Source organism: Bidens hawaiensis, unplaced genomic scaffold (genome assembly GCF_021521415.1).
Source record: "Bidens hawaiensis isolate Kalapana, Puna unplaced genomic scaffold, B.hawaiensis_p1.1 tig00040839_1, whole genome shotgun sequence".
NCBI classification, from domain to species: Eukaryota; Viridiplantae; Streptophyta; class Magnoliopsida; order Asterales; family Asteraceae; genus Bidens; species Bidens hawaiensis.
This window is the reverse complement of record NW_027497229.1, coordinates 32629-104717: the sequence shown is the minus strand read 5'-3', so window position 1 is coordinate 104717 and position 72089 is coordinate 32629. Positions and strand designations below refer to the sequence as shown.

General features: G+C 36.2%; 2 protein-coding genes and 1 pseudogene across 4 annotated transcripts; all 3 read right to left on the bottom strand.

Annotated features, from left to right (window-relative positions):
• Nucleotides 1–27162: 27162 nt before the first annotated feature.
• On the bottom strand, nucleotides 27163–32358 carry LOC143592478 (putative inactive receptor kinase At5g10020; annotated as a pseudogene). Its single transcript, XR_013145934.1, has 3 exons — nucleotides 31348–32358; nucleotides 29018–30654; nucleotides 27163–28031 (listed from the first exon to the last, which is right to left on the bottom strand). The product of XR_013145934.1 is annotated as a putative inactive receptor kinase At5g10020 (transcript).
• Nucleotides 32359–40616: 8258 nt separating this feature from the next.
• On the bottom strand, nucleotides 40617–42004 carry LOC143592484 (nuclear/nucleolar GTPase 2-like). Its single transcript, XM_077072386.1, has 4 exons — nucleotides 41764–42004; nucleotides 41204–41337; nucleotides 40997–41126; nucleotides 40617–40876 (listed from the first exon to the last, which is right to left on the bottom strand). The coding sequence occupies exons 1-4, from the start codon at nucleotides 42002–42004 to the stop codon at nucleotides 40617–40619; spliced, it is 765 nt and encodes a 254-aa protein (XP_076928501.1).
• A 3062-nt stretch (nucleotides 42005–45066) lies between these two features.
• Nucleotides 45067–51024, bottom strand: LOC143592477 (protein ACTIVITY OF BC1 COMPLEX KINASE 8, chloroplastic-like). Of its 2 annotated transcripts, none has more exons than XM_077072382.1 (20): nucleotides 50556–51024; nucleotides 49901–50036; nucleotides 49595–49761; nucleotides 49377–49497; nucleotides 48922–49022; nucleotides 48732–48830; nucleotides 48530–48640; nucleotides 48371–48450; nucleotides 48173–48242; nucleotides 47539–47612; nucleotides 47390–47459; nucleotides 47205–47293; nucleotides 46946–47070; nucleotides 46701–46781; nucleotides 46565–46625; nucleotides 46397–46451; nucleotides 46211–46309; nucleotides 46015–46104; nucleotides 45299–45358; nucleotides 45067–45190 (listed from the first exon to the last, which is right to left on the bottom strand). In XM_077072382.1, the coding sequence occupies exons 1-20, from the start codon at nucleotides 51000–51002 to the stop codon at nucleotides 45074–45076; spliced, it is 2253 nt and encodes a 750-aa protein (XP_076928497.1). In that variant the 5' UTR covers nucleotides 51003–51024; the 3' UTR covers nucleotides 45067–45073. The 2 variants fall into 2 exon arrangements, with proteins under 2 accessions (XP_076928497.1, XP_076928498.1); XM_077072383.1 differs by having other exon boundaries at nucleotides 50562–51024.
• Between the last annotated feature and the right edge of the window lie 21065 nt (nucleotides 51025–72089).

Below are 72089 nucleotides of genomic sequence, written 5' to 3'. Positions count from 1 at the left end.
AAAGTTTAAATCTAACCCGGTTCTAATGGTTCTATAAATGGAACCGTCGGTTCTAACCGGAACCGAACCGGAGCTGTTTTCACCGAACTTTAAGAACTAGAACAGGACCTGAAATACAAGAATAAGGTTCGGATCTAGCGGTCCCGGTTCCCCGTTTCTGGCGGTTCGGAACCGCGAATTGTTCTCCCCTAATGAAGAGGCATGTCGTTGAGCCCAAAAGCATTAAACACCCAGGGGGAATATCGTGAAAGAAAAATAGTTAAGTCACACGCATTCATCATTGCAATTTGAAAACTTCTAACTGATTACGTGGGTACTCTTACCCACTCACAAGCTGAGGAAGCTTAGGCATAAAGGAGCATCAAACAGCTCACAAGTTGGGGAAACTTAGGAATAAAGGATCAGCAAACATAAGCTGCTATATGGGGAAGCTCGACACTTGCCCAACAAGATTCCTAAGTTGACCAGGAAGCTCTGGTTACAGTAAATGGCAGAAAAAGTTATGACTGCCAAAAAGCTGGTGTCTGCTGTAACACCCCGGCTAAAGCGGAAACGCCTGAGTGTGACGTACAGATTGCCCAAAAAACATGTGACAATATTATCATTAATTCATTCCAAAGCATCAAGTACACTCGTTATTTCAAATGAACAAACAAACATCTTCTTGTTTATTATCTAGATAACCTAACTTCTAGTATCCTCTTCATTTCATCCTCTAATGAAAGTACCTGTAGCATATATATAAAATAAAGTCAACTAATTGAATAGTTGGTGAGTTTACACAGTTTAAATACTACATAAAAACCATACAATTCCATGAAAACTTGTGAAAAAACACATAAGGATTCTTAACACTAGAAACAATGGTCCATGAGTGTAAAGAATAAATGAAGGTCTTTTCCAGTTGGGATTGTGCACCAACGTACTCAGATCGGAGTCCCTTTTCCACTAGAAACAATGGTCCTGAGTGAAAAAGGGGGCGTATGATCATATTTATCGAAGAATCCATGCACGTAATATTTGAGCAAGTAACAAGTAAACACACAAGTCCATGATGCGAATTGTAGTTTGTAAATAATAAATAAACGAAATTGAATTTTGATATGATATATATGCTACCCCCAAAATAGTAAAAAGGGGGTGTGAGAAACTCACCTTTAATATTGGAGACAACTTGAAATAATAACCGAAAGCGAGTTAACAAACGAAGCAATTGAATCTCACGAAACTATAAATAATAACGAAGATACAAAAATCAAGGACTAGCTACCGGAATAATAAAGTTAATTAACTTATGGTAAATGGGGACTTGGGGATTTTTAATGAGTTTAACAAAAATGAATAAAGTTTATATAAATCATTTGACGTTTATTAGTTGAAGAATAATTTGCAGACAAATAATTATAACTTATTAATATAAGATTAAACAATAATATTAATAACAATTTATGATTAAACATTTGTTTCAAAGTAACATAATTAATTAATTAACTTAAATGTTTTGCATGAATTCTCTTAAAGAAAATTATAAATAGTAGTTATGTTGAAATAAAATAAACAATAATTAATTTACTCAATTATTAATTCAAAGATATGAAGTATGTTATATCTATTGTAAAATATTTTAAATAAAAGAAATTTTTATAAATAATATTATTTAAAAGAAAGTTTATAAGTTATGATGATCAATGAATCATAAGATTTAGATATATATATATAGATATATATTCATGTTTGTTCTAGCAAAATAACTAGGCTTGATCCAAGATTTAGACAAATCAAAGTGTTCATCTTGGATATCCATGATCATAATGATTCTTAAAACCAAAATATAATATTTTTATGATAAAAGTAACATGATCATAAAGAACAACTTATGAACAAGTATGAACATTCAAGATAAAATCAAAACAAAAGCTATAAAATGCTTGAAATGGTAACAACTTACTTGTTAGTGCTCTTAAACTTAAGAAAAAAATGGATTGAGGTGTGAAAATAATGGAGGATTTGTCCTCCTTTTATATTGAAAATATAGAGTTGTTAAGTCTTAAGGAAATTATGAAAATTAATCATATTTAATATAATTAAAACACAAATTAAAAAATGTTTAATAGGGTATTCAAAAGGTTTAACTATTTTAATAAATTTTATTGAATTAAAACATTCACTAGTTTTTATTAGTTAAGTAACTTATGAAAAGATGATAATAATAATAAAATTAATAATAATATATACTATTTAATAAATAAAGCTTTATAAATGCCACATGTCATCACTATATTAATCCTTACAAAATTTTTCCTCCTCACTCTCATATTAAATACATTTCTCTTCTTAATATTTTATTTTCAATTTTTAATAATTTCATCCTGATTTAAAAGAATTAATACGATAAATATGTTAATTTGTTTAATATAAAATATATTGCATTAGTTATTTATATTAGATTTTTATAAGTAACCAATGCGAAACGGGTGGGTTTCTTTAGCTGGTTAAAGTATCAAACATTGTCCATGTCAATATATATAGTTTAAGATTAGAATGAGTTTTGATCCACGAGTTGGTCTAAAAAAGTGGCCATTTACAACTAAGTTTTGATATAGAAAATAACAAAGAAATAATTTAGGATTTATAAATTTTCTAACAACTTTTTATTTCCAAATTGTGTAATGTGTAATTTTTTTTACCGTATATACAATATATCTTTATATATGTGATACATTTTTTTAGTATTTCACATTATGTTATTTAACAAAAAATTACTTATTTTTACGTGTGCTACACGGGTAACTAACCTAGTAATAATAATAAATAATAAAAGTAGTAGTTGTAGTTAAATAATAATTCTAGTAAATTGCATGGGACATGTACATAAATATTTGATCTTGATTATGAATGTTTTAAATGAGTTTGTAATACTACAAGGGTGGTGAAATGTATAATTGCATAGAAATGATCACATAAAATACATTAACGAAAATTGAGATTAATTAATAATATTATAAAAATATATAAATTTAAATAGAAACAAAACTGAAAATTTAAAATGGGTCGGGTTTTCGGGTTTGAAAAGTAACGAATGTTACAGGACTTAAAACTTTTAGAAATTTCGTCCCGAAATTAAAATAAAAATAAATAAAATTTAAAAGAGAACAACTAATAAACGGAGTTGTTGAAAATTTTAGCAATTTTATACATGCACAATTAAAATAAAATAATGTAGATCTTTGAATGACCCGAAAGAACGCCACAAATAGGAAATATGACAAGGAAACTTATATATAGGATGTACCAGCGGCGTATCCACCATGCCCTTATCATATTGTATTTGCCCCGTTCTCCAAAAATCATTCCAAGTTCCGAGTTATTTCACACAACCGAACTTATTATATTTTCCATGCGAGGACTTTGATAATTACGTGTCGACCCATAATTACCTCTATCGTCGGATGGTCCATATAACTTGCTCTATTGTGTGGTTTTAAGACATTTTTTTGATAATTACATAAAATTCTCATATAGAACGTTGAAAATAAAAAATAATCGATTAAAAGGCTAAAAAAACATTACAAAACATATTGTTAGACCATTCAGGCCAATAACAAGACGAAAACACTAAGTCAAGTAAATGAAATCGTCGTAGACTGAACCAAGTAAACGAGGTTGTAAAACAAAATAAATGAGGTAATGAAATTAAAGAATGAAAACATTTGAATTATGAGAATCGTAACATGTAATTGAAATAATGGGGTTGAGAATAACGTGGTAAGTAAACGTAGTATTTAACCAACAAAATATGAACATGTAAATTGACACCGCATTAGGTTTGAGAATAGCTTAGATAAACGAAACTTTTAAGTATCATAATATCATGATGTTTAACAAATGAAAATCTCCAATAAAAACATCGACATGCCAAATGGCAACGTTGGGATAAATAAACAATTATATTTTACCAACATGTAAATTGATATTAACTTGAAATGAAATGGATAAATGAAATTTTAATATTAAAATATTAAAACCGATTAAGCTTGTTAAAAGAAACATTCCGGTAGTAACCTTGAGTTTATCAAAGTAAACACTTGAAATTTCGAAATCAATATAAAGCATTTGTTCCAGATTGATGAAATTAAGAACAACAAAATGGTTTAAATAAAACATCGAGTGAAGATAAGTACACGAATAAAAAAAATAATTTGTTTAACAATATAACGTAATATAAACTCGGCATGTACATGGGACACAGTCCCGATTCTAAGTAAACGAATTTGTTTGGAGAGAACCGGTCACCGATAGTAAAATCAGTGGCGTATCCAGAAAAAATTATCACAGGGGTCGGAAAGTTTTGGTCGATACTTAGTTGACCATCGATATATACATTTTTTTCGGTCCGGTTCGGCCGTTTTGGTCGGTCAAATCGGTTCGGGTCATATAAAAAAAGGCAATCAAACAAAATATCATATAACCAAAAAATGTACCTAAAATGTCATTCAAAATTGTAGTTAAAATATAGTGTAACCAAAGTTGTTTTTAACAGGTTTTCATTTTTTTGTGAAATCTCACCATAACATTATCTAGTTTGACGTTTATAAGGAAGTCTTTTCTCATCTAGTTTGACATTCATTAGAGCAGAGCCTTGAATCGAGTGACAAAAATACTCTGAAATATGCGATAAATTTGGATAAACTTTGTCTATGACTTAATAAATACATACAAGTTATGCATAAAATAATATATATACAAGTATATATGTGTCAAAACAGATAAACAATAGATTATATAAATAAATAACGTTATAAAACTGAATAGTAGTATAAATGAAATCGAAAGTTAGATTACTTACACGTTGAATTAAAATGAAGTTAAGATTGAATTAGACTCAAATCACATAAAATCTTTTATAGTTAAAGACTAGTAATTTCATTTGGGTATATGCATAAACTTTTAACCGGAGAATCATAATATATATTATCACCTTTTCTAATGCATATCTATATATTATTACTAACTTTAAAAAGAATAAACACCATCTTCAATTAATTCGTATAACATATGAGCATATGGTAAACAAAAACAATGACTATTCTTTTCCATTATTATTAAATATACAATATTTTATTGTTTTAACATTTTCCAATAGTTTGACTTAAATGAATGAAATTACAGAAGAGGGTCCTTTTATACCTATTTGACTATTTTAACTTTTAGTAACTAAAAGACAAACAGAGGCGGACGGATGCTAAGGTGAGTGGGGGGTGTTCACCCACTCATATTTTTATAGGTATATATATATATATATATATCATATTTTATAGTGCAAATTTTAGTTAAAAAAAATTTCTAAGCCCTCTTATGTTTGTTTATTAGCCCCCAATACTCAAATTTTCTCTGAAATCCTAACCCAGCCCAATAAAATGAAACCAATCCCACTCTTACACTTCATATTTGTTAATTTGTTAATGAGTATTGATAGAATTTGAAGAATTTTGGATTACCACCCAAATCAAAGATATGAGATACGGAGAAAATATTGGATTAATGAAATCACTTAGAGGAAAATTGCCATATAAATTTTGTTAAAATGTCGTGTATTTTTATTGATTATATATTCCCCCAACTGAGTTTAATGTCTGAATTCGCCACTGAAGACAAAATCCTAAAATTGGCATCTTACTTTTATCATCTTCACTTTTGATATGCAGAAACCTACAACTATGGTGTTCCTGGAAAACATTTCGATAATTTCTTTATCTATCTTTTTTCGTTCTCTATTTTTCAATAACTTACAGGGGTCGGAGTTGAAATTTCACAGGGGTCGTTCGGGAATTTATCGTATATATAACACTAAATATTTTTTTTTCACATGGGACGGCCGACCCCTGCAGCTATACAGTAGGTCCGCCCCTGAGTAAAATGTAGAAATAAAATGAAAATACGGTTTCTATTAAGTAACTATGTACACATACATGTTCATAGTCCCAATTTCAACTTAACGTTGATGGAAAATTGGTCATAGATCATAAAATTTGAAATAACAAACGTAAACCGATTTAGCATAACGAACAAGTATGATGTACGAATTTACGTTTTTTAAAATACAAATGAATATGGATCCAAAATCAATGGACAATCAAAATAAACTACGTAAACAGTATTCTAAAGAAATGGATGTAAAAGTCACTTTGTGTACGTCTGAAAAAATACGTGAAGGAGAAGTTAAAGAAAAGAAAGGTAGCTTGTGACGCTTGTCTTCTCGAATGTCGATTCATTTGGGGTATGAGAGGTTGATGGGGAGGTGGTGCCATGATTACTTAGCCGAAACTCATTGACGTTAATGAAGGGGAAAGAAAGGAGAACTTTAATGATAATCTACGAAAATCGGTTGTAAATCGTGATGCTTTTAAATCTAATGGTGAAATAAAATTTATTCAGACAATAAAAATTTTAGTTATCGCAAAAACTTGCAAATTTTATGAAACTTTCACATAAAAACAAATGTTTTCTTTTGGCCCGCGACCTAGGTATAAAGGAAAGAAATGATTGTCAAGGTATCCGACTTGTTGAATGAAAAAAAAATAGTCTTAAAGGCTTAAGATTTGTTTGAAACAAAAGGTTTACTTTAAATACGGTTTGAAATAATAATTACATTATTATTAGAGGTGACGATAATACTAGTAATAATAATATTACTAATCATAATAATAATAAAAATATTATTAAATGAAAAAAAATAGTTTCAAAAGGGCTCAAAACTTGTTTCAAGCAAATACTTTAAATATTATTATATAATAGTAGTGACGATGATACTAGTAATAATAATATTACTAATATCAATATATATATATATATATATATTAACAATAATAATAATAACCATATTAATAATTACCGTAATAATAATGATGATGATGACGGTGATGGTACTAATAAAAATAGTAGTAGTAATATTAATAAGTAGTAGTAATATTAATAACTTTAATAATAATAATAATAGAAGTAATAAATTCTTTTTAAAGAAATCCATTTGACTAAATATTAAAATAACTAACGATTTGGGATTAGGCGCGAGGTGTTAGTAAAAGAAATAAAATGTAGAAAAGTATGCAAAAGAAAATATAGACGGTTTGATGAGTTTTGTAAAAATCTAAGTATTGAAACCGAAAAATCGTATAAGGTCGACAAAGGATATGAGGTTAGGATATTGCATGGCGGAAAAAAGTTAGGCCTTCCAATGTATGGCGGGTGTGCTAGGGTCACCATGATGATAGTAGGCAGCATGAAGTTAAGCATATGATTGAGACAAATGGTTAGATACAGGTCTTGCAGATGGGTGAGTGGCGTTGAGTTTTGGGTAGGTTTTAGTAATAAGTGGTAATTGAATCTATCACAAATCAACGTTTCAGGAAAGTATAGTGGTGGGAATTACACATACTATACAAAAGGGTAATCATTAGGAAAAAGTATTAAACTTAACAATAAATAGTGAAATCGAATTGAAAATCGAGTGTTTATGAACCAACATGACTTTTTAAATTTTCACTTCTAAAACATAAGGGTAAATGAAGATGGAAATAAAGTAATCGATTTGAAATTCGACCATTCATGTATCACCATGATCTTTCGAATTTTCAATTCTAAAACGTAGTAGTAAATGAATAAAATAATATAACAATCAAATCGAAATTTAACCATTTATGTGTCACCATAACTTTTTAAATTTTCAATTCTAAAACTTAATAGAAAAAATAACAAAGGAATCGTTTGAAATTCGGTTACTACTTTGCAAACTTTTAAAAGTTTAAGCCGTAAATGAGCGTATAAATAAAGAAAACATGTCACAAAGTTTTTAAAACTTAACTATTCTCGTATAAAAATGTGTAATTAAATCGAACCGAAAGCTGGGTATTCGTGCACAGACTTCCAGTTAAAACACATTGTAAAACATAGAGGAATGCAACCATATTCTTTTCACAAAGAGAACATGGTCGCGTTTGAAAACTTAAAGTTGTGATTCATATGGCGTTGAAAGTGGTATGCTTTGGCTTAATAGAGTTCATGCTCTGTCCTAACTCTCCAGGTAAGAAACCGGGTCCCGCGTCTGATTGTGATTTATATGCATTGCTTATCCTTAGGTTTCAATAACCTTGGTGTCAAGATTTTCGGAAAACAGGCACGTCCTCCTAACAGTTTACTACATACCCGCCATATAGAACCATCTTTAAGAAGAATAAATATCGGAACACCACAATAAAAATCAATAATTGAAAATGTTGGAAACTCTTTGTTTTTAGGCATAAGCCTTGGACTTGTGTGTGATTGTGTAATTGAAGTACTTGAATCATCAGTATAATAGTATTTGCGTACATGAGGCATAAAGAAATCAATAATAACCAAATAATGTGCATTGAACAATCAAATTAGGCTCACATAATTTCTAATCATGCAACCTAAACAATTAAGCAAATAAACTGTAACCTACTAGAACACTACGTCTAATGTCCTATCTTATAGTCACTGCTCTGATACCAATCTGTAACACCCCGGCTAAAGCGGAAACGCCTGAGTGTGACGTACAGATTTTCCAAAACACATGTGACACTATTAAGTGACAATATTATCATTAATTCATTCCAAAGCATCAAGTACACTCGTTATTTCAAATGAACAAACAAACATCTTCTTGTTTATTATCTAGATAACCTAACTTCTAGTATCCTCTTCATTTTATCCTCTAATGAAAGTACTTGTAGCATATATATAAAACAAAATCAACTAATTGAATAGTTGGTGAGTTTACACAGTTTAAATACTACATAAAAACCATACAATTCCATGAAAACTTGTGAAAAAACACATAAGGGTTCTTTACACTAGAAATAGTGGTCCATGAGTGTAAAGAATAAATGAAGGTCTTTTACAGTTGGAATTGTGCACCAACGTACTCAGATCGGAGTCCCTTTTCCACTAGAAACAATGGTCCTGAGTGCAAAGGGGGGCGTATAATCATACTTATCGAAGAAATCCATGCAGGTAATATTTGAGCAAGTTACAAGTAAACACACAAGTCCATGATGCGAATTGTAGTTTGTAAATAATAAATAAACGAAATTGAATTTTGATATGATATATATGCTACCCCCAAAATAGTAAAAAGGTAAAAAGGGGGTGTGAGAAACTCACATTTGATATTGGAGACAACTTGAAATAATAACCGAAAGCGAGTTAACAAACGAAGCAATTGAATCTCATGAAACTATAAATAATAACGAAGATACAAAAATCAAGGACTAGCTACCGGAATAATAAAGTTAATTAACTTATGGTAAATGGGGATTTGGGGATTTTTAATGAGTTTAAAAAAAATGAATAAAGTTTATATAAATCATTTGACGTTTATTAGTTGAAGAATGATTTATAGACAAATAATTATTACTTACTAATATAAGATTAAATAATAATATTAATAACAATTTATGATTAAACATTTGTTTCCAAGTAACATAATTAATTAATTAACTTAAATGTTTTGCATGAATTCTCTTAAAGAAAATTATAAATAGTAGTTATGTTGAAATAAAATAAACAATAATTAATTTACTCAATTATTAATTCAAAGATATGAAGTATGTTATATATATTGTAAAGTATTTTATATAAAAGAAATTTTTATAAATAATCTTATTTAAAAGAAAGTTTATAAGTTATGATGATCAATTAATCATAAGATTTATATATATATATATATATATATATATATATATATATATAAAGTTAATTAACTCATGGTAAATGGGGACTTGGGGATTTTTAATGAGTATAACAAAAATGAATAAAATTTATATAAATCATTTGACTTTTATTAGTTGAAGAATGATTTGTAGACAAATAATTATTACTTATTAATATAAGATTAAATAATAATATTAATAACGATTTATGATTAAACATTTGTTTCCAAGTAACATAATTAATTAATTAACTTAAATGTTTTGCATGAATTATCTTAAAGAAAATTATAAATAGTAGTTATGTTGAAATAAAATAAACAATAATTGATTTACTTAATTATTAATTCAAAGATATGAAGTATGTTATATCTATTGTAAAATATTTTAAATAAAAGAAATATTTATAAATAATCTTATTTAAAAGAAAGTTTATAAGTTATGATGATCAGTGAATCATAAGATTTAGATATATATATATATATATATATATATATAAAGAAAGTAATACTCACTTAAGTGTCTCCCTCTCTAATGAGTAATTATCATTCACTGAGTTGTTTGGCCTCTATGTTGCAAAGTCCATGAGCTGGTGAGGCATAACACCATCAGCTCAATCCAACCCCAACGCGAGTCACCGGTTAAGCAGCCCGAAATCACCTCAGCTTCTCTCTAACTGTCGAATCTCGACCACTATCTTTTATTGCATTCTCTATCTCTAGTATACATATCTATATTTACTATTTATATATTTTCATGGGATAAATTACTAATGTTGAGCATCGAAGGGTGGTCCAGAGACCCTGGTCTCTGGTCCCCTTCTAACGAGTAATTTCGTGTTGTAGGTAAAAGCTAGAACTGGAAGATAACCCTGGAAGCATCCATGCCATCACCCAACCATACCCTTACACTGTATTCTCGGGTTTAAATTACAAGGAAAAGAAATGATACGATTGGATAGGGAAAGAAAGGAAAATAAATTATATACTTAAAATACATTCTCAAGTTAAAATAAAAGAAAAGAAAGTGTTAATTACATTCTTGAGTTAGATCGGAATGAAAAGATAGTACAAAAATTGTAACTTTGCAATTATATCTTCATAGCAGCATGGAAAAGAGAATTGAGATATGGTAAATTAGTAATATTGTAATGGACTATAAACTTTTCCTTCACAATCATGTCATATTTGGTTGGAAAGTTTTGGAGGAAAAAAGCCATAACTTTTCTTTTCATTCTCTTTCTTTTCTTTTAAAAAAAACTCAATAATGAAAAAGGAAATATTTTCATATTTTTTCTTTTCCAAACCCTTAAATAAAAAACTCAAAAATGCAATATTATTGTTAGCTATTCCCGTTGTGCAACAATTACTAAATAATAGTTCTTAGAAATTGATCACAGAGACGTTGGGTAGTAGCATAAAAATAGGATTGGAATAACTGTAACGTTTGTCATTTTTTCGGTTTAACTTGCATTTGTATTTGTATCAAAAACCCGACCCGTTTTGATCTTTCGGATTCGTCGTTGTTAATAAAATGTTGGATTTTATGTTCGTTTATGTTTCGCAAATGTCGGGTTAAGAATACATCCTTTTCGATATGTTAAAACACTTTTTTATGATGAAAAATGACTTAAAACAAACTTTAGGGACTATTATTGTCAATAATCAAAATATTGTTTGACCATTTTAACCAATCACATGCAATTTCCCCATATGAATGAACCATAATCTTACCTTACCGTTATAAAAGCAAGGTTCCATACACCACTTTGGTTGTTCATCTTCTCCAAACTCTCTCTCAAATCCAAGTATTCTTTCTTCAAGTTCTTAATAGTTTGATTTCTCAAGGTCAAGTTAATACTAATCTTTATTTCTAACTAATTCTTGTTACTTAAAGCTTGAGGTTGCAAAATAATATATATAATATACACCCCTTGTTTCGTTCGGCTTTCACTACTCCAGTCACGGTCGGTTGAAGTGTTGTGCTACAAGGCAAGGCTACATGGAGGATTATTATAGTCCTTAATATATATATACTTAACTTATGCTTTAGTTTATGCTTTAATTTTGTCTATGCTCATAAATATTATTTAGTCCTTATTTACTTTTAGTTTCTAATTCATTTTTAATAGTTCAATGGTATTGGGTATGTGTCCACCATTTTCGGTTTCATCCCGAGTCAAGAGCCGAAACCAAAACCGAACTTTTGTTTAAATAATTTATTGTTAACATATTGTATGAAAGATTTGAGAATTGTTATTTTTAAGTTTATTTTAATGAGTTCTATGATATTGGATATGTAGCCATCATTTTCGGTTTCATCCCGAGTCAAGAGCCGAACCAAAACCAAACTCTTATTTAAATACTTTATATTTAAAATGATTTATTAATACGTTACAAGTATGAATTGTGTATTATAATTTCTAAGTTCATTTTAATAATTTCTATTGTATTGGGTATGTGGAAACCATCATGGGTTTTATTCCGAGTCAAGGACCGAACCAAGACCGAATTTAATCGAGTTCACCGAATCTCATATTTTCTCTAAAACTATTTTATAAACTAATTTTAAAATTGTTTTCTCAAAACACTTGGTATGTTGGATCTAACTTGTTCTTATAACAAGTTTGGACCGACAAAACCAAACACTCGCTTAACGGACGTCGAGGTTCTTCTTAATACACCTACATACTTGGTTAAGCTTCTTTTGATTTCATTGAGTTGTCTCATAACATTTTGGAACCTCGGCTTTGAGCTTGACCAATTATCAAGACTCGAACCGACAAATCCGAACACTCGTAAAGTCTCGTTTTGGTATTTATTTAACTCTGCAATATTGCAATTATACCCAAATATATACTTAACAAAGGTTAAGTAAAAACTAATAAATAGAATACTAACTTACTTTTCAAAATCATTACTTTAGTTCCTTATGTGTTTACATTTTAGCCTTCAAACTTAAATTATTTATGTTACATGTCAAGTTTTTTTACTTTAAAGCTTCCAAAACCATCTACTAACTCAAGACCTTTTTTAATCTAGGTCTTGCACGTTGAACTTACCCTTCCCCCGTTTTATGTAACATCCCGAAATTTCAAGATAATATTAATTATATAACTTAATAATATAGGGAAAGTTACTCGGGTTATCGGGATATAAACAGAATAGGAGTTGGTATGAATCGGGCTAGTGTTGGGTAATGGATGCGGGTTGTGGACTTGGATTATTTGAGATGGGTTAAATGAGAATGGGATTTAAGGGATATAAATATCCCCTAAACCCAAAATATCTTCATTCTCACCCTACACCCTAAAACTCCTAACACACACCTTCTAACCGATCAAGATTCGAAGCCGAGACCCGAGATTTTGTTGATAGATCTGAGTTGGTAAGGTAAGAACAAATCCAACAAAGCTATTATTACTGAAAATGGTTAGGATTGGATGGGTAAACCGGACTCGAAACCCAAACTGCCCTAATCGGACCCCTAAAACGTCGATTTTAGGCCGATTTGATGGTTGGGATTTGTAGGCGCCGATCATACGATTCCGTGGGTACCAAAATCGAGTTATTTGGCTAAGAAACGGAGGAGTTATGGGCAAACAGATCTGCAGCGCGATAACTTCGCCTGCAAGATTAAGTTCGCCTGATGAACTTCGCCTTCAAGCGTAACTTCGCCTTCAAGCGTAACTTCGCCTAAGGATAACTTCGCCTACAGCCAAGTTCGCCTAAGGATAACTTCGCCTGAAGCCAAGTTCGCCTAAGGTTTAACTTCGCCTGAAGCCAAGTTCGCCTAAGGTTTAACTTCGCCTGAAGCCAAGTTCGCCTAAGGTTTAACTTCGCCTGAAGCCAAGTTCGCCTAAGGTTTAACTTCGCCTGAAGCTAAGTTCGCCCGAGGGTTAACTTCGCCTAAAGCCAAGTTTGATTAGAAAATAAATTATAAAGCGATAAGTTAAAGTAAGCTAATACTAGGCCACCAGATTAGATCAGACGAGTATTAATATGTATACTTGTTATACAGTCAGCCGTGCACAACTGAAGAAAGGGATTACGATCAACGGAGAACGTAACCGTGTCCAGGTGAGTTTCTAGCCCCATTCCTTGTTATGTGTTTCGGGGCTGTGTGCATACTTGATGTGTTGTTAATACATTTATCCTAAGTGATAAGTGTATGCCATATGTGATATATGTGATATGTAAGAATGATTGCTTGATGGTACGTGAATGATCTTCGGATATTGCACGTACTGTCAGGTTGTAACGTTATAAATATGGTAAGTATGATATGTATGTTTATGTGTATGAACGTAATAAAGTTAATAAAAGAAGGAAATGACGGTTGTATGGTTGTATGGTTACGAAAAGGGTACCGAGCCCTAATAATACTCGAGGTATGATGTATGGTTGTATGGTAACGAAGAGGGAATCGAACCCTACTAATATTCGAAAACAAGGGACCAGACCCTTATAATATCTGTGATGTTAGGGACCAGACCCTTATAATATCTGTGATGTTAGGGACCAGACCCTCATAATATCTGTGATGTTAGGGACCAGACCCTTATAATATCTGTGAGGATAGGGACCAGACCCTTATAATATCTGTGATGTTAGGGACCAGACCCTTATAATATCTGTGATGTTAGGGACCAGACCCTTATAATATCTGTGAGGATAGGGACCAGACCCTCATAATATCTGTGATGTTAGGGACCAGACCCTTATAATATCTGTGATGTTAGGGACCAGACCCTTATAATATCTGTGAGGTTATAGGGCGAAAGGCTCTTTAAAACGTATAATTATGAATGTAAAGAAAGTATGTAAGTAAGAAAGAAAGTATGTAAGTAAGAATGAAGGTATGAGTACTTATGTGTGTATGAAAGAAAGTTATGAGGTTAAGTACGTATGTATGTAATAAGGTATTGTATGGTATTGTATGATTAACTAGAACTCACTCAGCGTAGCTGACTTTTAGTATGCACGCAGGTGAGCTGATTATAGAGTTAGCATGAGGATGACACACGGCATGGATTGAACGGCTGGCATCTGAAGAAAGAAGTAAAGATGTTTCAAATATAAAGTTTTGTGTTATGGTATCAAAGAAAAGATTTAATGTTTTGTAACAAATGATTGATGTTTTATATTCCGCGAAAAGTTTTAATAAACTCTGATTTGAAGAACTGTGTTTATGAGTAAATCCGACACGAAAGTAGGGCTACCGGGTTCGGGGCCTTACATTTTATCGCAAACTATCATTCAAGTTACTTATTTCACGTGAGTACATTTCATCCCCCGTTTTCACTTTTATACTTTGGGGGTAACATGCATACTTATCCAAAACAAGAACGATTTATAATACTCTATCTTCAAACCACAAACTTTAGGGTGTATGATACTTAGAATACTTGCTCTATTGTGTGTTATATGTTTCATATGCTTTACGTGCACGAGTGTTTATTTTATGTTTTGGAACTCAATAAGTATGATCATACGCACCCTAACTACTTAGCCTTGTGCAAGTAGCATAGTGCATCATTATCCGAGTATGTCGGTTGTTACCGATTAGAAAGGATCCTAATTTACATATGTTTATATACCACGATCGATGCTTTTATTTATATTCTCATATACGTTTGTGGATTTTGCTCATATTATATATACTCAAAACTATGAAATTGCTCACCAACATACGTGTTGACAAATATTATTTTATGCATTGTTACAGGTTTGATTATTACTTGACTTGGAGTTTGAAGACGTCATTCTATTTGATACCGCTAGGTTATTAGAAGAATGAACAATATTTATTTCTTGTATCTGGTGTTTATTTGTAAGAACGAGGTGTGCTACTTTTGTGATTGAATGAAATTAATAAGTTGATTAAATATTGTCACTTTAATAGTGTCTTGTGTTCATGGGCAATCCGTTGCACCCCGGCATGTTCCGCCGCCTTTGGTCGGGGTGTGACAATAACCATGTTTTAATTTGAACGATAAAACCCTTTTATATTTAATTATTAATATCCAATAGTTCTCTTGTGAATGATAATGCCATTTCTATTATTAATTTCCATTTATTCTCTTGTGAACGGTTCTTACTATTCTCATAAAAAAGCATTTCTTACTGGATCCTGCCTTGCCTCATTGCCCCAGTAACTATAATGGATAGTTTATTACCAACTCGTTATAATGTTATTTTACAATCAATGATCGACAAATACGAACTATTAGAATCATTTCAAATTGATTTAAACAACGAAATAAAATAAGAAACATTTATAAAATAACTTATCATACATTAAAACTTTACCCGTTTCCACCTTTACCCAGTCAAAACGCATACCTGACCTAGTGTTTTATCTCCAAACGGATGACAGTGAAACATTTGAATTGATTTTTTAAGTTTGGATAATATTGTATAGTTATTATATTACCTATTATATTGTAATCAATCCCTTGATTCTAGGCTAGTATTTTGTATATTACTGTATTTATTCCAATTACAATGAATGAAAGAACAACTTTTGGTCAATACTTTCATATGGTATCAGAGCCAAAATTCCGACCCCCCCCCCCCTCTCTCCTGCTAATCACTGTTATTTTTTTTCCAGCCACCATGTATTCTGGAAGTTCTTTACATATCACAAACATCCCTTCTCAAAACCCACACCACACGTTCACCTCACAAACATTTACCAACAGCCCCCACTTTCAAAGAAAATGCCAATTTTGTTTTAATACAGGCCATCCTTTGTCTTCTAGTTATGCTTTCAAAAACATGTATCCAAATATTTACTTGCCACCACTACCAAAAGACCTCAAAATAACCCACCCCAAACACATACGATGTCCACTGCAGATGTTATAAACTACGGGAATCGCCCTTGGCTCTTTGATAGTGGTGCCTCACACCACATCACTAATGACATCAATGCTTTGTCTTTCCATGCTCCATACGGTGGTGCCCAAGAACTCATCATCGGTGATGGTTCGTCTCGTGGTATCACTCATGTTGGCTCTTTAACACTTCATTTTGAAAATACATCTTTCATTTTACATAATGTTTTGTGTGTTCCATCTATATCTCAAAATATCCTATCAATCTCCCGTTTATGCCATGATAATAATGTAGCAATCCAATTTTTCTCTCTTAACTTTGTTATCGAGGATTGCCACACTCAACTCCCTCTTCTTCGGAGACAAGCTACACATGGGCTCTATGAACTACGCCCAAAATCACCACCTTTTGTCTTTCATGTCCAACAAAACAAATCATCCTTGTGGCATCATCGTCTCGGACACCCGCATTCCCAAGTTTGAAAACATTTATCTTCTATTGTGGCCTCTATTTCTCATTTCAATGACTCGTGCAATTCTTGTTGCATTAATAAAAGTCACAAGCTCCCTTTCCATGTCACATCTATTACTTCCAATGCACCGTTACAACTTTTATTTTCGGATGTATGGTTTTCTCCCGTGATTTCTTATGATGGCTACAAATATTATATAATTTTGTTGATCATTATACTAAATACACTTGGATTTATCCTCTTAAAAAAAAATCCGATTCTCTTAATACATTCATTCACTTTCAACGACTTGTTGAAAACTATTTCCAATGTAAAATCAAACAACTATTTTTAGATAATGGTGTGAGTACATTAAACTCGCCTCTCACCTTGCCTCGTGTGGCATTTCTCATCTAACTTCTCCCCCTCATACACCCGAACACAATGGCTATGCCGAACGACATCGTCATATCGTTGAAACGGGCCTCACCCTCCTATCCCATGCCAAAATACCCCTTAAATTTTGGCCTTTTGCCTTTACAATCGCAACTTATTTAATCAACCGACTACCCACTTCGACTCTAAAAAATGATTCCCCATTCCTTCGTTTATTTCAAAAATTACCAAACTATGACAAATTTCGTAGTTTCGGTTGTCTTGCTTACCCTTGGTTACGTCCTTATTCCGCACACAAACTTCACCCTAAATCTAAACCATGTATTTTCATGGGATATTCTTCGACTCAAAGCGCATACTATCTTCTAGATCCAACAACCGACAAGGTTTACATATCCCGTCATGTACATTTTGTTGAAACTCAATTTCCCTATGAACTCTTAACCAATTCGCCAACACCACGCTCTCCGAATCCTGATGAATGGTTACCCCTTTATGTTCATCTCCTTCTTAAACCCAACTCCACTAACGCTAATACACAAAATAACCCTCCTGTTGCCAATCCACAACATAACATTCTTACCAACCCAACCTCCAATCACCCTACTTCCCCTGGCCAACATATCACGCAAGTCCAAGCATCCCCATCCTTTAATTCCACTGATCCAACTACATTCTTCACTGCTCTCATTGGTCCACACACTTCTACAGCTCAATCCTCTAGCATACCACCCTCAACCAACTCACAAACCTCGCCATCCCCTATTGATCATCCCCCCGCTGATTCTGATACAAATAACACCAATATAATTTCCCCACCTAAAACACGAACCAACTGTAAGCCAAATCTCAAATATCATAATGACAATTTTGTCCTTTATAATGTCACCCCCTCTCACCCCAAAGAACCGTTAACCATCACTCAAGCTCTTAAAAGCCCTTTTTGGCGAAAATCCATGCAAGAAGAATATGACGCCTTACAACACAATAAAACTTGGTCCCTCGTCCCACCCGAATCTGCACCCAATCTTGTCGGTTGCAAATGGGTATTCTAGACTAAATTCAAACCCTATGGAACTGTTGAACGCCTAAAACCTCGTTTAGTAGCTAAATGTTTTCATCAACGTCCCGGCTTAGAATATGTTGAAACATTTATCCCAGTCATTAAACCAGCTACCCTTCGCCTCATTCTTTATTTATCCACTTCTAAGAATTGGTGTCTTCGTCAACTTGACATCAACAACGCCTTTCTTCAAGGCACATTGAATGAGGATGTCTTCATGGCTCAACCACCCGGTTTCACCGATCCTTCTCTTCTGAATCACGTATGCAAATTAAACAAGGCCATCTACGGTCTTCGCCAAGCATCACGTGCTTGGTATGATGAACTAAAATAATACGTCCTATCCGTCGGCTTCAAACCTACGATTTCGGACTCATCTCTTTTTGTCAATCACACTACTCAATCTCCGATTTTTCTTTTAGTCTACGTCGACGATATTATTCTCACTGGTCCAAATCCTTCACTCGTAAACAGTTTTATATCCTCTCTTGCCTCTCGCTTTTCTCTCAAAGATCTTGGTTCTCTTTCTTATTTCCTAGGCGTGGAGGTCCTTCCTCACGCCAAAGGTCTATTTCTGTCACAATCAAAATACACACTGGATATATTAACTAGAGCAAACATGAGTGATTGCAAACCGGCATCTACCCCCATGTCATTCTCAGACCATCTCAGCCCTCATGAAGGCGCACCTCTCCCATCACCGACTCAATATCGTGCTTTCGTTGGGTCATTGCAATATCTTTCTTTCATGAGACCCGACATCTCTTTTGCGGTTAATAAACTTTCCCAGTTTATGCATTGTCCCACCAACTTACATTGGGCTGCCCTCAAGCGATTATTACGTTATCTTCATGGTACACTGCATCATGGGTTATTATTCAAACACAACTCTCCTCTACACCTCCATGCATTTACATATGCTTATTGGGCAAGTGACAAATCTACATACCGTAGCACCACAGGCTATATTGTTTATCTCGGTTCAAACCCGGTTGCATGGAGTTCCAAACGCCAACCGATTTTGGCAAGGTCATCCACCGAGGCAGAATTTCAAGCTATCGCCTCCACCACCACAGAAGTTCAATGGTTAATGTCTCTATTATCAGAACTTGGATATCGGCTATCACACCAGCAATTTATTGTGATAATTTAAGTGCAACACACTACTCTGCTAACCCGGTCTTTCACTCTCGTATGAAACACCTTACTCTTGACTTCCACTTTGTACGAGAAAAGGTCCAACAAGGTACGATACGTGTTACTCACATTTCCGACGATGATCAACTTGCCGACGCCCTCACCAAACCGCTGCTCAAACCGCGTTTTCGTAATCTCATATCCAAGATTGGACTGCTTTGTCGATCGTCCATCTTGCGGGGGAATATTAGTGTTTTACCTCCAAACGGATGACATTGAAACATTTGAATTGATTTGTTAATTTTGGATAATATTGTATTGTTATTATATTACCTATTATATTGTAATCAATCCCTTGATTCTAAGCTAGTATTTTGTATTCTACTGTATTTTTTCCAATTACAATGAATGAAAGAACAACTTTTGGTCAATACTTTCATAGCCAAAACCCGACAAACCCGATCAAATACACAATTTTGATGATTCAATAATGTTATTACTTGAATTCGAAGTTCGTAGCTACTTCGACTGGATGAATCGTAGCAATGGAATAATTAAGTCATAGTTCATTGGTTGAATGTATCATTAACCATTTTTTTTGGTACGATGAACTTATCTGAATCCATTGATTTCTGCCGCTTCCGTTATATCATACCAGGAACCTGTTACTACCCGATCTGGTTTTTGACTTTTGTTGACCAAACCTATAACATGTTCCTACCTGTTTCTAGTTCTTAAAAATTCCAGATATGTGCACCTCAAGGCTCTAGCTAACACACTAGCTGACCCCCATCCTTTCATCATTGCCCATTAAGCAAGCAATTAATAAGATATCCAATTCTCTCACAATTTATTTTTATTCTATTTTCTCTAAAAAAACATTTATACCTTTTAGCATTTATGAAGTTACCATTTGTTGTAATGTTTTATTATTAGCATTAACAGTTAGCCAAACTAATACTTTATGCATTCATGAATATCATTTATGAATTATATATATAGTTGTAAATTAATCATATTTTATTTAAAGTTTTCCAAAAGTATCTTTAAGAAAGAGATTTAAAGGAATTTATAATGTGAAATGGAGTTGGATCATATCATGTGCGTCAAGAACAAAAATCGTGCAGCCAGGTAATGTCAAACTTATGTTTTGCATCCTCAACACCTCAACTATAACTTCAACCCACTTTTGCCCCCCCCCCTTTTTTAAATATTTGTCTAATTCACCCCTCAAGTTTTAAAAGTTAACAATGTAGAAAACTTTTGACATACTATAACAAAGCATTTTAACTTGTTAACAATATATCTCCTAACATTTATTTAATAAGCGATAGCTACTTATACGCTTGTTCGACTAAAACATGTTTTAACCGTTGCTAACCCGCTCACCATTCTCACTTTACCATGATTCTTCAATGTTATACACACGCATAATTGCATATTCAATATGAAAAAGAAAGAGTGAAACAGTTGGTCAAATTTACATGACCTGTTCCAAATAAATGATTTTTGAAACCATGAAAGTGATAACTTATGGTAGGCATGTTCAAAAAGGTTTGGGACTAGGAAACGGAACCGGTTCCTAACCGGTTCCTATATTCAAAACCCCCTTTTAAACCGGTTTCAGGCTCGAACCGGTTAGGGAACCGAACCGGTTCTCCCACCCTCGGACCCCTAACCTATCTAACCGGTTCTTACCGTTTCCTAATAGAGGTGCACAAACCGGTTTTTTTTTAAAAACCGGTTCGGTTATTAACCGGACCGGTTTTTTTTGCCCTGAAAAAAACCGGTTCGGTTAATAACCGGACCGGTTAATAACCGGTTTTTTTCTGTCAAAACCCTAACCGGTCTAACCGGTTAGGACCGGTTTAGAAACCGGTTAGAACCGGTTAATAAACCGGTTTTTTTATTAATCGGTTTTTTTATTAACCGGTTTTTTTTTATTAACCGGTTTTTTTTTTTTTTTAAATTTCGCGGTTTCAAATACGAATATTTGTTTTTTATATTTTGTACTTAATAAAGACCATTATTTTTTCACAGTATAAACAAACCGGTAACTACAAGGCAAAACGGACTGACCGAAGCCATTCTTTGCTTTCGTTGTTAGGGTTCTTTGCTTGGAAGATGAGTATGAGTGTGTGTTGGTGAATGTGTTTTCAACAAACCAAAGATTAAAAACACATAACTTTCATTTATAGTTTTTACATTAAAAATACAAACATTAAATCGTTATCGCATATTCGTAACTCAAAAATACAAACATTAAATCATTAACACTGAAGAAATCTCTGCCAAGAACTGTTGTTCATGATTTAACTCAAAAATACAAACATTAAATCGTGAACTAGCAGATGCTCCTGTTGTTCCCAATCGCAGTTTGTTCATGATTTGCCTCCATGTTTGCTGTTTCTTTAACTAAATTAGAAAAATCCAAATCAACAAGTAAATAAGAGCACATATTAGGAAAAAGAATGCTTAGACACGATTACATGAACAACTTGCTGTTTCTTACTCATGATTTGCCTCCATGTTTGCTGTTTCTTTAACTAATTTTCTTCGCTACCCGATCCCGAGCTATTTCTTAGGTAATCGTCGTACGCGGCTTCTTCATCGGTCATTGGTTGAGTGTGTCCTTCATTGACCTCGTCTTCATAAAAGCCCGCTTCATACTCCATTTCCCCCTCGAGTGAGCGTTGATGTTGTGCCCTATCTAAAGAGTCCAAGTAATCCTTGTAGCAAATCGACATCTCTATAGCTGGTGCAGTGAGTCGAGTCCTCCTAATCGATATAACCCTGCCAGAAACAGAAAAAGCAGACTCCGAAGCTACCGTGGAAGCTTGGACCGTTAGTAAATCTTTGGCCATGGCGGCGAGGATCGGAAACTCATCCTCCTTACCTCTCCACCAAGCCAGCAAATCAAGACTTCTAAATTCATCCGGAGTCATGTGTTTCACAAAGTTGGTACCACCATACCTTCCAAGTTCACTGCTTGGGGTGTTTACCCTTTGACGTTTACCGGCGTCTTCCCAAATCATGTAGTACATCCCCATTTCAAGGTCGGTTTGGGATTGGGATTGGGCAACAGCTCTTAACGAGTCATGAATTTGGGAAGACGACCCGTATTTTGTAAGGTAGACATCATACATGTTTGACAAGGTGGTGTTGAAAGCATTCTTTAAAGTTTGGCTATAATAGGGGTTTTGATCGTCGTTTAACCCAAGCTCATCACAAATTTTTTCTATTAAAGTTTCAACACCACCAACATTGATGCAAGGGTTTAACGCAGCAGCACATGTCAAAACAGTGGGTAGTTGTTGAAAATATTTTCTAAATTTTTCTTTCATTTTTACACCCATATCAAAATAAGATGCACCCCTACAATCAAGTTCACTCAACTTTGTGCACATGACAGCAATTTTTGGTAAAGCAATGGGGCTTGTTGGATAGTAAACCCCGGATAAACTAGTTGTGCAAGATTTAAAAATTTGAAGGACCTCCGTAACGATCTCAATCAATAACCAGTTTCTAGGATCATATGGTGCACATTTACCCCTACTTGACAAAATTTGATGAAACGCAATTAATGATTCTTTTTGTTGGATGGCTTTCTCAAACATATTACAAGTCGAGTTCCATCTTGTTGGACAATCCCAATTTGGCCCCAACCATTGACAATTAGCTTCTACACAAAATTTTTTGTATCTTGAAAATGTTTTATTGTTGCTAAAAACATCTCGTAACATTCTTTTAAAACTGTTTCTTTGCGTTTCGATCACGTTTAACCCATTTTGCACGGCCAAGTTGATAACAAAATAATCGCGTATGAAATAAACGTTTAGAGCTAGTAGAGTTGTATAATCGAGTGTGAGCTAACCTACCCAACCTAAACTATATATAGTTGTTTGTGGGGGTAAAATGTTAAAAAAAAACGGCTAGAAATCAAGAAAAAACGGGCAAAAAAGGACCCAAACGGTCATATGGCCGTTTTATAACGGTCAAAAACCGGTTAACCTAAAAACCGGTTAACCGGTTTTTAGGTTAACCGGTTTTTGACCGTTAACCGGTTAACCGGTTTTTAGGTTAACCGGTTTTTAAATTTAACCGGTTTTTTTACTAACCGGTTCAATAACCGGTTTTTGTCCACGAATGAGTAACCGAAGTACTAACCGGCGGTTCAATAACCGGTCTAACCGGTTTTTTAATAACCGGTTTTTCTATTAACCGGTTTTCGGTTAAACCGACCAAACCGGTTCTATAACCGGTTTTTTTGAACACCTCTAGTTCCTAACCCGGTTCCTGTACAACAGTGTAAAAAATTTTTATTTTTTTTTTCGTTTTTCGTTTGCGATTTGGATTCTAAACTACGATTCGTATTTGTATAACATGAAAAATAAAAAAACAATTAACATAAAAATAAACAATTAACTGATGAAGAAAAGACAACTACTGAAGATGTTTGCCACTGAAGACAACTACTGAAGGTTGCCACTGAAGACAACTACTGAAGGTTGCCACTGATGACTACTGAAGGTTGCCACTGATGAGGAATACTCATCAGTGGGAACATTCATCAGTTGCAGAGTTTGTTGTCACTGATGCAAAATATGAATCAGTGACACATCAGTTGCAGAGTTTCATCAGTTGGAACATCATCAGTTAAATATGTAACCATTGTACAATGTAAACTTGTTCATTGGATTTGCAATACAAGTGCATTTAGTTTTTTTTTTCGTTTTTCGTTTGCGATTTGGGTTCTAAACTACGATTCGTATTTGTATAGCATGAAAAATAAACAAAACAATTAACATAAAATTCATTTTATTTACTTTAAGAAGTTAAAAAAAAAAAGGTTACATGTTTTAAAATCTTCACAAACAAACTAACAAAACATTAAACTTATAAATATAAAGTTGTGACATATTATTTCTAGAAAAGCCTTCTTGTTCGTCGTAATTATTGAGCGGTGACTTCTTCCTCGGAATTACTTGTAGAAATGCCTTCTTGTTCGTCGTGCACTCGAACATCAAGTGGTGTTTCATCTTCGAGAGTGGTTACGTGTTGAATACGATCGATTGAGTCCAAGTGATCCTTTAAGCAAATGCACATCTCCACCGACTCCGAATTTAGTCTTGTTCTTCTCACCGATATTACCATGCCACTAAGAGAAAAAGCGGATTCCAAAGCTACTGTAGAAGCTTGGACGGTTAGTAAATCACGGGCCATGGTGGCAAGAATCGGAAACTCGGTTTCCTTTACCTTCCACCAAGCCAAAACATCAAAAGTGCCATATTCCTCTTCGGATAAACCAGTAGAGTAATCATTTGCACTATACCTTCCTAGTTCGCTTGAAGGGGTGTTACCCCTTTGTTTTTTAGCCGTTACGTTGCGAACGGTGTTCATAAGGCTAATCATGGGATCTCGTACTCTAGTAGCACTTGAACTTGATGAAGACCCCCCGGCATAGACATGTGTATGTTTGACCCATATTTATTTAAATAAAAGTCATACATAAATTTAAAATTTAAGTTAAAATCATTTTTTGCCTCTGTTGAAAAGTTTGGGTCAACTTCATGCATATCTAAGGCTGAAAAAATTTCGTCTATCACACATTCAACCCCTGTAACATTTAACATTGGGTTTAAAGCGGCGGCGCAAGTAAAAACCGGTGGCAATTCAAGAAAGTATTTTTTAATTTAAACTTCATTGGTAATATGATGTTTGAAAACATTGGACTTTTATTTTCAAATTCTTTAAGATTGTTAACGATTAAAAATAATCCGAAAGAACCAAGGGACTTGTCGGATAATACGTTCCCGATAGTTTCGTAGTTGATGTTTTAAAAACTTCAAGAAAAGTCGATAAGTCATTGATAATTTCCCATTTCTCATTTGAAAAGGGGATTGCCAAATCATTCTCGGCAAGACTAGAATGAAACATTTGTAAAGTTTCTCTTTGTTTCAAAGCACTTTGAAACATTATGCAAGTGGAATTCCATCGATGAGGTACATCCCAATTAGCTCCCAAAGCTTTTCTTCCCGTATCTTTACAAAATTTTCTATATTCCATTTGTCTTTTTTTACTTTTCTTAAAAACTTCATGTATCATTAGTCTAAAATCGTTTATAACCGATGTAACCTCATCCGAAGCAAGTCCGTCTTGCACGATTAAATTAATGATATGTGCAACACACCTTGAGTGAAAAAATACACCATTGCAAATCGGCGTATATTTTAATTTTAATTTATCAACCGCCGATGTATTATTCGACGCGTTATCAAATGCCATTGAAAATATTTTATTTTCTAGTTTATAAGTTTTTATAACATAATCTAAAATTTCAAACAAATTATCTCCCGTATGTGGATACTCAAAGAGTTCGAAAGCAATGGTGCGTTTCATCATTTCCCACGATGACGGGTCTACCCAATGAGCGGTGACACAAAGATAAGATTCGGGTAGACCATGTGGAGCCGACCAAACATCACTAGTTAAGTTTATTTCCGTATTTATATTTTCAAAATATGCAATTAGTACCTCTTTGGCGTTCTTCCACAATTTTAAACAATAACGTTTAAGAGTATGACGACTTACGTGAGTGTATTGTGGTTGAAGCGTATCTCGAATCATGACGGTTAAGCGAGGGTTGTCGAAGTGGCTAAACGGCAAAGCTTCTTGAATCACAAACTTCGCCATACGATCTTGAACTCGATCAATTTGGTATGTAAATATTCCGCCTTCACTATCCATTTGCGTTTGTTGCGAATCGACGTTCTTTTTCAACGCCTTGCAATACGGTTTTTCGATGTGTTTCTTCAAATTTGAATTCGAAAGTGGGTTTAAATAAATCCCACAAAACTTGCACCGAGCCTTCAATGAAAGGTCACTCAATTCAACCAAATCCTAATTGCACTAAATCTCTTAATTACGATTATGAGGTACAATACGAACGAAACTTGGTTCGGCGTTGGAACCTTGACCAACCGACGATTGTGAGGCAGCCATAACAACAAATATGAATATAGAAGAAGAGAAAACAAGAGATTAGAGAACTCAAAACGTTGTAATAGCGTTTTTTTGTATTTTTTTGCGTTCGGGTTTGCGTTTTGAGTGTTGTGATGAACCCATGACACCAAATACCTAATTATACTAGTAGTGGGGTGCTTGGGGAGCCAAAAAACGGCTATTTTTGACCCCAACGGTCAAAAAACGACCAAAAAACGATTTCCAACGGCTATATTCGATCCAACGGCTAGAACCGGTTAGGAACCGGTTCCAGATGGTTCGGTTCCAGAACCGGTTCCGGTTCCTACCCGCCCCCACTCAGAAATGCAAGAACCGATCACGGATCATCGGGTTGAATCAGATAGGGTCCGGTTCCTACAAAAAACGGGTAGGAACCGGTTCGGGTCCGATTCGGGTCCACCGGTTCGGTTCCAGGAACCGGTTTCGTTGAACATCTCTAACTTATGGTATGCAAATAAATGAACCACCTTTTAAAGCTTGAAATAAATGCCAACAAGAAAATCCCTACATCAAATCATCAAATAGTAACCAACAAAAATGAGGTTCATTCCAAATTAAAATTCCAATAAATTAAACTAAAAAAATAATCATTAAATAAATAAAAAAAAAGACTACTAAGCAAACATTCTGTTCTTTCCTGCAATTAGTAAATCAGAAACAATGACTTTACACAAGAAATAAGAACAAAAAATCAAGGGTTGAGAGATTAAAGGAGGAAGAAAAAAAAGACAATGAATTACGACCCGTTTTAGCCCGAACCCGAAGCCAACGAACCAACAAAATAAACAAACGAAAACACATTGTACAAAAACCTTTTCAAACAGATATGGCACATAAATCCTCCAAAATCTGTCTCACGGTCGGCCTTTCGGTTACTGGAAGTATGCACCGAAGCGATACTTCAAGCATGTCATCCATCGCTTTTGACTGTTGTTCCCCGCCCGCAATATCCCGGTCAATACAATCCATCACCCGACCCTCTTGCTCACACAACCGAACCCAATCGGTTAAGTCAACTGCACCAGATTGACCCGAGATAATGTCACCTGCACTTCTTCGGGTCAATAGCTCCATTAATATGACACCAAACGCATACACGTCGGCTTTGAATGACGGGGCAGGTTTGGGTGCGGTTGCGAGTTCAGGGGCTCGGTAACCGAGTGCACCTAGGTTAAGAATTTGCTCGGCTATGCCTGCAGGTGTCATGAGCCGGTGGAGACTGAAATCGGTTAACTTGGCATCGTACTGTGGGCCCTCTAAGATTATGTTTGTTGGTTTCAGGTTTCCATGAGGGATGTTTCTTCCATGAAGGTAGGATAAGCCTCTAGCCACATCGATTGCGACTTTTAACCGTTGATTAAACGATAGTAAAGAGTACCGTCGCGGGGTCGTTTCTGTGACAAAAAATGTATAAAACATAATTAACACGTTTTAGTTGAGACATTAAATATTATTATAAAAACTTGTGTTAGTAGGATATCAATCTACACTTTACATTATTACATATAATGCTTAAAAGATCGTATGTGTTAAAAATACACTTTGGTCGTCGTTCAAATCATGTCTTTTTAGGGTTAACAATTTCATTGACCCATTTGACTTGTTTGAGGTAAATAGTAACCTAACTTTGACCCGTTTGTTTATCGACTGGTCAATTTGAGTTATGCTATATCTCTAACTGGTCAGATAGGTAAAAAAATTAGCTTTTTTTTGAACTGCTAAACTAGAAATGTTTAGCTAAAAGAGTAGCTTTCAAAATCATATTTAATACATTCTTTTAACAAAAAAAAATGTTTTGGCCCGATTCATACAAAAGTTAAGGGTATGCATGTGTCAGTTTGTATTGTTTTTGGGCTCGAACCGAACCAAAAGCCTAACATTCGATTTTTAAGTTTTCAAAAAGCGTTCGGTTTCGGTTTTACCACTTGAGCTTGAAATATCTGGGCCGAAAAAAATTGGCCCAAAATAAAGAATTAATGCCTAAAAGTCTAAAACTGTGGGCCTAAATCTTTTTAAAAAGTTAATATGTATTTTACATTTGGGCTAAAATATTTGATTAAGACTTATTAAATTCTTATAAATGACCTAAAAAGTAAAAAAATAAACTTTTTATTTTATTTTAATTACAAGCTCGACCAAAACAAGCCAAAACATAAAACCATACCGTCGGTTTTTGTTTGGGTTCGGTTTTGTCAAAAGTACCTATTATAATTAAAACGGATCTCCACAAATTCGGTTCGGTTTTTTAGGTTTTAATTACACACTAGACCAAAACCAAACCAAAACATAAAACCATACCGTTGGTTTTTGTTTGGGTTCGGTTTTGTTAAAAGTACCCATTTTAATTGCAGAAACGCAACTAACAAAAATAAATACTCACCATAAAGATGTAACGCCAAACTATCTCCTTCAATGTAATTAGCCAAAGTAAGTCTTTCTTGTTCACGCGGGCCCCAATAATTAGCGAGTAACCGCACAACATTAGGGTGATTCATAGTTCCAATCTTCTTAATCTCTTTTGCAAATTCCTTCTTATCTTTGGTCAAACCAACCCTCAACCACTTCACGGTCAACATAAGTCCACCACCTAGTGTAGCTTTATACAATGTTCCGTGACTACTTCTTCCAAGAATCTCAGCTGGGGCCCGTGACAAATCTTCAGCTGTAAACGATAATTGAGGCCTCGGGTCAAAGAAAAAGAGTTGGCCCGCGAACCGGTCTGGTGAATACACATCTAATGTCACTTGCTGCTCAATCGTCTCAACGAAACGAGGCAATGAAGCGATTGGTGAACCGGGAGATGATTTCTTCCAGAAGGTGTCGGGTCGGTATCGATCAGATTGGGTATTGTTGACGCCGACGTGGCGGCATAAGATGGCGGCAACACCGGCGCCGACTCAACAATATCACCGCCGCCAAGGTCCAACTGCCCGGAAAGTGACCGTGAATTTGAAGTAAGCAAGTGAGCGTCTGAAAAACTTAATGATGTCGTCGGTCGGCTCGAAATTCCATGTTTTATATCCCGACTGGTTTAACTTGGTTGACCACCGAACGCAGTTTTGACATGGAAAACCCCGATTTGTGCTCGGTAATACGCCAATAACAAAAACGCTATCATTAATGCAGTGACAACCGATGCGACAATAATTGCTATTTTCAGTTTAGACTTGTTATGACTTTTCCCACCATTTGCTGACTGTGACGGAAGATCACCGCCACTAACCGACGGACCATCTGCTGACTTTAAATGCGGGTTTCCTGGACGAAACGAATCTTTCGAAAAAAATTTTCAAATTTTCAGGGATTTTCCCAGATTCCCGACACGTTAACGAATTTCAACTCGGGAGAAAGTTTTTCAGGAATTTCCCGTTGAAATGATTATTAGATAAGTCAAGAAATTCGAGTTGCTCAAGTTTGGTCAACTCATTTGGTAATTCACCCGATAGGTATCATTTCCGAGATTCAGCACTCGTAGCCTCCTGAAGCTGCCAATATCTGGCGTTAACGAACCCGTTAACGTATTGTATGAAAGATCAAGGAACTCCAATGGTGGATATGTGGATAATTCAATTAAAGATTTTTCTTGGGATCCGTGAAGCGGAATCGAGCCTGTGAAACGGTTATAGGAAAGATCCAAATGGGTCAAAGTCATTGAAGTGAACAACCCGGGTGGAATTGGGCCGTCAAGTTCGTTTCTTTTTAGGTCAAGAAAGGCCAGATTGGGTATCTGAATAGATGGTATCGAGCCTTTTAATGAGTTGTTTCCTAAATTGAGTGAAATCAGACCGTTAAAATGTGATAAGTTTGTGAAATTCCCGGTTAACTGATTTGAGCTCAAATCTAGAACTTGTAGAGGTGATGTCCATGTTTCAAAAACCGAGATGTCATCCTTGAGTAGATTGTTGCTCAAATCCACTATTTGACAGTTTCCTTGTGAAGGTGGTAATGAACCTGATAATTCATTTGATGATAGATTTAAAGTGATCAAACTGGTGGAGTTGATTTTTGGAATTGAACCTGCAATTGAACAAAAAAAGAAAAATGAATCATAACCAATCACAATCTTTTAATCATGTTTTAACGTTTAGCAGAACAAAAACGGTCTTAAACTACACATAAGTGTGCCCTTGTAATCTGTAAAAGATGACTATTATCATATTATGCAAACACAAAAGAGTCAAGAAATTAGATAAACAACTAGTTCCATAGCTTTCGTTATTCAATTAATCGCTAATTTTATTCCCAAAACGCTTAAGTTATCAATACTGAAAACCATAAGTAGAATTAAGCATATATATTAAGTATGATCAACTGTAGCGGATCCCATAATTCCAATCAGGGCCTGCAACAAATCTATTCCAAGAACGTGTGCGGTCACGTGAATATAATTTTAACATATCCATCACGTGCGTACGCAACAGATCATGCAAATCCACCACCAAGACTACGTGCACATAACTCGTCCGCGTTCATTTTAATGCCATTAATTCACGCTTCTATATCTAGTAAGAAAACTTAGTAGCTTTGTGATCCTACTGCAAATCCTTGTAATACCACTTCAAAATCTTGATTTTCATTTACCAAGATCCCCAATTTAAACAAGTAATTACACATTTACTAACACAAGAATTTTAAGAGTCCAAAAACAGATATGAACAACAATGTAGTAGTAATCTAAATGACATAAATATTATAGTCAAAGATCTTCACCTGAGAACGCGTTTCGACTGAGATCTACCTCCTTCAACGGCATCAAACTCTCCAAAAGCTCTTCTGGTATCGGCCCAAACAACTGCGCATTACTCAACCTCAACACCTCAAGATTCGGCAACACCCCAAACGACGACGGCAACTTCCCGTTCAACACATTATCACTCAAATCCAAAACATGCAAATTCCTAAACAAAACAAGCGCGTCCCCGCTAAAGAACCCGCCACCCAACCGATTCCGACTTAAATTCAAATGCTGCACCGTATTCACCACACTCGGAACACCATCGCCCGTCAACACCGACCCGTAAAACGCATTATCGCTCAAGTCAACATACTGCACATTCCTCAGCTCGGAAAACAAAACCCCCAAATCCCCCCACAGCGAATTGGAATGCAGACCGAGAACCGCCAACTGCTGCAAATTCCGAATCCCACCCGGAAACCCGCCCGTGATATTATTACTAGACAAATTAAGATAATTCAATCCATAAAGATCATTAATTTTGCCCGGAATCGGCCCGTAGAAGCCGTTACCGGACAGATCTAAATACTGCAATGAATACATTGACCCGAGACTGGGAACAATCCTTCCGGTTAACCGATTGCCCGAAAGACTCAAATTCCGAAGACCCTTTAACCCAAACAAAGTATTGAACTTGATTTCACCGGCCAGGTCAAGGCGGTCGAGAACAACGGCCGTAACGGCGCCGGTGTCATCACAGTGAACGCCGTAAAATTGAGTGCAAACTGGAGGTGGGTTTGAGGCAATAACCCATGAATCAGTGACTTTAGCTAAGGGATCTGAACTGATCCCTTTGCGGAACTCGATTAATGCCTTGAGTTCGTCCGGAGATGTGTTTCCGGCGGCGGCGGAGAAGAGGAAGAAGAAGAGCAGAAGGTGGGTTGGTGTTTGCATAATGGAATTGGATAATTGAAATGGGTTTGGGGGTTTAGGGTTAGTTTGAAGGTGAATTGGCTGGGATTGTGAGCATGTTTGTTCAAGCTAATTAGGGGTTCTTCTAAAGCTGCTGCTGCTGCTGCTGCTGCTGATGAATGAATAATGTGACAGCAGAAGATGAAATGTAATGTAATATTATTATTATTATTATTATAACCCCCAAAATGAACATAATAAATCCATATACCAACACAAATCATTCCATTTTTTTCTTCTTTTTTTTTATTTCTAATTTGTTTTTTATATATATATAATTTTGTTAAAGGTACACCGTATACCCTATCTTTTTAGTTTAAAGTTGGGCTTTTTCAACTCTTTTTCCATAATTTTAGGTTTTTCATAGGCTGCTGTGTTACATGATCTTTATCCCATATGGTTAAATTAATTTTTTTAAGTTTAAGTTTTTAACACCAACTAAAATCTTTTTATATATATAGAGTGGATCAAATAAAAATGAAATTAGTCTGTTAAATGTGAGAATCAAGTAGAGTAATTATATATACAAATAGAGTAACTATGTCATAACTCTATGACATAATTACTCTACTTGATTCTCATGTTTAACACATTAATTTTATTTGTACATTAATCTTCTCATATATATATATATATAGATAAAGGATCTAATACAATAATCCCTAATCGTACATTACGTACGCGACTCACATCCCCGTCGATTTCAAATAACACGCGGTGACAATATTGTAATATTCATCAAATCGTTGCTCCCATCGATTTCGTCCACCTTCAACATGACCGTTCAGCAATCCGTCACCATCCAACGATCCTATCCACCGTCCACCATCCAATGATTCTGTTCACCGTACACCATCTTCCGCCGTCACGACCTGTTGATAAAATTGACCAATTAAAATTGAAATTGTTGAACTAATTGACCAATTAAACTTTAAAATTGGTCCAATTAATCATCAATTTGAAGTTTCAATTGATCAATTCTGAGTTTTGAGTGATGGGTTTTAACTGAACGTTTAAAGTTTTAAGCGCCATTTGTGTCACACCCCATTCTAGGGCCTAGGAGTGCGACACAATAAGTTGGTATCGTGTTTGTAAATAAATCAGAGTTACGTTTGTTTGCGGAAGACTTATAAATTTTAAGGATCGAAAATGTAATATTTATATATAACAAAAGTCGGGATAAAAACACCCGTTTAAGTTAACAAAATATTTATGTGTTTATAATTACAAACCACCATATTAAGTTATTACAAAACATTCCGAGCCATCGGATATTAGTAGCACTTCGACTCATCCAAGTGCTATCATTGTTCACCTGCAAAATGTAAGAAAATACGTCAGCAACGAATGCTGGTGAACACGCTGACGCAAAAATATTTTCTTTTACTTTATTACCCCTCGAGGCTACGCCTGCCTCGGCCCAACGTGGCTTAGGAATAACAAAGTCAAATAACACATTATAAACTAGAGTCTCTACACTAGGTCACCTCAGCAAACACCGCAGCGTTCGACTTAGTTAAGTACCCGTAAATATACACAACGGTCGTACTCCCTGCAGGAGAGCGTCCTACGACCAAGGGTGGTGCGATCATGCCCATACATCGCATAGTACCACCTATGTAAGGATCCAGACATATGTATACCACAGTATGAGGGCTAGGTTCATACCCATAGTTATAACGGTTTTAAGAACACATAGTTCCTTGTAAACAATTTCATATAACATGTTTGACTCATTTGAAAAACAAGTTTAAAAGTTTGGGGGCGTATTCACCTTGTCTCTTTAGGATCGGCTTCACTCACCGTCCAAGGGTCTTTCCCTTATTTTATCTCGAACCTATAGTTACGAGTATAAATGTTTGTTAGTCGGATACACGATCCGGCTTAAGACCTTTAGTCTTATATCTCAATCCTCGATTGAACCTTTAGTTCAATTCTTATTTACTTGAAAACCTCTTGTTTAAAAGTAAATTATAAACCTTTAGTTTATATGAAAACCGGACGTTTCTTCTTCTCCAAGAAACGTAATCTTTTCTTTTATTATTTAAGAATACTCTTATTCAATAAATAATAAATTCATAACAAAGAATATATATACATATATACTTACACACATATATATGTTTGTTTATCATATCATTTATTTATTCTTTTCTTTGTTATGTTTGTATTTCTTTTCTTTTATCGAGGTATTGAGCATATCCTCGACTTTAGGCCTAAGCCTTGAATATAATATTAAATTATATTAAATTCATTATAACGCCTAACCTTAGTGGCGTATGGAAACTCTAGGGACTTGAGCAGCACTCCGACGCTGCTTTACTTTGCTCGACACTCGAGTCGAGGAACACAAAATCTTCAACACTCGAGGACACTACTCTCGAGATTCCCCGCCATTATAACACCACCTTCTTGGTATGCGGGTGGAGGGTGGCAAAACTTCTAAAGAAACGTTGGTACACAAACAAGAGATTCGAGGCACGCTTATCGAGGTAATTGTGGCACGTTTTACGAGGATTTTTAGAGAGAGAGTGATATATCTAGAGAGAGGTTAGAGAGTTGATTTTGGTGTGCAGAATGAAGTGCCCATGGTCGCTATTTATAGACCTCATTTTGGGTCCCATCGCGTACCGCGCCCGGTCTTCTGGGAACCCCGTCGCGTACCGCGACGTAGGGTTGATGATGCAGAGGGTAGGCCTGCCACGTGTCGACACGTGGCAGGCGCCGCTACACGTGGCGGTAGTGTTGCCACGTGGCAGCACCTAGTGCCACCGTGTGCCACGTGGCACACGTGTCACAAATTGTCAGACATCCCATCGCGGTACGCGATGGGAGTCTATTCTGACTCATCGCGTAGCGCGATTGGTCAGGAAAAATAATATTTTTATTTTTCACCCTCAAGTTTGGATTTTTGACAATTTTAGTCCCTAGACTTTGGAAAGTTGATACTTGAACTCTAAATTTTCACGATGTTACAATTTGCAGAAACCCAGTTGCAGATTTTGTTCATATGATTGAATCAATGATCAAATTAACGGTTGATTGATTATTGTTTGATGATTATGAGATTATATGAAGTGATTTAAGTGTTCAATTTCATGTTTACAGGTGTTTAATTATTTTTTTGTTAGTTTTAGAAGTTTTGAACACCCAGAACTTCTTAGAACTTCTAAACTTTTTTGACCCAGAACTTTTTAGAACTTCTAAACTTTATCAGAACTTCTAAACATTTTTTAACAACCTGAACGTATTAGAATGTTTAAAGATGTTCATTGTTTTTTGAACACCCAGAACCTCATTGAACGTATTAGAACGTTTAAATATGCTCTTTTTTGGTCAGAACGTTTAAAGGTCTTCAGTTTTGTTTCAGAACGTTTAAACATAATATTTTGAACTCTAATCAGAGCTCGATTGAGTGCGTTATTTCTGCAATTCCATAATCGATTGATGATTCTAAAGCCTCTTACACATCAATTTGATTGATTAAATATTCAATTTTTGGTGCTTATTTTGGTCAGAACGTTTAAACTTTGAGCAGAACGTTTAAACATGAACCCTAATCATAGCTCAATTAAGTGTGTTAATTTGTATTTTCATAATCGATTGATGATTCTAAAGCCACTTACACATCAATTCGATTGATTAAATCATCAATTTTTGATCAATTTGAAGATTTTTAATGTTTAGGGACGTTATATTTCAATTTTGGTTTTTAACTTTAGAGATTTCATACTTTAAGCTGTGATTAGAGTTTAGAAATTGGATTAGATTGAGCGACAAGTTCCGAATTTGGATCAGAGTTGACTTGTAATCGACGAATTTTGATCGCGAACTACTGTTGGGTTATTTACGAAATTGCCACCGCGCGTTTTTTAATCAAACGCTCTGGAATATCGAGTACCTAATGTATGATAAGCCATTATTGTACGTTAACTCACCCATATATATATATATATAATACTAGTGTGATCCTCCCGTGTTATGGAGGTTTATTTAAGTTTTTGTTTTTAATTATTTTGCTATTTTATGATGATTTATTTTATAAAGTAGTTTTGTTTTAATTAATACATATATATTAGTTTGTTCTTATATTTTTTAGCGTTCGGGTATTTTCAATTGAGATGTGTATGTTTTTTAGATTTTTAACGAACAAACATAAACGAACACGAGCATGTTGATTTTTTTAAATGAACACACATGAACAAAAATTTTGTCTAATGAAAAAGGGGACGTTGATGTAGTTGACGATGGTGGGTAGTATCGGAAGCTAACCGGAGATGGAGATGATATACCAGCAACGTAGAACCTGTAAAGAGGATAAATTAAATTAGGGTCAGATGATGAAAGTGTTTACCAATAAATAAAATCTTATAATCCATTTGAGGGCTATTAGGGTTTTGTAAGACCCATAACCCGTGGAAATTATTCTTTGATGATTAAGGGGTTATTTCATAAATAAATGAGATTTTATAACTCGTTTAAGGGTTATCCGGGTTTGGTGAGACCCATGACCCGCATAAATTATTGTTTGATTATCACAAATAAATGAGATGTTATATATAACCCATTAAATGCATGAGAAGCCTCCATTTAGAAATCAAGCAATCTGGTGACTTTAGAGAATGGGGGGAACAACCTCAGAGCGATACATAGGATTTATGTTAGGCAATTATATAGATAGATAAAAGTAGATAATGACTAGTGTATTTTTACAACGGTAAAAGAAACCAAAACTATTACAATTTACAACGAAAAATTACAAGACTTCTCCCAAGTTAAAATAACCCCGTCTTGAGTCTTGATCTTTTGATCCAAAGGAACTCGACGATATTTATGTTTTCCACCAAACTAGCCAACTGGACTAGTTTCCCACCTTACCTTTAAAAATGTCATAAAGCAATAAGTGATACCGTGTAAATCTAAATTTGTTAATTGGGTGTTTTTGGGTTGACATAGAATTAGGGTTTTTCTTAGAAATATTGATGTTAGCGGAAAGGTGGTATGAATTTATAGCTTTCGATAATGATGCGATGGTCCCTGAGTTTTAATTCAACCACCGCCGAATTATGTAGCGTGTGCATATTTATGATTTAATAATTAATGTTGCTGAGGTGAGATAAAACGTTTTGTGTCTTTTACGTATGACGTTATCTTGTGATAATGTGTAACTCAATCTTATCGAGCGAAGTCGATAATCTTTAAAAATTCGAAGAATAACATTTTTTTTTGAAAACGACTTAAATAATGACTCATGGTTTAATCTTGTGGAGTTATCATACTAGAAGGATATGGAAATTGAAGCAAAAATGAGGAATTTGAAATGGACCACTAATATATTAAATGCAACAAAGTCGATGATTGTTATGAATATTTCTTTTAATTTAGGAAATAAATGATACATTAACAATCTTAGCAAAACTTTGTTATGAATATCATAGTTTTTGCATCCTAAAGGGACAGTGTAGTTGGCACGGAGGTTCTCCCTCCAGCCATATGGTGGGGATTCAAGACTTGATGGTGCCTCAAATGGGTTTTAATTTGTTATTAGACTGTGTGTTATTAAAACTTTATTCTGAATTTATCTTTTTATATTATTTCATCTGGTATTGACTGGATGTTGACTGAATTACATTAAACTAAATTTGTAAACTAATATCACATTAAAATAAAAATATTACAGCCAACAAATAATACTAGTCTAACACAAGATCTCCGGTCGTCTATCCCACAAATGCTAGACCAATTCATGACAAACTAGGCAATTATATAAATATATACCAGTTCAAGAAGCGAGTAATATACTTAATTGAAAATTTTAAAGTTTAGATTTTTCTAATTTTCCCGCCTATTTATGTTTAAACCCAATAGAAATATCTTATTAGGTTTAGTTAAAAAGAATATTCCGTCATCTCCAAGCTTTCATAACCATCTCAAGCATCAGCTCATAAAAATTGCGGAATCTCCCACACACCAACCTTCCCTTCGCTACTGCTAGCCCAGTCGCGCGTCAACCATTGTGCCACCCATCACAGAAACACGTTGTGGTGTGCGTGAACAGCGTGGTCGTGCCAGCCCCACTCACGCCCCTGTTCGTGTACGGTTACACACGGTCTTAAAAAAAGTATTTTACATTTATTAGGGTCATTTAAGTATAAAAACATAATTAGATCTAACACACATTTTTGTCTATCAGCACAAGAGCAGGCTTGAATAATTTGATCAAAATGCACTTTTAGACTTAAGAAAACAACATGGTCTACAACACACCTTTTAGTGAAGAAATGGAAATTTCCACTAAAAATCCTTCGAAATAAAAAAGGAATCATGTACTAATAAAATTTCTTTTTTTATGTTATCCAATCAGTTAGATATTCTTCCATACCAAATTGTCAATGATGTGTCAATGTTTTAGTAGCAGTGACCACATCTTTTGTATGATAGTAAGAACACATCAAATATGATTCTATTCACGCATTCATACTATCAACATATTAGTAATTGACAAACCATTTTTCAAATACCCTTTATTTTCTAGAAGCATATATTTTTGAATAATTATTGAAAGATTAACACAGCATGTAAAAATGTAAAGTTAGATGGATATCATCATATACACTAAAGGTAAATCATTTATAATGGTTATGGTGGATGTTAGAGATGTTCAACGAAACCGGTTCCTGGAACCGAACCGGTGGACCCGAACCGGACCCGAACCGGTTCCTACCCGTTTTTTGTAGGAACCGGACCCTATCTGATTCAACCCGATGATCCGTGACCGGTTCTTGCATTTCTGAGTGGGGGCGGGTAGGAACCGGAACCGAACCGGAACCGTTTCTGGAACCGAACCATCCGGAACCGGTTCCTAACCGGTTCTAGCCGTTGGAAATCGTTTTTTTGGCCGTTTTTTGACCGTTGGGGTCAAAAATAGCCGTTTTTTGGCTCCCCCAAGCACCCCACTACTAGTATAAATAGGTATTTGGTGTCATGGGTTCATCACAACACTCAAAACGCAAACCCGAACGCAAAAAAATACAAAAAAAACGCTATTACAACGTTTTGAGTTCTCTAATCTCTTGTTTTCTCTTCTTCTATATTCATATTTGTTGTTATGGCTGCCTCACAATTATCGGTTGGTCAAGGTTCCAACGCCGAACCAAGTTTCGTTCGTATTGTACCTCATAATCGTAATCAAGAGATTTGGTGCAATTGGGATTTGGTTGAATTGAGTGATGACCATTCATTGAAGGCTCGGTGCAAGTTTTGTGGGATTTATTTAAACCCACTTTCGAATTCAAATTTGAAGAAACACATCGAAAAACCGTATTGCAAGGCGTTGAAAAAGAACGTCGATTCGCAACAAACGCAAATGGATAGTGAAGGCGGAATATTTATATACCAAATTGATCGAGTTCAAGATCGTATGGCGAAGTTTGTGATTCATGTTATACAAATACGAATCGTAGTTTAGAATCCAAATCGCAAACGAAAAACGAAAAAAAAAAAAAAATTTTTACACTGTAACCGGTTGGAACCGGTTACGGTACAGGAACCGGGTTAGGAACCGGTAAGAACCGGTTAGATAGGTTAGGGGTCCGAGGGTGGGAGAACCGGTTCGGTTCCCTAACCGGTTCGAGCCTGGAACCGGTTTAAAAGGGGGTTTTGAATATAGGAACCGGTTAGGAACCGGTTCCGGTTCCTAGTCCCAAACCGTTTTGAACATGCCTAGTGGATGTTAACAAACTCACCATATATCTACTTTGCGGCCTATGTTATGTGTAATGATTTATACTGGTTATGGTGGATATTAGCAAATTCGTTATACATCCACTTTACGGCCTCCCATCAAGAGTTATTTTTCACTAGTCTTCTTTCTAAGTCGATAAAAATCATCCTTGTACAAATTTCTTTCTAAGAGGGTAATGATTATCATAACTTCTTCCTTGTAACAATATGAAAGAATATTAGTTTTTGGCTTTGCAAAAAGTTATTTAAAAGAGTAGATATGAAGTCTCTTGATATCGATGAGTGAGAAGGGGACTTAAAGAATGTCGAGTTGTCTGACGATCGATGTCACGATCAGTTCATGCATCAGCCATGCTTAATTGTAACAAATTCGTCTCACGTGTTTTAAAGACTAGGGGGGTGTTTGGTACAGAGAATGGAATTGTAGAGAAATGGAATTGCAGAGAAAGGGAATTGGTCTGGAGAATGAGAATTGACTGTTCTGTTTGGTAGTACAGAGATTTCAGTAGAGAAATATAGCTGAGAATCATTTCTCTTGTTTGGTACATAGGAAATAAACAGAGAATTATATCAACATGTGTACCACTTATCAATTCATTCCCTCAAAAACATTATGCATATAAAGAAAAGAATCAAAGATAATTACATAAGCATTTGACTGTAACATAAAAGGAGTTGGCACACCACTAACCTGGATAACAACATCTGAAGAGTCGATGACTTTGTAAAGCTCACCCCATATACGTTTACTTTGACCCTTTTCAAACATTGTGTGGCGAACTAGATCCCTAAATCCATCCACATTTTCATCTGTCGGATCAACACCACCACATTTTTCTTCAAATGCATCTACAAAGTTGGCACACATATTAATACAAGATTTAAACAATTAGCGATTCAGTGATTCACTAGAGGCAGTTATAGCAAAAACAACAATTGAACTCTCAAAACTAGACAAAACTAAATTACCATGAAAACCATCAGCCCTCTTTACTAATGATTCATAATCAGACACCATTAGTTTTGGACGTTTCCTCTTCCCTTTTGGCCCAAATGCATCAGCAAATGACTCAGTGTCAAGAAGGTGAACTCTTGCTTGCTTCAAATTATATAAAAAAACATCAAAATTGCACTAAATATATGATCACATCCTAAAGCATCTCAAATCTGACTTACCTTCTGATGATCATTCAAAAGTGACATAGGCAACTTTCTCTCTTTTATAATCACATTATAATTATTTGATAGCCGAGTTTGCAACTCTTCTCGAAAGAACTCAAGCTCTTTCTGATTTACAACCCTAGTGTTACCTACAGTGTTAACCAGAAGAATATTTAATAAGACAATGTAAGATCAGCTTCATCTCATGTTTCAATAACTCATCCATCAGTCTTAATTAACACCGTCTACAGTCTAACAGAAAATACCCAGTCTAAAATAACTAACAGAAAATATTAGGGGTGAGCAATAACCGAACTGTTAACCGAAACCAAAAACTGGTTACAGATTTTTTTGTACCCTCGGTTAGCTGAAATTAACTGAAACAAACCATTCATATATTTCTAGCTTTTATATCTCCATTTCATGTATTTATGTCTCAATTTCATGTATTTATGCCTCAATTTCATGTATTAATGCCTCAATTTCATGTATTTATACCTCCACTTCATGTAACTAACTATAAACCTAACCAACACAATAATCTACAATCTAACATAAATTAAAACATCACGTACCAAACCAGCGGCGATCAGGCTGAATACGAGTAGACGGCAGCTCCTTTGACTGCAGATCATGTTTTAGAATGTTTCCTTTGGCGTCACGTTTCGGCTTTGTATTGTACATCTTAAGACGCCGCACGGTGGCGGAAGTACGGCCGCTTTTGTTTTTGTTTCCGGCGGCATTCCGGTTGACGTCTAGAGAATGCTTCGGCTTACCTGACACGTTCACAGACTTCTCTTTCGTCTTCTTCACCATTTTTACGAAGCCTGCAGTTCGGTAAGCAGCAGCTGATGGTTGAAAGGAAAAGGAGGAAAATGGGAGAAATGAAATCAGAGAAATGGAATTCTCCGCTTTTTTTAGAGAAACAAAATCAGAGAAATGGAAATGGTTTATTTCCATTTCTCACCTCTTTCTTTCATAAACAAACAAGAGAATTCTTTCCAATTCCATTTCTCACCCCTCAATTCCCTCTGCCAAACACCCCCTAGTATTCTTTAACATCTTTATCGTAAGCTAATCACCAATTTTCGACTTATTCCACTTATATATTCGTATATCTGAAGGTGATAATTTTAATGGAAAATAACCCATATAGCCCCCAAAATAACCATCCAAACCGTCAGATCCGACGGAACTTTTAACGAATCCGTCAATGTCGGTTTGATGGAGCTCTTTAAAGAACCGTCCGATGCGACATAAATTTTAATGGATCCGACAAAACTCGTCATCTCCCACCTCTCGAACCCTAAATCTCCAAAACCAACATCCATCTTATCTTTCTTATTTCTCCATAAAATCAAGCAAATTCATAGTGTAAATCGTTTAGTTTTGAAGATGAATAAAAGGTGAGTTTTCATTTTTGAAGAGAGAAAGAGGGGGGGGGGGGAGTTGGTGGTTTGGATTTTGGAAGTTTGAAGAAAAAGTCGAAGATGGAGTTGAAGGTGGCTTTTCATTTTTAGAGAGAGAGAGAGAGAGTTTCGTCGAATTCATCTTCAGTTCCGTCGGTTCACGAGTTTACGTGACTATTTCGGGGATTTCTTGAAACAAATGGCTAAATTTGGGAATAAGGTGGTCAAAATGGCTATTCTGTTCATTTTTCCCTAATTTTAAGACATAATCAGGGTGCTGATATACATAGTTCTTGACAGAGAAAACACATTAATATCTCTTCACTTAAGGAAATTTCAAGGAAAACTAGGTACTGGATACATTATTAAACATGATTATGCTTATCATTCTCATACATACAGTCAAAATGTACGTGAAGTGCAATAAGAAATTAGTTTGTAATCTTTTTTTCATGTGTGGTGAAATAAAAATACATTGGCAAAAGTGTATACATCACCTAGTGCCAAGGAAAGTACATCATGACATGTTAAGTGTATATTGTTTAAGTTGATATGCACTAGTAATGATAAGTAATGCCTTAGGTAAGAAGTCGTTAGGTTATAGTTAATGTATTTGAATAAGTAACCAAATTGCTGCAAAATCTAAATTGGTGTAACGTATACAAATTGTGATTAACCAAGGCACACTTAGTGCCATTCTTAAAATGATTATACGTGGATTTAACATTTACTTGCAACAAAGTAAATGAAATTGTTACTTGAAAGGATGATAATTGACATGCCTTATAAGTTATAGTCGTAAGGGCTAAAAGTGTCATAAGGCGTCGATAAGAGTAAGGACCATTCTGTTAAACTATTAAACGATTATCACCACTCACTAGTACAGACTACCACGTACCCATTACATTTAATCCATCAGACTACCACACGTACCCATTACACTTAACTCATAAGGTTTGCAAGTCGTTGGTATGAGGTATACCCATTTTGTTGTCTAACATTCACAAAAGTTCTCAAAGTTGAAATGCCTGTCATCAAAAACACAATCTAAAACTCATCTAAAAAGTCAAGCTGCAATGAGAATATTACTCAACTACACTCCTAATAACTTTATAAGCTAACAATTAAGTTATTAACAGCATGGAATAGCTCCCATACACATGAATGTTTATGCGTATGGAGAGTTTTCCTATAAATAGGCATCCATGCGTGTGGCTCATTATGAGTATTTCTAGTGTGCGTTTCTAAAAGCGTGTTATCTTTAGTGATAGGCGATCAAGAGATGCACACCCTGATGGATCAAGCCTAACCGTATGTATGCCTAACCGTATGTATGTGATTGTAATCATTAGGTTATAATCAATCCAATCTAATCATTCAGTTATTTTCATTGTGCTCATCAAATGCTCAATCATCCGTCTCTATACGTTCGTATCACCTTGCAACTATACGATCCTAGCTCACAAACGATTTTACAATATACTTGATCCTTAGTCCCCGCAGTTGGATTGTCAAACACAAAAGCAACAACTAAAACTCCATTAGTATTCCAAGCTTCCATATAACCTATACAGGAACTAATGAACCGAATGAAAAGAACACATAAATGTATATTTATTAACATATACATAATTGTTAAACTTTTATACCAAGGTACATTATAAATTCCCGATCATAGAAAATTGACCATGGTCAAACCATGCCTTTTCTTACGGAGATACATGTATCTACAAAACTGATCTAAAATAGTAACAGCAAAAAGATTTTATGATGCCTTATAATCCTGCAAATTATTAACCATCCTACAATCTTTCACCAGAAAACTGTAAAGTTGATTTTTGGAAGAATTGTTTCTCTACAAAACTTTGTAGCTTCATTTGGAGGTTAGGTTGTGAGCTTGTATCGATCAAGAACACGCACGTATGTACTCTTTTAATCTGCGCAAGATTTGCATGCAGGATTATGGATTTGCCCAGTGACGGAAAGGGTGTTTGGATACGGTTTTTGAAACATAAAAGTTGATTATTGCGAATTAATTCACAAGTAGTTCCAAAACTCGAATCTGGACACCCACACTACATCTGAAAATGCTATTTTTTAACATTTCTTTTATATTATTTTTTTTAACGTGGAATCGTACCATTACATCTTCAAAAGTTTATTAAAATGGTTGGCTTGAAAAAAGACGGAACATATTAGAGTTTTGAGAAAGCCTATAAAAAAAAGTTAAGGTCATGAAATCGATTAAATTATTATCTGTAAGCATTATAACTAAAAATACTTACATGCATTATAATTATTAGATTCATAAAAAAAATATTATTAATATTTTGGCCGAACGAACCGATCGTGATTTAGTGTGGTTTGGCGGTTCGGTCAGTTTCAACAGTGTGTGAACATCCCTAATTACATTTTACGGTTTGTATGATGTCATCATATACAAATTAAAGAGTAAACATAATTACTTACAATTTGTTTAGGCTATTCCAGTAATCAGTTTCTCCCGTTGATCAAGTTTTTTAACCTTTAGCAGGCCAAACAGAACTTGGAAGCCAAAAAATGCACAAAAGAAATATGATATCATAGCAGGACCCTGAAAGAGCCAAAAGTAGTTTGATTATTAAACATCAAACTGAAATCTAACATCAAAAGTCCCAACATTTTTATAAAATCTAAAATAAAATATTAATTTGGTGCTTACTTTTAACGAATTGATATAGAAAATAGTTGCCAGGTTGACTAGGCTTCCAGCAGCTACAGCCTGTCAATTAGATCACAAATGGAAACAGAAAAACTAGTCAAAATTAGGAGATATATTGGAATTTTAATATTCCCATCTACTTTAGCATATACACCACCTGTTTTTTTAATACTATAAAGAATATACATCTTTAGCACATTAAAGTTATTAATAAAATTTCATTTATCATTTAATTTTATTTTTCTCTAATAACTTTTCTTTGTTAATTTTTCAGAAAAAAAATATAAATACACAGTTATGTTTATTTTTTTTTGTTCAATCAGGTTAAATTTAATTGAAAACAGAGTTGTATTCAAAATTAAGTATTATTTTTTAGTATTTTAAACGAATTCTGCTTTGATAGGCCAAATTGTAGATATACACGTACAAAATTCCCTGCGCATCGTGTGGGTCAACTTCAACGATATTTAATTTTTTCTCAGCATTCCGATATAAATTTATGGATCATGAGATGTATTCAAAACAAAGTAGTTTTAGGCATCGTAAACGACTGTCGCAAGTGATTTGATAGGTCAGATTGTAAATAGCTAGATATACATATACAAAATTCCCATCACATCACGCGGGGCAACTCCAACTAACATATATAAAATAGGGTTACAAAAACTAAATCATTTAAATATAGAAATAAGATAATTTTCTTAAATTGAACTTACACTTCCAATGGTTTTCTGAACAGCAGCAACGCGTTGAAAAGACCTCTCAGACTCCAATGCTCGAACTCGTAACTTCAAATCACCTTGTTCCTGAAGTAAATTAATTAAAAAATATGATTTTTTTAAAGTTTATCAACCATGTCAACCGGTCTAAATCTACTTTATATATATTCTAATGATATATTTAGTTATTTACCAATCGCTCGATAATTCCAACAAGTTTCTCAACCCTGTTGGCTTGTCTAAATAAGTTATAGAATGCTTGTGATTGTCTATCCAGTCTCTTTCTGAAGTCCTGAAATACAAAGAATATCAATTAAATTAGTTATTTAACACCAAAAGGATAAACACAAGTATGTAGCAAATGGTTTAAATATTAAACCTTGATGACCACTTCAGCACCAGCTTCACGAAACCTTAGCAGTTCCAGAGCATAGCTAGAAACATAGAAAATACACTTTGGTCAACTTTCAGCCCTTTTGACCAGTTTCCATTCTATGCTATTTTAATTGGACCAGTTGATAAGTAAATGGATCAAATTTACACTCACGGTTTAGCGATTTCAGTGATATCAAAACGGGGATCAAGACCCTTCCCAATGCCATCTAACACTGTAACATTTAAGAAACACGAAATGAGATTTGTCACTAAAACCATAATTATTAATAGTATTTTGTATTAAGTACCTGAAAATGCTCTAACAACAAAGGTAAAAGTGGCGGGAAATCGGAATGGTTGATCTGCTGCAATAGACAATAAATCCTCCCCTGGAATTTTAAATAAATGTAATTAACAATAATATTATACTATTTTAGTAAATCATCTAATATTTGCTAAACATATATTATTATCTAATGAATGTGACACTATGCAAAAGCACATAAAGTAACATCAAACAGATATTACAGAAAGCAATGATAGAAGTGAATACCAATTGCAGCTAAACGCTGCTTTTTCTTTTCAATTTTTTCCTCTTTGGTCAGTTGTTTCTTAAATCCAAGTTCTGCAGTTGCCATCTCTCTTTCTTTTCGTTGTGCCACCAGACGTTCTTCAAAGCTGTAAATGTGTAGGTTGTATATCACCATAGGACATAGGTGATAGAATAATAAATTTATATATATATATATATATATATATATATGTAATGTAAACTAAAAAAAGGGAAACTAAGTACAGGGTTTAAAAATAACCTGTTAAGGAAGAATAGTGCAGTTCTTCTGACAGCTGTCATGTCTCCAGTAGGCACAAGAACACCCATTTGAACCATTGCTTGAAGAACCTACATCATAATACAATTATAAAAAGGTAATCTTTAATAGCAAAAAGTTGTTACATAAAATGAAACAAAGAGAATAAATCAAAGAGATCCATCTACCTTATTTGGATCTTTCTCATATACTCCATAGAAAACTTCCAACAAACCTTCTCTGATGTTCGGGCTTATGCTGCAAGAATTTTAATGCACGGTCAAGTATTATATAGCAAGTCTTGTATAATGTCAATAAAATGATTATTCATTATTACCTTCCCATCATTCCAAAATCATAAAATATCAGCCTTCCACCATTCACATCATCAACAGCTATATTACCAGGATGCTGAATCAAACAAGGAGACGACTTTAATTATATTCTGCATGTGAATTGTATATATTTAATATTTTAAGCATATAAGAGTATATTACGCTTTTTTTTCGTCCTGGTGGTTTGGCCAGAATGGCCACTTTCATCATTGTTTTAAAAACAATTTCTGCTTGGGAGACATTGTGGTTAACATTTTTTCGTAAATTTTAGAGTAAGGGTATTTTTGTAATTTAGCAAAATATATCACAAACTATAATGCTGTTAGCCAAGTGGATGAAATGGCTAAAACTTGAAACCTCAATGTCTCACAGGCAAAAAAAAATGATGAAAGTGGCAATTCCCACATGGGCAAAACTGTGTTGTACCCTATAGCTATTAACAGATTTATTTATTGTCCATTAGACATGGGGTCTTGTGATTTCACAACCAGGGTTCAAGAGACCATGAAGGTTGATGTTCTTAAGCATCATAAAATTCTTCTGCTAACTCACACATGGCAAAAAAGCATGCATGTGCCAGCTGGCATTAAAATCAAATATATATATATATATATATATGTGTGTGTATAAACTTACAGGGTCAGCATGGAAGAAACCATGAGACAGTATCTGCTCCAAATATGATTCAACAGCATACCTACCCAGCCTGTGAAACACACATAAAAAAATATGTTTTGGTTGATCCAAAGAAACCAAGAAGTGGACAAAACGATTTTTATAACTTTTTACTTGTATGTGTTGTTTCATCATTTAGTATTATCATATAACACTTACCTTTTACGATCAACACCTAATTGATCTAAAGCTTGTATCCTATTGATCTTGATTCCTGGGACATACTCCATTGTAAGAACCTACATTTGAATCAACTTAATAAGCTAAATGAACTTTTCCAAAAAATTGATCATATTCAAGATTAATATTAATATTAACCTGTGGGGTGGTGTATTCCCAATATATATTTGGGACTTTAACATACTCAAGATCTTTAAAGTTGTTTGCAAACAACTCTGCATTTGCAGCTTCTTTTGTGTAATCAATCTCCTGAAAGAAACAAATCAACACTCTTTAACAAAAACATCATATGTCAGCATAACAGTCATTTCCTAACACGTTTGGAATGGAAACACGTTACCTGGTACAAGACATTAGCACACTCGTCATAAATAGCAACCCAATCCCTTTTTGCACCATCAGATTTGGGGTCAAGTTTCTGAAGATTCTCTGCTATTACCTGAAAGATGGAAATGTTGCTACATAATGTTAATATCATAAATTAATTGAAATGTGATGTGATAAGGAAGAATAATAAAGAGTCAACTAACCCTTAGATTTTTAAGATCAATATCAAAAAGATCCTTAAGACCCGGTCTTTGTACTTTAACAACCAACTCTTGACCCTTTAATCGTGCTCGATGTACTTGACCTGCATTAGATAGAATTTAGACTTTAATTTGGATATTCACATTTACTTTCAGTTGGTGTTCATTTGTGTTCAGTTTTTACGCTTGTTTGTTTATGTTCAGTGGTCATTGTGTTCATGCACCATTTTATTTAAAATACTAACAAACAAACATGAACACGTTCATTTTCTTAACGAGCGTCGAGCGCACATAAACAAGAAATTCTGTTCATTCAACATTTGTTCGGTTAAAGTTATATAAACGAACACGAACAAAAACAACTCTCATTCGTGTGTTTTCAGTTCGTTTCATGGTTGACTAACAGTTAACATAAGTTTTGTCAATGGCATTAAAAGTTAAAATAAACTTTTGATTACCAAGACTCGCAGCAGCTATTGGCTCAAAATCAAAGTAATCAAATACTTCATTGACAGGAGCTCCAAGCTCTTCTTCAATAATGGAAACAGCAGTCTCTGATGGAAATGGAGGAACTTGATCCTTTACAATCACATATTCAAGCAAATATTTATAACTAATAAATTGAAAAAAGACATTAATAACAACTGAGACATTAACATTGTATGAGATAACATACCTGAAGTTCTGATAATTGGTCAACATATTCTTGAGCAAGAATGTCAACTCTTGTTGAAAACTGCTGCCCGATTTTGATGAATGTTGGCCCCAGTCTCAAAATACTCTCCTTTAACCATTTGGCTAGGGTTTTCCTTCTTTGAACTTTCTTCTGCTCTGTCATTCCACCTGCACACCATTTGACCATAATAATATCATCTTTTAGAGTCATCAAAAGTTTTATTTGTAACTAAAGGGAGAAAAAGAGACCATATTAATTATGCTATAAAACATGGAGAAATAAACTGTCATACAACTAGCAACTAACCGCGATATGCAAATTTCTGATTGTTGAACCAGGCTTTAAAAAGAAACGATAGAACAAAGCCCCATATTTCACAAGTCCTTTGAATGGTTGAATAAGTTTTGAACCTGTTCCATCGACCACCAGGAGCAACCGATACCTTCAAAAATGAAGTTTCTGTCAGAAGTATGAGAAATACACTAAAAAAGGGTTAACGTTAATGATAACTGTTTTAGAAATTTTAATATCATAATACACCTGAATGGTATTATACTTTGACAGATCACATTCTTAACCTCACAATTACCATTCTAAGCACTAAATATCATCACACTTGCAAGCAAGCCACTCAACAATGTATCTACAGATAAAGTTTCATTACAAAACACTGAATTGTTGCGAGAACAAAAGGAACAAGCAGAAATCGTTTAATTTTTTCTCTCAGTGGTTCATTATTTTAAAATCTATACTTTCTACATACAAATAAATGTCTATGTTATGTACGTAAAAAACTACTAAACTAACTTTGTTCATATGCTTTTTTAAACGTTCACCTACACATGTGTATGAAATGCTGGGGCGGACCTACCCTTACGGTAACTTTTTTAGTACTATTGTTATTATTATAGTGTAAAAATACCGACCGAGCGACCCTACGAGTAGACATAAAATTTCCTACCTCAACCTTGCCCTTTCCGCTCCGCTTAAACCACGCCTCCTCTTGACCGATCTCCTCAATCGTCTTCTTCTTCTTTTCACTCTTCTCGTCCACGTCATCATCTTCCCCAATTGTAACCCTAATTCCTCCATTACCATTACCGTTAACATACTTCACCAGAGTCTCATCCTCAACGGCATTATTATTATTATTATTATTATTATTATTATTATAACTTCTCCCGTTCCCTCCCAAATCAACCGTACCATCCTCCTTCTCAACCAGAACCACTTCCTCACTCCGAACCGCTCGAATCCTAATTCGAATTGGATCTCTAACAGCAGCCGTGCGATTCAGCTGATTCAACTTATGTCTGGAAACTGAGAACAGAAGCTTGTTTGATGAAACGTCTGGACGGAGGAAAGAAGAAGATGATGCAGAGCAACATGATGCTGCCATCATGTGCATGTGTTGTTGAATTATTAATTAATTAGTTGTGTAGTAGAGTGAAAGAAGAAGAAGCCATGGGAGAATGAACTCAAGTAATGTGGTGAAGGAGATGACACGTCAGCAAGGGAAGGATGAGTGGAATGCTGTGATTGGTTGCTGGGATTTTCAGCTTTTGGAGTGTGGATGCCGTTGACAAGTCAAACTAAGATTGCTCTTTTTCCTGTCTACTCTAACTCTAGTCCATGGGATTACTTTTTTATTATTTTTTATTTTTGTTGTTTTTATAACTTTAAATAGTACGTTTTTTAAATGTCTAGTTTAAAATCACCATCAATATTATATTTCTTATCTTATCATTTTATATTATTTTTAGCAGCTAGCTCTTTTTTATATTGATGAGTTTATTTTTTAAAGGTCTTTCTTGCTAAGTCAGTCCTGAAGCTGAAGTATTAAAATTAATATGAACAGCGGAGTCAAACCTGAAGTATTAAATCAATATAAACAGTTGATATAAGTCTCAATCAGATATTAAAAGTACTCTTTGATATTATTTTGTAAAAAAAAAAGTTCCATCATGTTCTCAAAGTGTTATTGATATTTTAACTTCGACCAAAGGAGATGTTAAGTCATAATATGAAATTATGGGAAAAGGTAAAAGAGACAAGACTTAGAAGAGAAGCCCATGTAACATTGAACTAGTTTGGTTAATTTCATGCGAGGGAGGTCTACAACGGAAGCGGTACACGTCTTAAGGAGAGTAATGAAAGGGTATACGGAGAAGAAGGGAGATCTACGTATGGTCTTCATTGACCTTAAAATGTAGAGGGGGTTACCAGGAGCTATATAGACTTAATTCAAAATATGCATTGGGGGGGGGGGGCTACTGTTTGGATGCTTGTAGAGGATACTAATTTCTTTCTCGTGCGATCGTTATGAATGAGTTGTCAAGGTCGATTCAAGAGTCAGTTTCGTGGTGCATGTTATTTGCTGATAAGTTTGTGTTAGTTGCAAAGACTAAACAAAGCCTCAATGTGAGGTTAGAAGGATGACCTATAGTGTTAGAAGACAAAAGGATTAGGATTAGTTGCTCCAAGACAGAGTACATCCATTGTGATTTTAGTCGTGCTAGAGACAACGAGGACTCTTAAATCACCATTGGGGTCAAATGGTCTGCAAGCAGCTAAGTTTCAAATATATAGGATTGTTTGTAGAAATGAATGGAGATATGGATAGTGATGTGGTCCACCGCATTTAGGTTGGCTGGTGTAGGTAGAGAGCAGCCACCGGGATTTTGTGTGATAGGAGGTTCCCGACTAAATGAAGGAGAAATTTCATAGGGTTGCAGTGAGACCGGCTATGCTATATGGGACAGGTTGTTGGGTCATCAAGAAAGTACAAGCGCGCAAGATTGAGGTAGCAGAGATGATGATGCGTGCTGAGGTGGATGCGTGGACACACAAGATTGGACCGAATAAGAAATGAGGTATTTAGGGAAAAACTAGGAGTGGCTAATACCTCAAAAAAAGGAAGGTACGTTGAGATGGGTTGGGCATGTAAAGAGAAGGCATGTAACGCCCGTAATGACACCAGGTAGAGCAGTGGAAACCCTCAATGGGGAGGCGAGGAGGAGTAGAGGTATGTAAGTTCCGAATTTGGATCACTACAATATGATATCAATCGAACAAGATGTTTGTGCGGAATCCGAACACCGTGGTGATTCAAGAATAATATATTAACTAGATGAAAAGAAAGCAAACACGAGATTCAGAGCACATGTATATTATAAAATCCGGGTACTTAATCCCACAATACCAAACCAATTACACTTTTAGAGAGAAATAACCAATGTGTATGACCTAACAAATGATAGAACCATAACTTATATAGGTTAGTATAAGCCACACAGGCCAAGCCCAACCTAAACCCAATACTCTTCAAGCCCACCGAAATCTATCAATAGATCGGTTAATACTAAACAAATCCGTAAACGCTATACAAAGCATAAAACACAAAATAAGTCATAACAATCTCCCCCTTGGTTTATTGATTTCCTTGATCACATCTTGCCAACAAACATGTAACATCTTCTCTTGATGCTTTGAAGATTGAATAAAATCAATACGTTTTCTTGTTGCGGTTACCAGTACGTTTGGTCTTGTATTTTCATTTGGTCCGCCAACTCGTCGATCCGGCTGGTCTCATTTTGGTCCCTAGTTTTCCTTCTTTACCAACCCCCACCCTGGTCTGGTTGTTGCTCAACCTTACGGTTTCAGCCCCATGAACCCATTTTTTGTTTGCAATCTTCTTGACCCAAGCACTTGAACCCTTCTCAGGTTCCTTTACACCCTTTACAACTGTAACATCACTGAAAATTCGAGCCAAAAATGTCAAAATTCTAAAGTTAAGGGAACAATTCTGCCAAGTTCCAAACTCAGGGGCTTAAAATATAAATTCTGATTTCCTAACCCATCGCGCTACGCGATGGATCAGAAGAGAGACCCATCGCGTACCGCGATGGGTTATCTGACACGTTGTGACACGTGGCACACAGTGGCATCGTCTTCTGCCACGTGGCAACACGTCCGCCACGTGTCGCCACGTGGCAGGCCTATACTGTGACCCAGCTAGCCTACGTCGCGGTACGCGACGGGCTAGCTAAGGAACCCATCACGTACCGCGATGGGATCCAAAATCAGGTCTATAAATAGCAGGTCCGGGCTTCCACTTTCCACACACCAAAACTCACACATATCTCTCTCTCTAACATCTCTCTACACCTCGAAGTTCGTGCCCTCGATCCACCTCGATAAGCGTGCCCAATTCCTCGTTTTCCGTGCCATACCTCGATATTAGTAGAACTCCCCGACGACATTCCAAACAAAAAGGTGGTGTTGTTTCTACATCCCAATGATCATCTCGAAGAACGTACCGTGAAGAGTTGGTGTCTCGTTTTGCGTGTTCGAGTGAAGTGTTGATCAAGCGAGAGTTGAAAAGAGTGAAAGACGTCGAAGTGTTGCCCAACCTTTTAGGGTATTTATAAGACAACAAAGGTAGGCATAATGCCCGAATAAAATAATGATAAAATATTATAAAGGCTTAATACCCTAAGTCGAAATTATACTCGATGTCTCAAAAATAAAAAGAAATATATAATAAAGAAAAGAAAAGAAAGAAATATAAATATGTATAAATATATATGTGTGAATATATATAATTCTTTGTTATAAATATTATTTAAGTATCAAAGAGTATTCTTTAATAATAAAGAAAAGAATACGTTTCTTAAAGAAGAAGAAACGTATGGTTTTTATAAATAAACTAAAGGTTTATAATATTACTTTTTAACTAAAGGTTTTAAAGTAAAAGAGAATTGAACTAAAGGTTCGTCGAGGTAAATAAGAGTAAAGGTCTTAAGACGGATTGTATATCCGACTAACAAAAGTTATACTCGTACTATAGGTGCGAGATAGAAAGGGAAAGACCCACGGACGGTGTTTGAAGCCGATCCCAAAAAAAAGGTGAATACGCCCCAATTTTACAAACTTGTTTTTAAATGAGTAAACTTGTTATATGAAAAACTTTACATGAGACTAAGTGTCTCTAAAAACATTGTAGATAAGAGTATAAGCCTAGCCCTCAGGCTGTAGTATACGTTTGTCTGGATCCTTACATATGTGGTAATTAAATGCGGTGGACACATCGCACCACGCTTGGTCACGACCTCCAGCCACGATGGGCCGGACCTAAGTACGTTCGAGTGAGACTGACCATGTGTATATTTATGGTACCTAAGTTATGTCGAAACGCTGCGGTGTTTTGCTGAGATGACCTAGTGTAGAGACTCGAATTTATAATGATATTGTTTTAACTAGATTATTCCTAAGCCAAGATGGGCCGAGGCTTACGTGGTCTTGAGGGGTGATCTAGTAAAGAAAAATATTTTCGCGTCAGCATATTCACCAGCATTCGTTGCTGACGTATTTTCTAATATTTTGCAGGTAACCAAGAATAAAGCTTGAAGAACGAAGGGCTCAAGAATCCGATGGCTTGGATATTTTTGTTTAAATATTAAAAATATGATGCTTTTGTAAAACATATAAACAAGTAAAAACTTAAACGAGACTTTTGTCTTGTCTTTTGTATTGTAAATATTTGACAACTTTGATCCTTATATTTTTATAAGTATTCCGCTAATAACCGTAACTCTGGTTTATATACAAACATGGTACCAACTGTGGGTCGCACTCCTAGGCCTAAGATGGGGGTGTGACAGGTTGGTATAAGAGCCATCGATCTTAGCGAATTGGGTATCATAAAACAATACCCAAGCTTCGATCCAAGCATAGGAAAATATTTTACTTGTTTATTTGATTAGGGATAAGATTGGCTGGTAACCCTTTCTTTCCCTCTCCACATTCTAAACCACCTTTCGAAGATGCCTTTCGAGAAATTAATGGAGTATTATGATAATGAAGCAAGAAGAGCAAAGAAATATTACAAATTTCCAAGAGGCGTCATGAGCAAAGATTACTATGAATCATTCTTCAATTCCGATGAGGATTACAATCAAACCAAGCCTTACCAATACCCCGACAATGAGCAAAGTCCATTTTACCACCCAGACAATATGCCACATCAAGTATACCAAGCACCAAGACACTCCAGCTACCATCCATCAAGCTTACCCATGTACCAACCATCCAAAGTACCAACGTATCATCCTTCCGAGATTCCTACCTATCAACCAACCGAGGTCCCGCCATATTACCCATCTGGAGGCTCAACACATTTACCACCGAATCCTCACCCTTCATACGCTTTCCTCTCCAATCGACCAATCAAGAAGGAACCACGATCTCCCTCATTCGGCTGGATGCAATGCCACTCAGATCAGCGAAGGTGGCATACTGGAACTTCTACCATGAACTCGGCCGACTCACGTCTCAACAATGAGGGACCATCTCGCAAGACCAAGATGAGGGTAACAATGCCATACGAGAAGATTCACGTGCCTGCAATGACAGAAGAGGAACCAGACCCTGAGGAAGAATATCCTGACAATCCAAATGAAGCAACCACACCGGTGGAAGAGCCATTCTCTCACCCAAGCTATGGTTCTGTTGATCCATTCATGCAATTTCTTCAAGAACTCAAGGGTCAAGCATCATCAAGTTTCCTACCCTATGAAGGCAATATTCCCTCGATTGAAGATCAAGCAAAAGAAATCCAAGAGTAGAATGAGGCTGCCGATGCTTTCTTCAACTATCAATCCGATGTGACTGCTTCTCCATATCCGGATCCGAGGAATCATTTCGACGTTGTCATGATGGGGTACCATGATCCACCACCTCGCTACAGTTATCCCAATGACATTCCTCAGTCACAGGAGGAACATCTTGACCGAGCCCTACATGAGACGGATGAATTGAGGAAGAAGTTAGCTATAGACAGAAAGAAAAAGAAGAAGATAGGAGAGACGCTTCTTCGAAAATGCAACAAGCTAACCAAACTGGTGAAGAAATTCAAGAAGGATTAAGAGGATGGTGATGATAGCGTGTTTTCAAAGAATGAAGTTTATGTGTTAATGTAATGTTATGTGTTAATTGATGTATGGATAGGAATATATATAGACATCGAGTATGGATGTATATATAAATCTATGTGTTGTAATAATCCATGTATATACCTTGTATGGTACATGCATATGTTGAATAGAGGAATGTTCATGTACATATTAATGTTAACATGAGAATGTAGGAATCAATACCAATTTAAAAAAAATGAGAACGTAAGAAACAATACCAACTACAATAGCAATCTACATAAACAATTATTTATAATAACAAAGATAAAAACCTAAAAATTACAACAAAAAGAATCAAAATCAAGAACAAAACAATAACAACAAATACTTATAACAGCAAAAAAAAAAAATCTAATAATAACAAAATATAAATCAGCAAATACTTTTAACGTCTCAGTCTCATAATCAAAAATTAGCAAATACGAACAAAAATAACAGCAAACACCTATAAAAATAAAACTAATAATAACAACAAATTAGTTCTCATTGTTTTCATGTTAAAAATAAAATGTATTTGATCCTGTTAATAAATAAAAACTTGTGTTAATAAGAGAAAATTCATTAAATTTCAGATTTAAAGAATAAAAAGAAAAGATAAAAATGTCTCAACAAAGTAACAACATTGAGAAAGCCCGAAAAGAAAAAGAAATAAAAGACAAGGGGAAAGACCCCGAGAACGAACAAGAGGAACCTATTCCTAATAAGTATATGAATCAAATACAAAAGATGATAAAAGATGCGGTTAGGGAAGAATCTATGGCGAGATCCCAATCTAGGCAATCCAAACATTCCCAATCCGTTAATCCTTCGCAAAAATCTGTTAAGTCCCGTCCGAAACCGTCTCATATCGAAGAAAGTGTCCATGAGTCAAATGCCGATGGAGGTGTTAGGCACGAATTTAAGAAACTCATGATCGGTGGATGTTCGTTTAAGGATTTCAAATATTATGGACCGAAAGAATTCCATGGTGACAAAGGAGCCATCACGACCGTGAGGTGGCTTGAGGAAATGAAGACAATAGTGATAACAAGCAAATGTTCTGATGAAGAGAAGATTCAATATTCTGCCCTCATGTTTAAAGGCGAAGCGCTCGAGTGGTGGAATACGATGATCATGAGTAAAGGAAGGGAAGTGTTATACAACATGTCATTGAATGAGTTTAAGGAGCTATTAATGGCAAAGTTTTGTCCGATGCACGAGACGGACCAAATTCAAACCAAATTCTTAAATCACAAGGTTGTTGGAACAAACCTTCGTGAGTACAACACGAAATTCCACGAATACTGTCGTTTGGTTCCCCAGCTGGTTACCCCTGAATCCAGCAAAGTTACAGGTTATATATGGGGACTACCACGAGAAATTCATGATATGGTGAGGTCACACTTACCATAAACCGCTGACTCCGCGATGGAGTTGGCTGGTTACTTGATGGGCGGAATGATCCGCAACAAAGAGGAGGATAAGAAGGTTGTAACAACACACGACTCGAGGAAAGGAGGGGACACCCGTTTCAAGGGTAAGGGAATTGACCAACGAAGGTATGGCTTCAACCCCAGCATTCCGCAATGCAAATTTTGTAAGAAGTATCATAGGGGTAAATGCAATTTCATTCCATGAGTCTGTGAGTCATGCCAAAGACCAGGCCACGCTACGACGGATTGTTGGAAGAAGAAGATGACCTGCTACAACTGCAAAGAAATGGGACATCTTAGCTTTGAATGCCTCAAGAACAAGCCCGCAACTGGTGGTGCGGGTGGTAGCGGTCAAAAGAATGAGCCCAAGAAGGGCAATGCAAGAGTCTTCGTCCTAGACACAAAGAAAGCAGCCGACATGCCGGAAACTATTACCGGTACGTTCCTAGTTAACAACGCTTATGCTAGAGTCTTGTTTGATTCAGGAGCCAACTTAAGTTTTATAGATTATAACTTTTATAGTCTATTAAATGAACCTTTAATCAAACTTAATAAAACTCTAAGCGTTGAAACCGCTAGTGGCGAAATTGTTAAAATCTCCGAAGCTCTAGAAAACGGAAAAATCTTATTAGCCGGTTACGTTTTGCCTATCCAATTGCTACCTATGACTCTTGCGGGTTTTGATATTGTATTGGGTATGGATTGGTTATCCAACAACCATGCTCGTATCCTTTGCAATAGCAAAACTGTTGAACTTCGAGCCCCTGACAAACGAACCATTCGAATAGAAGGGCATAAAGACGCTGGCCAAGTTAGCCTAATCTCCATGATAAGGGCTAACAAATATTTAAATTAAGGATGCTTAGAATTCACGGACTACGTCACCGAAGATTCTAAACCCAAGGAAATCAAAGACGTTCCTGTTGTTTCTGACTATGCCGATGTCTTTCCCGACGAACTTCCTGGAATCCCTCCCGATCGTGAAGTAGAGTTTAGGATCGATCTTATTTCTGGTACTGCTCTGATTGCCAAAGCTCTGTATCACCTTGCACCAACTGAAATGAAAGAGTTAAAGAAGCAAATTGACGAGCTTCTCGAGAAAGGCTTCATACGACCAAGTTCATCAGCATGGGGAGCGCCGATACTTTTCGTCAAAAAGAAGGATGGATCCATGCGTATGTGCATCGACTACCGAGCTCTCAACAAATTTACAATCAAGAATCGTTATCCACTCCCTCGAATCGATGATCTATTTGACCAACTCCAAGGTGCTAGCTTCTTTTCTAAAATCGATCTTCGTTCCGGCTATCACCAACTCAAAGTTCAATCCGAAGATATCCCGAAAACCGCATTACGAACAAGGTATGGACATTATGAGTTCATGGTCATGCCGTTTGGAGTTACTAATGCGCCAACTACGTTCATGGACATGATGAATCGAATGTGTAAGCATTACTTGGATAAATTTGTTATCGTTTTCATCGACAACATACTTATTTATTCTAAGTCTAAGGATGATCATGAAGTTCACCTTCAAACATTACTTGAAATTCTTAGTACCGAGAAGTTGTACGCCAAGTTCTCGAAATACGAGTTCTGGTTGCACGAGGTACAATTTCTTGGTCACATCATCAATGTTAATGGTATTCAAGTGGACCCCGCTAAGATTGAAGCTATCTCTAAGAGGGAGGTCCCAAAGTCGCCAACCGAGATTCGAAGTTTCTTGGCGGCCGGCTACTATTGAAGGTTCATTGAAAACTTCTCTTGAATCACTGTTCCCTTAAGTTCTTTGACTCGTAAAAATATCAAGTATCAATGTACTCAAACAAAAACTTACTCAAGCACCGATACTGGCCTTGCCAGAAGGTACCGAAGACTTCGTTGTCTTTAGTGATGCATCTCATTCCGGTTTGGGATGTGTACTAATGCAGCGAAAGAAAGTAATCGCTTACGCCTCTCGTCAACTCAAGTGCACGAAAAGAATTATACAACTCACGACCTAGAGTTAGGTGCCATAATCTTTGCACTAAAGATATGGAGGCACTATCTCTATGGAGTAAGATTTACCGTGTACACTAATCATAAAAGCTTAAAGCACATCTTCGACCAAAAAGAGCTTAACATGCGCCAACGACGCTGGATGGAAACTCTTAACGATTACGTCTGCTAGATCATTTATCATGAAGGCAAAGCCAACGTTGTGGCTGATGCCTTGAGTCGTAAAGAGCACGAAATGCCAAAAAGAATCCGAGCGTTAAGGCTAGAACTTCAAACTGATCTCATTGACCAAATCAAATCTGCCCAAACTCAAGCGATCAATGAAAACCAAATCTCCGACGAAAAACGTAACGGTACCATTGATTCGCTAGTCAAAGGTGACGATGGTACTCTTAGAATGGGAAACCGGATTTGGGTACCAATCGTTGGGGACTTGCGTGAGAAAATCATAAAGAAGCCCATAAGTCCAAATACATGATGCACCTCGGTAGTGATAAAGAAATACCCCCACTTATTTTTATGAAGCAGTCTCGAGGACGAGATTTATTTCAAGGTGGGGAGGATGTAACATCACGGAAAATTCGAGCCAAAAATGTCAAAATTCTAAAGTTAAGGGACCAATTCTACCAAGTTCCAAACTCAAGGGCTTAAAATATAAATTCTAATTTCCTGACCCATCGCGCTACGCGATGGATCAGAAGAGAGACCCATCGCGTACCGCGATGGGTTATCTAACACGTTGTGACACGTGTGCCACGTGGCACACGGTGGCATCGTTTGCCGCCACGTGTCACCACGTGGCAGGCCTATACTGTAACTCAGCTAGCCAACGTCGCAGTACACGACGGTCTAGCCAAGGAACCCATCGCGTACCACGATTGTCACACCCCGACCAAAGGCGGATTATACATCGGGGCGCCACATTTTGTTTCATTACCCGTGACACTATTGGGTGTCAATATTTATTAATACACATTTATCGCGCGCGCGCAGCGCAACACAAGATAACATAAATCAACAAAAATCATTATATAATAAAGCAAAGTATTCGATCAACATAAACTTGTCTTGATACATTTTAATCTAGGTCCAAAATAAAAGAAAACTTCCTACGTGTCCACAAGCTCCAAAACAGCTACTGCAAACCTGAACATGTGTTAAAATAAACGTCAAACACTTGCGTGTTGGTGAGAAATCAAGTTTAATGCAATACAGTAAAATCTGCGCGCAACACGTGTATGTCTAGAGTTTAGCAAGGGTGTAATCAGATTGTGATCAAGCCTAAGATAGATCATAGCTCATAGTTCAATCCGTGCTCCCAATTGAGCACAAAAACGAGAAAACATACTGTGCAAGTGTAAACAAAGAAAACCGTAAACGATTGGTCTCCCGTGTTCATCCAATGGATCCATGAAAACTTCGGAATAGGCCGAACAAAGCGGTTAATGATACACACATACAAATAACAGCCAAGTAAACATCCTCAACACATGGGACACTGCGCGACTAAAGTTCATAAACAGTTTAAGACTCTAAGTATGTATAAACACATGAACATCCCAAAACATTAAAAATAAAAAGGGATTAGGTACGAGATAACTCACATGATAAACGGTGCGATGAAGATAAATAAAGCAAGAACCAAACAAGCAAGTTAACCTATAAGTAAAGATTATCGGTTTAACGATTGGTTTTAGTGTCTTGATTATAACTAACCATAGGTAATATGCATCGAGTTACTTAAACAAATTATAAACATTTACTAACCGAGATCTGGGCAGAAAAGAAGAGAGAAAAACAGAGGCAAGGAAAGCTGGAGTTATGTTGACGGCTACGCTGCGAAGGTCTTCAGCAGGGAGAAGGAGAAGAGATTAAGTGTCTGCGTGTGAAATGTTAAAGAAAGGCTGGGTATAAATAGGCAAACCCTAGGGAACACAATCCTGGAAAAAGGGGAAGATATCACACCAAATCTAAGCAAAAGATATGGCAGCAGGAAAAGGGGGAAAAAGCTGTCAGGTTACTGTTCACAGCACATGGGATATGTCAGGCAAACACTGTTCAAGGTAAGGAAAAGAAGATCTCAAAAGATATTGTCAGTCACCTTTTTCTGTCAACCAATAGGATTGATGCGCATGCTGCGCCGAAAGCAACTTTTCAGACAAAGCAAGTTAGGTCAACAGCACAAAAGATACGATATCACCAAAGGTAAACGGCTGGATAAATCAAGATAAAAGACACAAGACTTAGCGCGAGAAAGCTGAGTGCGTGAGCGCGAAGGCACACACAGAAGGCTGTCACAGACAAACCTTAGCGCGTTGCGGGAAGAACCACAAATCCTTAGCGCGTCGCGGAACGAACTGAAATCCTTAGCGCGTCGCGGAACGAACATAAATCCTTAGCGCGTCGCGGGAAGAACATAAATCCTTAGCGCGTCGCGGGAAGAATTACAATTCTTAGCGCGCTGCGAGAACTACAAATTCACAGCGTGTCGCGGGAGGATCTACAATCCTTAGCGCGTCGCGCGGAGAAGTATCATTCTTAGCGCGCCGCGGGAAGAACTATAGTTCCTAGCGCGTAGCGCAGGAACAGTCAATCTTCACGCAGGCTTCCTTGTAAGGAGTTTAGCGCGTGGAGCTGCGCAGACATCCTTAGGCGGGAAGAGCCAAAAGACAAGCAAGGAGTTAAGAGAAAAAGGGGTTCAAGGCTCAAGGGTTAAACAAAAGGGGGGGGATGGCAAGAGAAAAGGAGGCAGGACGGCGGAAAGAAAAGAGAAGGAGAGGAAGGAGAGGCGGAAGGAACATTTTAATAATATATATATACATAAAGATTTATTAAAGGTTAGATTTATAAAGATTATAATTAATTTTTAAATCATAAAAAGAATCGGATCAGAAAACGGGTATCTGGGTCGGGTCGGATTCGGGCAGATGTTACAGTCTCCCCTACTTTAAGAAATTTCGTCCCGAAATTTATCTCGAAGTAGGATGCGCAAAGAAAAGGTATGGGGATAAGGTCGATCAAAATCGTTTTCATTAAGGTTAAGCGTGCAAACCATGATTTTATTAAAATAGTTTCGCCATTAGCCAATTCAACAAGAAGTTTTCCTTAAGCAAAATGCGCGGTCGCGCGAGCTTCTGCTCAAACGCGCGAGAAATAAAACTATCGGCACCAGTAACAAAAAGTATAGATGCATAATAAAAAAAAATGTACCATTAACTACGTCAATAAATCGCTTGCGCTCGGTGCGCGGTTATAAGTTTGTTAGCGCGTTACTTGGTTCAAAATTTGGTTCACCGGATTCGCTTGAGTAATCTGGACTTGTAGCCTCGGGCACGCGTTCCGGAAATGACTGGGATCACCGCAGTTAAAGCACGATCTTGGTTGGGGATTCTGGTATGTTGGTTGTGGGTTCTGCGGGTAGGTTGGTGGTGTTTGCACAATTGGGTTGGCGGGAGGGACTCTACAGTACTCAGCAGAGTGACCAGCGCGGCCACATTGGTTACATTGCCTACACGAGGCTTGAGTTGGGTGATGAAATTTACAGGTTGGGCAGAAGGGCTGATTTCCTGTGTAGGGTTTCTTAGTTGGCGGGGCAGGAAGTGCAGGATTAGTTAAGGCATAGTTATGGACTACAGGGGGAGTTGGGTAGGTAGACAGTGGGTTAGGCGCATATACTGGAGGTTGGTAAAGGGGTTGCTGGACGAGTGGGTTAGTAAGCGCGTAAGCTTGATGATTGGTTTTGCGCCTTCGTTTATGGTTTGAGGGTTCTGGCTTGGTTTCTGATGGTTCTGGGTCAGTCTGGGTGGGTTTGGTCTTTTTAGTTCCCCGCAGGAACAGGGTTCCTGCTCTGACATGGTTGTCGCTGAGCACAGCGGCCAACTCGATGGCGTCAGAGAGGGTTACTGGGTTTCTCGCCCATACCGAATCTTGAATTTCCATGGGAAGACCCCCAAGAAATTTTTCGATGGCTCGGCGGGAAGGGGTAACAAGGTGAGGGACAAGCAAACTTAGTTCGTGGAAGCGCGTCGCGTACTCACGCGCTTCGCCACTGTACTGCTTCAAGTTCCAGAATTCCTCTTCGAGGCGCTTGACTTCGTTGGGAGGGCAGAATTCTCGCGTCAGAAGTTCCTTGAATTCCTCCCAGAGCATGCTAGAAGCAACCTCTGCGCCACGCGCATGAGTTACTCCGTTCCACCAAGTAAGCGCTCTAGATTCCAGGACACTTGAGGCGTATAAGGTTCGCTGGTTTGGAGGGCAATGGGTATGGAGAAAAGTGTTTTCAATTTTCTCGAGCCACTGGAGCATTATGGTGGCTCCTTCGAGACCTGTGAACTTTGGAGGTTTACCCGCATGAAAGGATTTAATATTGTAACCAGAGTGGTTGATATTGTTTTGGTTTAAGGCTTGGGCTATCGCGGCGGCCATTTCCTGGGAACGTTGCTGCCTACGTCTGCGCGCGGCTTCTCTCCTTTGATGACGAGCTGATAGTGGAGGCATTCTATAAAAGTTCTAGTTTTAGTTAATATCATGTTATGAGAAACCGTTTTAGCGCAAAGTATAACCTTATTAAAGCTTGTTTCGCGAAGCTAGTTGCTAACAAAAGTTAAGGTAAAGTAAATGACTTTATATGCAGACTTAATGAAGGTAACAAATTCGAATCGAGAATCGACAATTCATGTATCACCATGACCTTCCGAATTCTTAATTTAAAAAAAAAAAAATATACGAGCAAACGGGTATTGGAGATTGACGATTCATGTATCACCATGACTTTTCAATCCTCAATATAAAATATACAAGTAATATGCATTGGAGATTGACAATTCATGTATCACCATGACTTTTCACTCTTCAACTTAAAAATAATAAAGTAAATGGGAATTGAAAGTCAACTATTCATGTATCACCATGACTTCTCGGATTTTCAATTCCAACAAACGATCATAAATAAAAATCGAAAGATCGCGGAATAAAACATAACATCATATACTGCGCAGGCGTGAGCATATTTGTAAATAACGAGTAATTAACAATAAGCGCGCAAACACGAGATTTCTCTCATGCGCGAGAGGGGACTTAAGTTTTCTAGGTCGTTACGTCTAACCACCTATCCTAAAGTCAACGAGCTCTGATACCAATCTGTCACACCCCGACCAAAGGCGGATTATACATCGGGGCGCCACATTTTGTTTCATTACCCGTGACACTATTGGGTGTCAATATTTATTAATACACATTTATCGCGCGCGCGCAGCGCAACACAAGATAACATAAATCAACAAAAATCATTATATAATAAAGCAAAGTATTCGATCAACATAAACTTGTCTTGATACATTTTAATCTAGGTCCAAAATAAAAGAAAACTTCCTACGTGTCCACAAGCTCCAAAACAGCTACTGCAAACCTGAACATGTGTTAAAATAAACGTCAAACACTTGCGTGTTGGTGAGAAATCAAGTTTAATGCAATACAGTAAAATCTGCGCGCAACACGTGTATGTCTAGAGTTTAGCAAGGGTGTAATCAGATTGTGATCAAGCCTAAGATAGATCATAGCTCATAGTTCAATCCGTGCTCCCAATTGAGCACAAAAACGAGAAAACATACTGTGCAAGTGTAAACAAAGAAAACCGTAAACGATTGGTCTCCCGTGTTCATCCAATGGATCCATGAAAACTTCGGAATAGGCCGAACAAAGCGGTTAATGATACACACATACAAATAACAGCCAAGTAAACATCCTCAACACATGGGACACTGCGCGACTAAAGTTCATAAACAGTTTAAGACTCTAAGTATGTATAAACACATGAACATCCCAAAACATTAAAAATAAAAAGGGATTAGGTACGAGATAACTCACATGATAAACGGTGCGATGAAGATAAATAAAGCAAGAACCAAACAAGCAAGTTAACCTATAAGTAAAGATTATCGGTTTAACGATTGGTTTTAGTGTCTTGATTATAACTAACCATAGGTAATATGCATCGAGTTACTTAAACAAATTATAAACATTTACTAACCGAGATCTGGGCAGAAAAGAAGAGAGAAAAACAGAGGCAAGGAGAGCTGGAGTTATGTTGACGGCTACGCTGCGAAGGTCTTCAGCAGGGAGAAGGAGAAGAGATTAAGTGTCTGCGTGTGAAATGTTAAAGAAAGGCTGGGTATAAATAGGCAAACCCTAGGGAACACAATCCTGGAAAAAGGGGAAGATATCACACCAAATCTAAGCAAAAGATATGGCAGCAGGAAAAGGGGGAAAAAGCTGTCAGGTTACTGTTCACAGCACATGGGATATGTCAGGCAAACACTGTTCAAGGTAAGGAAAAGAAGATCTCAAAAGATATTGTCAGTCACCTTTTTCTGTCAACCAATAGGATTGATGCGCATGCTGCGCCGAAAGCAACTTTTCAGACAAAGCAAGTTAGGTCAACAGCACAAAAGATACGATATCACCAAAGGTAAACGGCTGGATAAATCAAGATAAAAGACACAAGACTTAGCGCGAGAAAGCTGAGTGCGTGAGCGCGAAGGCACACACAGAAGGCTGTCACAGACAAACCTTAGCGCGTTGCGGGAAGAACCACAAATCCTTAGCGCGTCGCGGAACGAACTGAAATCCTTAGCGCGTCGCGGAACGAACATAAATCCTTAGCGCGTCGCGGGAAGAACATAAATCCTTAGCGCGTCGCGGGAAGAATTACAATTCTTAGCGCGCTGCGAGAACTACAAATTCACAGCGTGTCGCGGGAGGATCTACAATCCTTAGCGCGTCGCGCGGAGAAGTATCATTCTTAGCGCGCCGCGGGAAGAACTATAGTTCCTAGCGCGTAGCGCAGGAACAGTCAATCTTCACGCAGGCTTCCTTGTAAGGAGTTTAGCGCGTGGAGCTGCGCAGACATCCTTAGGCGGGAAGAGCCAAAAGACAAGCAAGGAGTTAAGAGAAAAAGGGGTTCAAGGCTCAAGGGTTAAACAAAAGGGGGGGGATGGCAAGAGAAAAGGAGGCGGGACGGCGGAAAGAAAAGAGAAGGAGAGGAAGGAGAGGCGGAAGGAACATTTTAAAAATATATATATACATAAAGATTTATTAAAGGTTAGATTTATAAAGATTATAATTAATTTTTAAATCATAAAAAGAATCGGATCAGAAAACGGGTATCTGGGTCGGGTCGGATTCGGGCAGATGTTACAACGATGAAATCCAAAATCAGGTCTATAAATAGCAGGTCCGAGCTTCCACTTTCCACACACCAAAATTCACAAATATCTCTCTCTCTATAACATCTCTCTACACCTAGAAGTTCGTGCCCTCGATCCACCTTGATAAGCGTGCCCAATTCCTCGTTTTCTGTGCCATACCTCGATATTAGTACCACTCCCCGACGACATTCCAAACAAAAAGGTGGTGCTGTTTCTACATCCCGACGATCATCTCGAAGAATGTGCCGTGAAGAGTTGGTGTCTCGTTTTGCGTGTTCGAGTGAAGTGTTGATCAAGCGAGAGCTGAAAAGAGTGAAAGAGGTCGAAGTGTTGCCCATCCTTTTAGGGTATTTATAAGCCGACAAAGGTAGGCATAATGCCCGAATAAAATAATAATAAAATATTATAAAGGCTTAATACCCTAAGTCGAAATTATACTCGATGTCTCAAAAATAAAAAGAAATATATAATAAAGAAAAGAAAAGAAAGAAATATAAATATGTATAAATATATATGTGTGAATATATATATATATATATATATATATATATATATATATATATATAATTCTTTGTTATAAATATTATTTAAGTAATAAAGAGTATTCTTAAATAATAAAGAAAAGAATACGTTTCTTAAAGAAGAAGAAACGTAGGGTTTTTATAAATATACTAAAGATTTATAATATTACTTACTAAATGTTTTAAAGTAAAAGAGAATTGAACTAAAGGTTTATCGAGGTAAATAAGACTAAAGGTCTTAAGCCGGATTGTATATTTGACTAACAAAAGTTATACTCGTACTATAGGTGCGAGATAGCAAGGGAAAGACCCACGGACGGTGTTTGAAGCCGATCCCAAACAAATGGTGAATACGCCCCACTTTTACAAACTTGTTTTTAAATGAGTCAACTTGTTATATGAAAAACTTTACATGAGACTAAGTGTCTCTAAAAACATTGTAAATAAGAGTATAAGCCTAGCCCTCAGGCTGTAGTATACGTTTGTCTGGATCCTTACATATGTGGTAACTAAATGCGATGGGCACATCGCACCACGCTTGGTCACGACCTCCAGCCACGATGGGCCGGACCTAAGTACGTTCGAGTGAGACTGACCATGTGTATATTTATGGTACCTAAGTTATGTCGAAACGCTGCGGTGTTTTGCTGAGGTGACCTAGTGTAGACACTCGAATTTATAATGATATTGTTTTAACTAGATTATTCCTAAGCCAAGATGGGCCGAGGCTTACATGGTCTCGAGGGGTGATCTAGTAAAGAAAAATATTTTCGCGTCAGCATATTCACCAGCATTCGTTGCTGACGTATTTTCTAATATATTGCGGGTAACCAAGAATAAAGCTTGAAGAACGAAGGGCTCAAGAATCCGATGGCTCGGATATTTTTGTTTAAATATTAAAATATGATGCTTTTTTAAAACATATAAACAAGTAAAAACTTAAACGAGACTTTTGTCTCGTCTTTTGTATTGTAAATATTTGACAACTTTGATCCTTATATTTTTATAAGTCTTCCGCTAATAACCGTAACTCTGATTTATATACAAACTTGGTACCAACTGTGGGTCACACTCCTAGGCCTAAGATGGGGGCGTGACAACAACCCATGTTGATGTTGAACATGCTATCTTCTTGGAGTTCTTTCTTATTGCTTGTATTTTCATTGCGCTTTTAGAAATCCCACAAAATGATAACTGTCGTTCCTCTTGATGTCATCTTATATTCAAAAAGAATCATCCAAAACTTTAAATAGAAACCCTCATCTGTAACAAACAATCAATGAAACACTAGATTACATTCATCATATAAGGTTCTCGGTCAGCCACAACTAATTTCGCTCAACCAAAAACCAAGAATCATTAACATGCAAGAGTTCTTGGTTTCTAAATCAGTTTTAAAATTTCAGAAAATCAAACTGAAACCTTATGCAATTAGGAAACATGACACTAATCATGTCAATAAAGCAATAACTTGAGCTTTAGTGACTTCGATGAAGAACCAATAACCTTTAACGATGTATGAAGAATATAAAGGTGAGGATGAGGAACCGAAAACTTATATCGGAACATAGTGAATATGAAGATGATGATAGAACGTGAGTATAAAAATGATGATAAATAGACGAAAACATATATAGAGGATTATAGAATCTCTAGAGACTTTGGTTTTAGAGAGAGTGATTTTGATTTTGAAAGATTGATTTGACACTTAAACTTCTCAAAAAATCTTTAAATCATGAGTAATTATTCAAGAGTCGAAAATAGATCTTTAGAGATCTCGGTTAATGTGGCCATATAGATGGTAAGCAACCATTAAAAAAATTCAACAATTTAAACCTTGTAACAAAACAATTCCCATAACACACCTGCTTCGATGATAAGGTTTTAAAAGAAAAAAAAATAATAAAAAAAATAAAAATAAACTCAAAACAAAAGCTTTAACTTTTTAACAAACACAAGTATTTTACAACTTGTTGACTTTTTGGGATCAACTGTTCGAGGTTCAATCAAGAAATACTTTTCAGCACACACATACTTTGTAAGATTTGGTCCATTGTCGGTATTGTTGTCCACTTAAACCCATGCCCTTAAGACTTAATTAGGTATTGTTTGTTTTTTAAGACAAAAACTGTTTGAAATCTGATTTCATGTCTGCAACTGAAGATGTGGTCTGAAGGTTTGTAATCTGATAATATAATACAGTTTGTTTTATAAAATGGATATCGTCTACATAAGCTGAAAATTAGTTACCTATCATACATATCACAATAGATAAAAATCATTTAACGTCTATAGACTGCTAAAATAATTTGTGGTGGTGTACGAACTGTAGAAGCGAGTGGTGGTAGACGATTGTGGTAGGCGGTGAACGGTGGTGGTGGACGATGGGTGGTGGTGATGGACGGTTGTGGTGGGTGGTGGTAGTGGATGGTGGGTGGTGGTGGTGATAAACAGTGGTGGTGGGTGGTGGCGAACGCTGGATGGTTGTGGTGGGTGGTGGATGATGGTTTTGACATACTGTGGGTGGTGGGTGGTGGTAGGGGTTGTGGCCGACTGTGGGTGGTGGTGGTAATAGACGATGGTGGTGGTGGGTGGTTGATAGTGTTGGTCGCGAACGGTGGGTGGTGGTGGTGGATGACGGACGGCGGAGGAGTGGTGTATGGTGGTGGTGGTAGACAATGGGTGGTGGTAGTGGAAGGTGGTTGTGGCCGACAGTGGGTGGTGGTGGTGATGGACGGTGATGATGGTGGGTGGTTGACGGTGTTGGTGGCGAACGGTGGGTGGTGGTGGTGGACGGTGGTGGTGGCGGACGATGGGTGGTGGTGGTGAGTGGTCGATGGTGGTGGTGGCAGATAGTAGGTGGTGGTAGTGGATGGTGGTTGTGGCCGACGGTGGGTGGTGGTGGTGATGGACTGTGGTAGTGGTGGGTGGTTGACGGTGTTGGTGGCGAACGGTGGGTGGTGGTGGTGGCGCACGGTAGGTGGTGGTGGTGTTGGACATTGGGTGTTGGCAGAATATTAAGAAGTGTGAAGAAGGTGGATATTAGCTTATTTTTTAAGACTATAAAAACAGTTTTCATATATATATATTTTTAAAACAAACTATCTTCAGATGCTTATGTCTGCGCGCCCGCAGACATAAGCCCATTGCAGATCTTTTAAGTAAAACCAAACAGATGCTTAGTGAGATAAGACCATACACAATTTAGGTTTATATGATCTAGTGAGACCCACACTTAAAAGCTTAGAATCCACTTCGCAAAGTTTCATTTATAGTTTTACCGGATCGAGTCACCCTAACTTGACTCCAACCCCCTGATGCTGGCCAAAATCTTTTTGATGAAAGAGCATTTATTAACTTTTATACCAACTTTGGAATATTTTTCAAAATCAAACATTAAGGTTGAACGTTAGACTTACATGTGATGTGCGAAAATATATATATATATAAATAAAACACAAGTCGCATCTAAGCTTTAAAAACCAAACAATCTATCCTAGTTCACACAAACGGCAAGTGTACCAGTCGCGTATAGCACAGATGAGGAAAGTCCGGATATCGAACTCGAAGACACGTGAAAACGTTTATAATCACTAAACTCTAACCAAGACTCACCAAAATATTTAATTGATTTTTTTAGATTTAATTTAACTACTTAACTTAACTAAATGAAAACTTTTGACAAAACTTCGGAAACTTTGACTGCAGTGATAAAAACGTCTACCTAGGTAAGAATCATATTAAAGGAGATGACAAGACAATGGATTAAAAACTCTCACGACACCGGTTCTAGAGGATGACACAACTAAGGTTCGCTCAAGAAGGTCAGATCACCTCTCGGTCTCACTAACAAACTCTAACTTATCTTAGTTGATTTTAAGAACAAACCGGGAAAAGAAATTATTAACGTGTTCTAATGCCGACTCACCTCTCGGTCTCACCGACACACTAGCCTAATGGAAACGAATACTACGCAACCAAGGATAGATGAACAATTCAACTTAACTTAAACTAGACCAACTAATCGCTCAAACACCCAAATCCGATAAGAACAAAACCCGCTCTCACGCGATCTTAATTCTAACAAGTAAAAGTAATGAGACGAGTTTACTTCTTATCACCTCTCGGTCTCTAAGAAGGTGTTTCACAACTGATTTTATCTAATTAATTTACCCACTTATCCCTACGGTTGTACTTCCCGCAAATAAACCCTAAACACAAAGTAAAGAGCCTTAAACATGCAACAACTAATCAAAACCGATTCAATTAATTAAAGCACGAGGTTATTAGGTATAATCAAACAAAACACAGCCACTAAACACAATCTAATTTACTGTTAAATCAAACTTTACATTAACAATTTAAGCCATGATCATTAACAATCC

Excerpts from the sequence above, each read along its gene's own strand:
- LOC143592484 (XM_077072386.1), bottom strand. The coding sequence starts at position 42,004 with ATGGTGAAGAAGACGAAAGAGAAGTCTGTGAACGTGTCAGGTAAGCCG. Across the intron at positions 41,127-41,203 it reads TTTTGAATGATCATCAGAAG|CAAGCAAGAGTTCACCTTCT; the intron begins GTAAGTCAGATT and ends TATAATTTGAAG. Across the intron at positions 40,877-40,996 it reads GAGGGCTGATGGTTTTCATG|ATGCATTTGAAGAAAAATGT; the intron begins GTAATTTAGTTT and ends CCAACTTTGTAG.
- LOC143592477 (XM_077072382.1), bottom strand. The coding sequence starts at position 51,002 with ATGCACATGATGGCAGCATCATGTTGCTCTGCATCATCTTCTTCTTTC. Across the intron at positions 47,613-48,172 it reads GTTTCTTCCATGCTGACCCT|CATCCTGGTAATATAGCTGT; the intron begins GTAAGTTTATAC and ends TGTTTGATTCAG. Across the intron at positions 46,310-46,396 it reads GTGCTGAAGTGGTCATCAAG|GACTTCAGAAAGAGACTGGA; the intron begins GTTTAATATTTA and ends TTTGTATTTCAG.